This window comes from Amia ocellicauda, chromosome 20 (genome assembly GCF_036373705.1).
Source record: "Amia ocellicauda isolate fAmiCal2 chromosome 20, fAmiCal2.hap1, whole genome shotgun sequence".
NCBI lineage: Eukaryota > Metazoa > Chordata > Actinopteri > Amiiformes > Amiidae > Amia > Amia ocellicauda.
The window spans coordinates 5,384,325-5,450,562 of NC_089869.1; the positions used below are offsets into that span (position 1 = coordinate 5,384,325).

Consider the following 66,238-nt stretch of genomic DNA (forward strand, 5'->3'; position numbering starts at 1 on the left):
ATACATTAAAAAAGAAATAGAAGCACAGTTTTTAATTGATCTATGTACTTTATTCTCATGCAGTGTAGACAAGTAATGCCCAATTCTGGTTATTAAAATTGTTGATCCATGTATTTTTAAATATTCACTGCTTCCATGCCTATTTAAAAAACCATGCACGTCCTTGCAGAGTCTGAATAGTCTCCTGACATCAGTGAGGGATTCTTCAATGAAATAGGCACTGCCAGTTTAAGCAGTCCCTTAACAGCACACAATGAAGGTATATCACTTGAAATGCTGGAATTCAAAGGGGTGTGTGTAAACACAAGCAGCTGCCGCCACCTTTTGCAGTTGGATTGTTAGCAAAGGACATCTTGTCTGGGTGTGACTGAGCTGATTGTGTCAAAGACATGTGGGGAGATGTGAGGGTTTCTTCTAAATAGCTGCTGAAGAAGTGTGGATCAAATACGTATTCTGCTCAGTGTTCCATCTCCCAAAGAATAAAACAAACACGCAAACATTGCACTGAGGTCATTTATTTGCATTGGCAGTTTTGATACAAAGCACTTCATATTTAGTTGTTTTTTTTGGTGTGTGGTTTGTTTACTTGATTTTTTCCTTTCCACCGTGTACATCGTTCTCTCGCCTGTTGGAGCATTAAAACAGCACATTACCTATTCATTCTCAGACACACTGAGACAAAGATGCCCTGTGCTTTCTTCACGTGACAAGATGAACCTTTAAAGTCTGTCTGAGGTGCAAGCTTACAGGCCTTTCTTTGAATTACGTTCCTCTTACTTGTCTAAAAATAAATCACTTGGAGCCTGTTCTCTGAGTGATCGGCTAAAGGGATGTCACCCGGCCTCTCCCCTTTAAGAGCTCTTTATCCACTGGCACAGACAGAGGTGGGGCTGGAAGAGGAAGCACTCAGACAAGGCATTCCAGAAGTTGCAAGTTGCAATGCAATCCCTCAGGTAATATTTTTAGCAATATGTATATATAACTATAGGAATCAGTTACCCAAAGGAGCAAAGAATGATGTACTCTAAATTAATAAGGTACCACACAAAGTATGTGACATCAAAGAATAAAGAGTTTAAAATTGTGGACACATATGCATTGGACATTAGATATAATTTTCCAGGGACCCCTAGTATCATTGGCGAAAATTTTGAAATAAAGGCACTGTTTAAACTGTCACTGACTTCTCGATCCGTATTGAAAAAGTCTGAACTACTGTTTTGAAATACAGACCTGAAATGTCTGCTTTGTTCGGGGAAGTACATCTCTAACTACGAAGCAGAATTCTATCAAAGCAGGATGTTGAGGGATGTGACACACACACCAACACACACAGATGTGCACACACACACACACACACACACATATATATTATATTTTTTAAATAAACTGCAGCACTTTGTTCTGTGGAGTATAGGCATGCAAAATAAAAAACATCTGTCAGCCACTGCAGAAGCAATGTACGCAGGAAAACAAACCACAACACAATCGGAATAACAATGAACATCTCATTCTAATAGAACACATAGTACATAATAAAAAATATATGTGGAGATGGAAACTAAATCCTAGAGGAATTAAAAGAACAAATAATATCTTCCTACTCTGACTCATTGAATATGTACATTATTCTAATTCAGTGTTCATTACCAAAAACATTTATTTTCTAGAAATAAATGCATTCCTTTGGTATATTAGCCATTCATTGTTTTAAATTATGATGAGACTCATTGAATGACAAATTACAAATAAAATATTTGTCTGAAGATCTTTGTATCCCTTTGTGGAGTACAGGCCTGTGATGCTGAGTTTCACTTTTGTTTGAAATGACTGTGGACATACTTCAGTACTTTTGCATTTGACTGCAGCTCCAAATGTAAAAGGACATTCACTTGACGTTCTCAAACAGTCACCTATATGTTCCCTTAATGAGTTGGGGAACTTGGGGAATCTTGGTCCTCTTGAAGGCTACGTACTCATTAGATACATCACATAATTCAGCATTAACACCAAAGCAACTTTGCGTGAGTTTCTGGCTGGTCTCATTTCGCTTTGTACTCCGAGATCTGAGGCAATGAAAAAAGATGTAGAGTTTGCTTTTATTGGCAAGCTGTCAGAGATGTGCCATCAGCACAGAATGTAATTTTAGCACCAGAGAACATCACACAGCCACCTGTATAAAAATTTCATTTTTGTCAGTCCTTGTGAATAACTCTTGCTGATTAAATGACTTTCTAAGTTTTAAAGTCATGCAGGAAAATGTACTCCCCTGGTGACTGTATGTACATATTATTTTATTTATATATGGTTGTTTCTATAGTTTTCACAATGTCCCGAGCAAATGACTGTGATGTATTTACCTTCCCTGCACATTTCTATTGCATTATTTTATTTATGTGTCTATTATTTAAGAAAGTTCAATTTCAACAAGTGATTGCAAGCCATTTAAAGTGTGTAGCCTGTTGTGGCAGTGGTTGTTCCCCTCCACCACCATGAATTGATCAAATATCTTAGTCTTCATTATGCAATATGTCCACTGTTGTTACATGTCTGCCCTATGATAATTGTAAGAGTATGATTGGTATTGTAATCTTTGTTAAGGCTATTAGACCCAACAGTATATTATTATAATATTTATATTTATAGAGTGGATTGTGAAAGTATTCACCCCCCAAGGACTTTTTGACATTCTGTAGTGTTACAATCTGGAACTAAAATTGATATAATTGGGATTTTATTTCACTGATCTACACAAAGTATTACATGTCGGAAAGTTATTCTATTATCTTTTAAAAATTAACTGCAAATAAAAAAAAAGACTTGATAGCATAAGTATTCACCCCCTTTAATATGACACACTTAAATAAGATTTGTTGAATAGAGTCTATCTGTTTGAAATTAAAGTGTCACATGATCTCAGGTTAAATACACTAATCTCAAATTCTGGAAGGTCACAGAGTATGTCAGAGAGCATATATAAAAACAAAAAAACACACCATGAAGACCATCTGGAAAAGCACCAGTGGCCTGAAAGAGTATTTCGGGAAAGCTACACAGATCTTTAACACATCCTATACATTTTATTATGTAACATACTTATATTCGAGATGTAGAAGTAAGATATAACGTGTAACATTGACTAACTGTATAGGCTATTTCGATTTTTTTCCCCCTGCAATTGGTAAAACGTACTTATTTACTTATTTGGTTACTTAATTAACTAGCTAGACACTCAATTTCCTGGTGATGTCATCACGTAAAGCGGAGCCCTGCGTGGTTGCTAGGGCACGAAGAGGACGCAGACTGTCTACAACAGCACCAGCACATTTCAGATCCACTGTCTTTAAATACAAATTAGTCACCCGTTTTCAAAAGTTATATGCACAGTCTAAGGCGCTAATTTGTAATCTGTTTTTATTGTTTCCTACAAGCAAGAAAAGAAAATGACGGAAGAGGTAAGTTTGAATCCAGATATTAACTTGACTGTGCTTCAGGAAATCCGGGCTCTGACCACTTCTCAAAAAACAACAACGTACAAACAAAGTGCAATTAACGAACTGATAAACAGAATATCACTTTTTAAACACACTTTAAATACACCGATGTATCCTATCTGCTACGAAAATACGAGGTTTATCTTGATAGAAATTCAGATTGGAAATGCTCAATATTGTTGTGAATATATTTCACCCTCGACCACTCTATTTAAATATAATGATCGAGGGTGAAATATATTCACAACAATCCGTATATTATTATAATACTAATAATAACACAGCACATTAACCATGTAAAATAAATGTAAAATGTCAATAACCCAATATTTTATATTTGTAGTATTTGTAAAGCTTTTTAATGTTACTGTGTTTTAATCTAACTGTACCCAACTGCTTTGGCAATACTTGTGTGTAAACATCGCATGCCAATAAAGCTTGTTTTGAATTTGAATTGGAATAATATTAATAATAGCGTAACAACTTGTATAGTTAGGAATTTACTCACTTCATCCTCCACTGTAATGTAGCAACCACCTTGGTGATGCATGACAGAGAGACATTGTGTATTACTAGCTCACCACACTGGAGCTAAGGTGGAGAAGTAAGCAGTGCATTGTTTAATTAAGCTACAGGTAGGTAGGACAGAGAGAGCCTGATGTGGATTTGTGCAAGGAAACCACTCCTGGGGGGCAAGTGCTGTGCGATTTTAAATAACCACAGGGAATCAGGAGCTAACTTTAATGCCTCATCTGAAAGAACAGTATATAGTGTATTTTATCCCATGCTTTGAAAACGTGTTAACTCACCATACAGTCAGTCCCAGAAAAGATTACGACTTCATGGCAGTGACTGGCAAAAAGTATAATTTCCCCCCTAGTGCTAGGATTTCTTTTGTGTCTTGTCTTGCATTTTTTAGGAAATTAATACTTTCAAACTCGTCAATATTGAGCTGAAAAGAAACACACATTCAAGCCTTTCTTAAACTCAGAAAGCTGCATTCTTACTGTAGCCTCATCACCGTGCCCTCATTGCAGAATTATTTTCCGGGAACGTTGTCTCTATTGCTTTTTCATTTTCTTCCTCTTCTCTACCTATCATTGTGTATAATGCTTTTTGTTTTAAACATGGAAATGAAACCCATAGGCATTTAAAGATTTCAATTACGATAAGTCATTTAAAACCATGATTATATTTATTATATTGCACACTTCAGTGATGTTTTCCCCCCTCCATTAAACAAATTGTGTGTGTTCTCTATTAAACATAATAGGATAAAGGGTTTAACAGAATAAATGTTTAGATGGTTTAGAAATTCCTTCTGTTTCCTACCAGACTGCAGAGTACCAGAGTCTTCGCTTTTTCTATTTCCAGGAAAAGGCTCCAAAGCCAGAAGATGGAGAGAATGCTTTTGAGACGCTGGAAAAGGACATCCAGGAAGTTCTCAAGGAGCTTATGGGAGATAAGAGTCTGGAAAAATTAAGGGCTGAATTCGAAAAACTACACAATGCCCTCAAGAAATCCCATGAAAGTGAAAAAAGGCTCATGGCAAAATGCAGAGAATTAAATGCAGAAATTGTATCCAACTCTGTCAAGGTTGGAACAGCATTGAAGATGTCTCAAGAGGATCAATTGACAATTACGTCCCTGAAAAAGGTTTACTTGTTTATTTTCTAATGTCCTGTTGTACCACTCATAAACAGTGCTGGTTTGTTCTCATAGAACCTTCATTTTCGTTCAAGGAAATGTGTTTTGAATGAATGAATGATCACAAAATAAATGACTGAACTTATGTTGTATGTTATCATTTCTGTTTGGCAGGAGATCGAAAAGGCCTGGAAAATGGTTGATGGTGCTCATGATAAAGACCAAAGGTCAAAAGAGACGATTCAGATGCTGAAACAGGAGATTTCCAACCTAACCAAGCTTGTTGAGCAAGGAGCTGGCTTATCCATCGGCCAGGAGCACAGGCGAGTCAGACTGCTTCATTGCTCTTTGATCCAATAATTTGGATTCTGTGAACGAATCTGAAGATATGAATACAAACCCTTATGACTCACATAGAATTAAATATTTACTGTCTGTTTGTCTGTATCATAGATGAAAATGACATATTCCACATGCCTTTATTTCAATTCTCAAACATTAGGTTAGGTTTGTATTTTCTGCAATAAATGTCATGTTTTTTTTACTTGTTTGTTTGTTTTATCAGTGTGAACGATTTATTGACAATCAAGGAAGATATGACTAAGGAAAGAGATGGCCTTCTCACTGAAGTAGTGAATTTGCGTGAAAACTTTACGAAGGCCACAGCCAAGCTACAAGAGTCTGAAGCTTTGAATGAAACTTTAGCCGGAACTATCAGCCAAGTACTGAATTACTGAAATATTCTTCCATGTACAAAATACGGATACAATATATAGTCTGAAGTACACTGAGTCATCAGTCCCTTTTATTTGTTTTAAAGAATAACTGTAATCAATACGTTAGCTTTGTTATTTGAAAATATTGCCAAGCTTAACTTCAATAGACCCATATCTGATTTTATTAAAGCCCAAAATGATAGTCTGAAATGGTGTGATATCCTCTCTTTTAATAAATTTTACATTTTGAGTTGAATATTTAACAAGTTCTAATTCTGTCTAAAGTCAATGTTTATTAATGGTGAGTAAATGAGACTCCCTGCTTTCCCTGCGCACACAGCTCCAGCAGGACATCCAGGTCCGCCAGAACGAATGTTCTCGAGAGGCTCGGAGGAAGGATAAGCTGGACAAGGAGATGAAGCAGCTGCAAGCCGAGCTGGACGCTAAGCAGTCGGAAATCAAAGTGCACAATCTGCAGAGCCAGAGGAGCAAAGAGGAGCAGCAGAGACTCGAACAACAGCTGCGGGAACAGAAGGTATTGCCATCGATGGTGAACCCCAAAGACCTGCTCTGTTCATATGGGTTGGTATCAACCTGGAGTTACAAGATGATTCTGCCACCACTGTTGGCCTAATAAACAGTGCCAGGCATCCAATGGCTGAATATGCATGACATTATAACTATCACATAATTCCCTATGCCATATGCATCCCTCTCCTTAGTCCTTTTGGTGTAGGTCTCATGAAAAGTAGCCTTCTCAATACTAGCTAAAGTTTTCTACTTGCTAAAAACAAGTTCTTTTGTGCAGAAAAGTTATATAGTTGATACAATTGTTATATTTTATTGTATTGCCCCTGACCTTAGAAGCGTTGAGCAGTCGTTTTCAATAACGGCAACTTATATAATGATATATAATGTATACATGTACCAGCATACAGGTCAAATAGATACAGTTATGCATTACTTAATCCCTTCCCCTTGACCCCACAGATTCTCAGTGAGAGGTACGCAAAGGAGATCGAACAGCTGCAAGTCAGGAACACCAAACTGCAGCAAGATTATGAGCAGAACTCTGTGACTGTGGAGCAGTTCGCCCAGGAGAGTCAGCAGAGAGCTACAGATCTAAAGGTTTGAACACCCAGTAGAAATATTATGAGCAAAAGCAACAGTGCCAGATATAAAGACAAACTTCACAGATGCGAGACATTCCTTCTCAAAGTGGTACATAAATGTTGGTTGCTGTAGAAGAGTTTATGAAAACTCCTGTGGAAGAAGGTCTTGTATAACAAGGCTCATGGGAAAGGGGAATTTATATTTGGAGGGCCTTAAGCTGTTAAGACTTGTCACATTAATGATGCATGCTGTGAATATTTTGTGCAAGACGGCCACTGAATTTAGAATCTTTTGAGAAGGAGCGTGTAACATGCATTTTTGTTGTTGGGAGATTGGAGACTTTGAAGTGTCAGAGATTGTCAGTCTGTATAGTATTCTTTTAAACAGTGAAATGGGGTTAATAAAAAAAAAAATACCCCCTCCCGCCCGGATTTTGTATTTCTATACATAAAAACGAAGAGACAAAGAAAATCAAGGCATTTTGTCGGACCGTGCTAGTGTGTATCTTCTGTTTGAACTTTCCTGTCCGTCTTAAATCCTGCATTAAAATGATTCCCTGAGGAGTAGGAGAGACTTCTGATCTAGAACTATCTTTTACACAGTCTTTGAAGTATTTTCCCTAGGACCTTTCAAATTCAGATTGCATGCCTTTTGACTGTAATTTATAGAATACCGCAGGGTGAAAGAAGTGACACAATTCATCTCCCAGAAGAACATATTATTCTAGAAGTTTTGGGGATTGATATGTTTTATTTATTCAGGTTGTATATGGTACCCACACAATTTTGATAAAGGAAGTTATTTTGGTTGTTGCATATACAAGATACGATTATCTGCCTGTTGAAAGGGTTTGCATTTAACTAGAGAATCACAAGGGGGCAGTAAGTCACAGTAAACCTGACTGACATGTGAGTGTATTTTGGATGGAATACTTTAGTGTCTTTTATGATAAACAACAAAAATGATAGCTTCCAGACAGGTGTTTATTCAAATATCTATGTCCTTTTTCTTTCTAAGAACTAAACCGTTTACTTGTGTTGATTAGCTTTAATAATAAAAAAAAGAAGTTTGTAGCTTGATTGGTCCAGTATGTAACCATTATACTGTAAATGTCAGTGTCAATTTTGAAAGACCTTTAGTGGCTGTATGCTTTAAATAATTACAATTAAAAACTAAAATATTTTACTGGTATAAGCAAACATTTGTAATTTAACTGTATTTGACATTTCCTGAAAGACAATTCACATAGCACCCATAAAACGTCCCTATACACAGAAAGGGAATCGGACAGCAATAGGATGCTGTTTATTGATAGAGACACAATTAAGTACCTGTTAACCTCCACAGATGAAAGAGGATGAGATCAATCTGATGCGTCAAGAGAACTCAAAACTTACCAAGAGCAGAGAAGTCACCCAGAAGAAACTCCGGCAGACTGAAGATCAGAAAGTGGAAGTGGAGAAGGAGAGGGACATGCTGAAAAACCAGATTGCGGGGCTGGAGAGAGGCATGATCTTCAAATATTTAAGACTATTATAAAGACAGATTCATATTGACCTCTCATATATTTTTATTTAATGTATTATTTTACATAAAGATACACTCTCTCTACATGAGATCACTGTCATGAATCCACAATTTTTCATTTTAAAGCAAGTCACAAAAAGTCAAAGAAGTGATGCTTGCAAGCACTAAGGTCTCCAGCAGGAGGGAGAAAGAAATGTAAAACTGTTTAAACACACCGAGATGGACATGTGTGCTCATATTGCTCATGTGGATTGATGATTAAGTTTAAGGGACACAATGATTAAATGAGATGTATGATAATGAATCAGGCTAAAAGTCCATAAGCCCCACCAGGCAGCAACAATAAATGATAAGACAATCTGAAATGTAATTTCATATGATTGAATTAAAACCCCATTGTCTTGAATGTGAATTCCTCCATAGAGATTGATGTAACTGAGCTATGAAATGAATCTTCCTTGACACTCTCTGAGAAAAGGAACTGGGCTGGTGTGCATTGTCCACTGAGAGTACCATACTTATGGGCATACAGTTGACACCGTTTTACATGTTTTTGTTGAGTGGCATGGTGGCACAGCGGGTAACACTGCTGCCTCTTAGCTCCTGGCACCCGGTTTCAGTTCTGGCCTTGGGTGTCTGCCCGGGTGGAATTTACATCGTATCCCCACGTCTGTGTTGGTTTTCTCTGGTAGTCGTGTAAGTGTGGTGTGTGTGTGTGTGTGTGTTGCCCCACGATGGACTGGTGTCCCGTCCAGGGTGTACCCTGCCTTGTGCCCTGTGCCCGCTCATGGTGACTATTTACTGGATGAAGCAGTTACTGATAACGGATGAATGGCTGTTTTTGTTATGTTGAATTTTGTGTGTAGTGGAAGACATGAAAAAAAAAGGATTCCAAACCCTCTTGCTTTTTGGCCCAAGCGCTAATACAAACTGTTAAAAGAACAGTAATCTTAATCATCCATTACATCGCCTTCTTTCTTTAACCTTTTTTAAGAAATGGAATCCTCAAAAAAGCAGACCGAGATTGACAAGAAAGCCATTGATGAGCTGGTGCGAGAGAGAGACATTTTAAACAAGGTAGGTATATTCCACAACATTCACGCTTTTAATATCTGTGCTGTGTATGACCATGGCTTTCACCTTGGAAATGAATATCCTATTTAACAACAGTTACTTTTGATAACCTTGCACATAATTCTACACAGTTGTCTGGTTCATATAAATAACTTTGCTTTGCTTATTGTGTGTTTTTGTGAATGTTAACAAGCACAAGAAGAGGACACATTTCTTTGGTAATTCCATGTGTACTGTCCTGTGTCTTTGTAACTCTAAAAGAACTGAAGGAATATAAAAACCTGACTTACTTACCAAACATCATCTGCTGTAATATCATGCACACTGAAAATATTTAACCTGGAAGAGCAGTTAACATCTATTATATAACCACTTAGTGCCAGCTTGCAATTTTCAGCATTAATGAATTGCATTTATGACAGCCAATGTCATCTTTCTCTCAGCTTGGTGTTTCCTTATAGTGTCTTACAGTTGTGCTATAAATAATGTTATAAGAAGTCACACACAGACGCACACATGTATGTTCTTATTTATTTATTTCTCTCTCCCTCTGTACAGAACATGATAAAGGCTGCCAACGCCACTCAGAAGCAGCTGAGTTTAGTGAAGCTCCACGAACAGTCAAAGAAGAATCTTGACCAGGAGATCCACAACTACAAAGAGGAAGCCCAAAAACAAAGGAAGATCATATTCCAGCTGGAGAAAGAGAGAGACCGCTATATTAATGAAGCAAGTGATCTCACACACAAGGCAAGATGCAATACTCTCTGAAAACATTGAAATAATGATGAGAGATTTGGCTTCTCTTCATTCATGTGAGAGAATGTGTGAAAGGAGGCTGAAATTCCTTCTTTAGACATTGGCACAAGGATCTGAAAGTCTTCTGATTTCTACTTCTATTGATGTCTTAAGTCAGACTCAGGCCCAGGTTAAATCCAAACTCCGAACCACCAACTGATTGCAAAATTACAAATATAGTTGCCAGGCTCCTTGCTTCTGATCATGATAAATGCACGGTGTGAGAACTGGATTTCTAATTTGCAGTTGGCAGGCAGGTTGAAATTGTGATTTAATCCAGACCTTAACTGGACTGATTTTGCTTAGTTTGTTCTTCATCATAACTCAGTGACTATTTACAGCTCCCATAAACCTGATGGGCTGTGTCTCTTGTGAACCAGGGTTGCATATCCCTGTTATAGCCTGTTATAATGAAACTGTTGTGCTCAGCTTTTGAATTTATAATGAGTCCGAGATAACTAAACAAATGACACCCCATCAGCTATCATCTGTGAGACCTATAATATACAGATTGGCGTACTTTGATTCTCAGAAATGTTTTTTTTTTATTTTGTTGTGCCCTGTCATCATTTATTCAAACTAGGGATATCAAAATGAGATATTAGATGGAATAATTCTGGTCATCCTCTCGTGTAGAATGGGGACTGGAAGCCTTCTGTCTTCCCCTCATCAGAAAACCATCCTCTGTGTTCATGACTGAAAAATAATTCTGACAAGCCCAGCAGGAGCATTCCCATTAGTGATCATTGGGGTTTTCACTGACATTTAAGTTGAAAACTTGTCATTGGGTATGTGCTTAAAATTCAATCCATTTCCTTCAGTGAGAAGAGAATTTTTCACATTCTTTCTCCCCACTGTACTCCAACTATTAAATGTCAACCTGAGAATATAAAGCAATTAGAGATCACTACCGCTGCTTCAACTACCGCTAATAATTAAATAAAATACATTTGTTAGACACGAAGCATTCCTTAGTAATAAATACCATAATTCAAAACTGACACCCCACAATCTGAAGGATGAGCTGTATTTAAAAGTTACACACATTGATTTTTCATTACACTTATTAGTATTGACACTGTGGTTTCAAAACACCAGATTACATTCTGAGCACTTGTAATAGTATTGCCCAGTAAGCAGATTTATTGCAATTCTGAAATGGACGCGATGCATTGAATGCTGTATCTAAAACACAGTAACAGAATATGGTATAATAAGCACAAGTGATCGGAAAAGGCTTTTCCAGTGCTGCAAGGAGTGTAATCAATTAGATTCCCACCTCAGTGGCTGCAATACTGTTGTTCCTTTGGTTGCAATTAAGAGTATTAACCCATTCCTTTTAAAGTACTGAATGTTTTTTTTTTAATAATTTACAATTAATTTCTGCAAATTCAAATTATAATTTGTTCGGTTTTATATTTAAACGTGTGTATGTATATATATTTGCATTCAAATGATCTGTGCTGCCACTGAATATATAGAGCAAAGGAATTTATGCACCGCAGATGTGAATGTCTTCTGTAGCCAACTTTTGTAGTTGTTGTCATTGTTGTTTATGTCCCTCCCTGCAGGTGCTCCAGCACATGGAAGATATTAAAGTGAGGGAAATGCAGATCTTCGATTACAAAAAAAAGATTGCAGAAGCAGAGACAAAGCTGAAGCAGCAGCAGAACCTGTATGAGGCGGTGAGATCTGACAGGAACCTCTACAGCAAGAACCTCATTGAAGCTCAAGTACGTCTCAATTTGCTGCTTACTGACATGTAATTTGTTGCTTGTCGTTTTACTCAAACTAATAGATTAGCCTTTTGCCTTTTCAAGCATAGATCCTGTAATATTTTCGGGTTGAACTCCTTCAAGTGTTTATTGAATGGAGTATGATTTTATTTTTTTACTTTTTTAAATATATATTTTCTGATATCTTGTCTGTCTGGTTGAAATTCACAGTGTTTGGCTTATTATCTCGATCACTGTATTGTGCACAAGCATCCGTCACCTCTGTAGAAAAGCAGAAAGTGCCACTTCCTGTAAAGTAGACAGTTTCAGGGATGAAAGACTTGGCATGGCAAAGTCATATCATGGGAAGGTTTTGATCCAATGTATTTCAAAAGAACTGCCCTTCTTTTTTTTGACAAACTCCTTATCTTTGCTTTATTTAATCTCACTTGCTGTTTTATCCAGCCCCCCACCCCCTCATTTTTATGTCTTTTATGGTTTCTGTCTTGAAAATCCTTCATCTAATTTTGGTCCTTGTGACTCTGAATTTGATTACCAGCGATGATGCGATAAACTGTTGAGGTTTGACGTACTTTTTGAATGTAAAAAGCTTGTTACTGTTACTGCCTCTCCCGGTTATTATTATTTTGTATTTATTCCTTGACTGTGCTTAATAAAGGACGAGATAACTGAAATGAAGAGAAAACTCAAGATCATGAACCACCAGATTGACCAGCTGAAAGAGGAGATCAATGGGAAGGAGTCCGCTCTGGTGAAGGAGCACCTGGAATATCAGCGGATGGAGAAGGAGAAAGAGGCTCTCAAGGTAGGCCTCCCAAGAATGCCTCTTCTTTTACATCTCCTACATTATCTTATTTAAAGCCCTGAGCTGGTGTATCATTATGTTATTTACGGCAGAATCCACAATTCAGAAATCCTGAGAGAGATGCATTTTAAAAAAAACGACTGCGCCCCCCCATCAATTAAGATAAAGATTGCCATCTACATAGTCAATATCTTATAGGAATTTCATTGATATTGTAGCCTACAGCAACGTAAAGTGTACTGTATTCATTGTGACGACAGGATGAGACACAATTGCAGTTGTCAGCTTGCGCCTGCATATAAAGTGGATAAAGGCAGAAAGAAAGTGACATGGGAAGTAGAGACACAAACTGATTTACGTTCTAACACGGGGATTGCACAGTAGGGAAATTAACAGCTGAGTACATTAGTCCTTCATAGTCTTCAGTCAAGAGACAGAAGGAACATTTCAGTTCACACTGTTCAGCTACCAAGAAAGGATGGATTAAGAGTTAAAATTTTGTCTGTGCATCCTAAAGTATTTATTTTGGTGCCTTTTTGTAATGGTCTTATTAAGAGTAGATTCTGCTAGTATATTGGAGGCATTAAAGTGTACATAAATAGATAAAAACCTACCCTGATATTTGATTGCAACCTTAAACAATAACAATTTGTATGTATTTGTATTAAATCGGCTGACTAAATTATAAGCATAACTGTGTGTTGAATAAAGATTCTATACTGAAAGGGGATGTATGATCATGATACTGGCTATGGGTTATATAGAGAGATTTGAAGATCATGGATTTGAACCTGCATCTTTGTGTATATGATCACCAAACAAAAATATTGTGTCCAGGATGCACCTAAGTTGCACTAAACGTGATTGCAGTTACTTATAGAATTGAATATGTCAACCACTGATGCACACTTAATATAGAAAGAAATCGAAACGAAACTACATTACATTAATTGCATGATGGCTGTTGTCTGAACCATTGTAAATGGAAGAAATATCTCTCCAGAGTAAGGATGTTGTAGAGTATTTACAGCAAATCATGTTCATGAGATGTTTTACAAAGCGATGCCCCATATCTCATTATATCTCCAGAGAGCCAGTTTCATGATGGTTATCAATCACCCCAGTACTTAACGGAAATGTGTTTGTACAGTATTTGATAAGAATAGCTATCCGTAGGGGCAACCACAGCTGAGCTAATTTGTGAGAGAGACAGTCTGACAGTCTAATGGTCACCCAATCGTTCGTCTGATTAGTGTACGAGTTAAAGATCATAACAAAGTCATACTTTGAACAGTGCTTCCTCTGATCATTTTGGTTACCAAGTTGAAGAGATAAAAAATATAACTAAGGAAAAGTCCTGCAAATTCGTTTTTTTTTTAACTTAAGATTACTTAAATGCCTGATACTTTTTGGAATGCAGTACATTGTTTGTTGCACGCTGTCTTCATTTAGATGGTTTACTGAAGGTTTTTGTGTGGGGTTGGACATGACATCTAGGGCTCTAAAGGCATGTCTCAGGAAACGGTACACAGGGTTACGGTGTAAAAGACGTGCTTTTATTTATATACACAGTGCGCCATGCTTAAAATAAACAGACATACAAAACATAAACAAAACACTAGGTCCTCTCGAGCCTAAACTCAACTCAGCAAACAGGTCCCTGTCTACACAATAACTAATAAAGACACAAACACTTACAAACAGCAAACAATCCAAGTCCGCAATCAGTGTCTGTTGTCAAGTTCAATAGTCAAGTTGGTTTCCATAAACAAAATGCTTTTTTCTTTTTCGCTCACACGCTTCAGATTCTACTCCTCTTTCTTCACAACAGGAAGTCACTTTCTGTTTTATCCAGGGGGGATTTATCACCCGGGGTCTGTGGAGGTGAGGGCAGTTTGGGGCCACGCTGCCCAGTATGGCATCACAGTATTTAGATGTGTTATTTAGAGAAGCAAGTTAGAGTATTGCAGTGCTGATGGTGTTAAAGATCTACGTTTTTATAATAGCTTTGATACAGATTGAGATCTCTAAAGCTGGTCCCATTGCAAGGATAGATGTTTTGGTTGGCTACTCTAGACCTGTTTTGTCATCGTACTCTATTACCAGTGGCAACATCTACTTAAACATCTTTGGGCTGAATCTGAATGACACGTTAGAAATCAGACTCCCTTACCTACCGCTGTGTAGTCAGTGTGTGACACTAATGACTGAATGAAATAACATCCCTCAACACACCTTCCGGCTGCTTGTGGATTTTGTGACTTGATATTTTGCCAGAAACGAAAATTTCAATTAAAACTCACTATAAAAACTGGCTGTTTTTAAAGGGAGAAGTCAACATACTTTGGTTAAATATGTAAGTTTTAAGAAATATAATTTTCAGCAATTAGTAGTGCATATAATTACCTTTTCTTTCCCCATCATTTTATCTGGTTGCACTGAGAGGAAATATGTATCTTTTCCTGAGGGTTATTTGTGAAAGTAGACAGCAGTAAATCAGATGAGCAACTGACTAATTACTTGTACCGATAACAGTCTCAAGATATTTCTTGGGTGTCTTTGCCTGGAGTCAGAGCTCTAATATTTATTTTTTCCATTCAGTCATCTGCATCTCCAGAGACCTCCACTTTTCTGTTTAGAAATAATTAGCCATTTTTAGTCAAAAATAAATATGAATAGGAATACAGATTGCACATAATGGAGACCAGATTTATTGTTTGATATTGTTTAGCTTTATTAGTGCTTACAAAGCGAAGACTGGGTGGTTATCTTACAATGCACAAACTCAGTGTCATTTTACAAGCTTTATAAAAAATAAAAAATGGGGAGGTGCAATGATTCAAAATATAGTCATTAAGAAGCAGCTGGATCACATTAATTATATTTCCAACATCAGTCTGATTTCAAGCATAAGGTGTGATTCCATACTGAATGTGCATGTTTAATGCTGAAATGCCTCTGGATACGAGGACGCAATTTGCACATTGATGCCCCTCCCTCTCTAAATGTACAGGATGCTTATAAACATCCCTTTTTTATTATGTATTTATTTATTTATTCTTTAAAATTCACACACAGAAACGATGACCTATTGCTGTTTTAGTTGAGTAACCATTGTGAATGCCAGTTAGGCCAATCCAAATTATAGAACCTCTGTCTTTTGTTTCTGAGGCTGCTGTATCGTTCTGGATGTACGTTAAAAAGGAAGAAACAAAATCTGTTTTGATGTTCCAGGGTGCCAGAGGGATATGATATAGTATAGGAGAAAAAAGCAAATTAAATGGAATCTGAGTATTGGACTAGATAGCCTAGATTTCTGTTCTTTGTTTGATCTTATGCTGCTACTTCACCTTTTTGTTAATGTTGAAAATATCTCTATGTCAAAAGCTTCAATTTTCTTCTTTTACTCTTTTGTCACCTGACAAATCGAGTCCCAGTTTATCTGTCTTGTCACTACATCGCAGTAATTTTATTTTCATGTGTGTGTGCAGGAGCAAGTTGGTGAGGCCAGTTTTTCTTCAACATGCCACTCTTTCCAGTTCTCTTCATTTATTCTCTATCACTTGTACAATCTCCAGACAGCATGACAGGATACCCCTGTAAATGGGAAAAAATCTCTTAGTGCTTTTTATCTAGCAGAAGTATATTTCACTGGAGCTCAGCTACTGTGTGTCCTTATCACTGATTATATACTTCATTTTCTTGCAATCTGTGAATCACCGTGTCTTGATAGTCAGCCACGATACCGGTCCCAGCCTTTCTGAATACATCAAAAAGCACCAGCAGAGAAATTATTCACTGTCACCTTTTTTGTAATGTTATATTATTCAAAATTAGTTCCTTTTGCACATGTTTTATACAGTGCAAAATCTACACATCATTTTGCCAGCACATCAAGGATTTCAATGTCCTTCACACAACTTTTCCGAGTCTTGTTCCACAGCAGTTTTGTTTGATATCTGTCTGGAAGCTGCAGACATGTGACTCCAAGTTAATAACTAAAGTTTTCAGACTGAATCGCTCCCTTATCTTTAACTTTCCTCACTTCTGTCTTTCATCTAAGACTAATTGTATGTCATCAGAGTTGTTAGGGTATATGGCACTCTGCATGTCCTCTGCTTGATCATTAATGTGTTGAACTTCTTACTTTGTTTTAATTGAAGCAGTTTCTTTGATTTGCCAGTGATTTTATGTAATCACCTTCCGTCATACAATTAACACACATTTCTATTATTTTCTTTTTGTAGATTTCTGCGTTCATCTAATAAAATGTAACTGATTTAATAAATCATTTTGTGAATTTCCTTGATAGGTTAAGGACACGTATTATATATGTATAGGGTTCTTAGGAAAATAGAATAACATTTTTTGTCTTTTTACATTCCATCTAATTTGCTCCATCTCATCAGAAATACAACTGCAATCAATTTCGATTTAGCTTAGGTTTCAGATAAATACAAGTTAAGATATAGGCTAGCAGCATTTCTACCACTACCGTCTTTCCCAGACAATAAGGATTAGAAGTTTCAAATGAAGATGCTGTAGACAAGTACCATATCTTCTAGGGTGATGCCTTGAAAGGTCCTTTTACATTTTCTTTTAAAGTCCAATAGCAGGTTCTGCATTTAGATAAAAAAGGCAGAGAATGTAGTGCTTTTGAAAAACTATTTTTGTTTTGTTTTTCTCGTAAACTATACTAAGCTCACATCTGTTTTACAAACAGTGGGATAGTTTTGTTTTGCTTATTGTGCTAGACTATTTTACCGTGCCGAACCGATCATTCTGTAAAAACTTTAAAAGAGTCATAAATGAGAGGAAGCACACTTGTGTTCCATGACGTCTTTCAGAAATAGACAGGAAGCTTGACATGAGCAGCTGTGAGAAACAAACCCCAGTCCTCCAAAAATAAATGTGTTAGCATTTTATGAAAAATGTGTACCTGCCTTTCCCTTCTCACAACATTTAAATGTATCTCTACAACTGCCCTGCAGGGGTCACTTTTACCATGTCCTCCTTTCTGCCAGAGTGAACACAGCACGGACAGTTTGCTGGCTGTGCAGAGGTTGCAATGGAAACATTATTTTATTTATTTATTGCAAATGCGTATTAACTCAGAATGATCTGAACATTATAACTATTTTTCCAGCTTGTCTGCTTCATAAAGATAATTCAAACAGGGAGACAAACACAGCAGTCTGTATTCTCCATGTAATTCTGGAGTCCTAAGCTTTTCTTTGAGACACTTTAAATAATATTACAAATTACTCCATAATGTCTTGGAAATGTGTTTTGGATTTGACATATTTGACATATTATAAGAGATCTGTATCTGTGATAGACCTCTATTCATCTGTATTCAGTTTCTATTACTTGAAATGCTTGTCGGGGTTTAATGTGATTCAGAGATTAAATTGTTAAAGTATGTTGAGGAAGGCCGGACCATTTACTTTGGGGATTCCACTAGGCTGAAGATACATCGCCATTAATGATAGGCCTGTGTTATGGTTTGTAATAGGGCATAGTGTGGCTGCAGACTCATGACAAACTTGAGTCTTGTCTCCACTGAAGTCTAACCTTTGAGATTGTTCCAGTGTTTGACAAGTCTCCCCATCACTTCACATGTACTTGCTTCTCTTATTTCAAATGTAAATAACCAGTACTGTTTAGATAAAATTGGAATCCAAAAATTTACTTTAAAAGGTCATCCTTCTCTTGACTGAGCATTAAAAAAAAAAGACTTCCAGTTCCTTAACAGCCATTTCCATTAATTTTTCAGCCATGCTCTGTCAACGTACTCAGTATTTAGCCATTGTCAGCATATTAAGCCTATGACAGGATGTCAATAGCTCCTTGGGAAAATGGTGACAAATTTGGACTCGTCTACTAACCTGACACAAAGCTGTCATATCATCCTTTGACGGTCCTTTGGCTGTCTAATTTTCAGTGTACTACCTTCATTCTGTCAGAGTGCTTTAGCATCATCCACTATCATTCAGATGGCAGCTTTGAACGCTTCACTGCTATACCTACTAAATTATTCTGCAGTAAGGTTCCCCCACAGGTTGATGTGATATTAGTCACACGGATTTGTGGCCTGAAAATCATCTTTCCCATATGGGGAGAGCTGTTGCACTGATTGCTGAAAAGATTTCTCCTTTATTTTAAAATCAGTCAAACATTAATATTTTTTTCTTCTACATACTTGTCACATTTTTTCGGATCCATATTCTGAAATAATTTTATATACATCATATATGGTTGTTAGTTTCTCACAATGGATAGGGGGCGGCATAGTATAGGCGTTATCTTTCACTTAAGATACAAAGCACGTATTTTTTCTAAAATAACATAAGAAAAAGACTTAGTAGGCTTGAGAATGTACAGGATCGTATTACACTATGAAAAGCCTTTGCTTTCCCATTTCTGCAGTGTTTCACTCACTTACGCTTGGGTTAGCTTCCTGAACAATGTTTTTGTTTGTTTTTGCAGAAGCAAATTCATACTGCTAAAGAAGACTTTACGCTCCTGTAAATGAGACATATCATAAAATATTATGTATGTATCCCTGCATCCTGTTTGAAAACTGATTTATTGCACATTCTGTAAATGTAGTTAAAGGGCACATGGTATATAAAAAAAGTCCTTCTGGGTCTTCTAAATCGTAAATCCTTACAATTTCCTTTTTCCATGTCACGTCTGCAAAGTTCATTATTTTATCTTGCCATCTTTCATGTGGTCGCCTTCTAGGTCTTATTCATCTGTTGGGATCCATTCAGTAGCTTCCTGTGTCCATCTTTGACCTGTTCTTGCAATGTGTCCAGCCCATTGCCATTTTAACATTTTCACTATCTCGATGATCAGTTCATTTATTTATTTTTTTGTATCTCTTCTTGTTATTCCAAGCATACATCTGTCCATGATTGTTTCTGTTTAACTTTTTTTGCATTTAGTGACCAGGTTTCAGAGCCATAAATGAGCACTGGTAGTAGCTTATGAATTGTATCAAATGCTTTTCTCTTCTGGCAAATTGGTAGATTTCCTTTCTATTGCTGTGCTGTTCCTTCCAAATTCACTCCATCCAGTTTTGATTTCTTCCATTTGCACTGATTTGTTGTCCAAGGTAGACATAACTTTTGACTTTTTCAATATCCATTGATCTATTTCAATTTTCTTAGGTTTAATAAAGATGTTAAACATGACTTTCGGTTTTACTCAAATTCATTTTAAGTCCAGTTTTCTTGCTTGCACCTGAGAGTTCTTGAATTTGAAGCTGCAAATCCTCAGGTGCAAATATGACGATGTCATCTACACATTGTAAGTTGTTCAAATAATCTCTGTTTAATTTGATTCCCATTTGTTTCCAGTCAAATGTCTTGAACACTTCTTCAAGAGTTGTTGTGAAGAGGTTTGGAGAGATTGTGTCTCCTTGGCATACTCTTGATCTTGTAAATGTCTTTGTGGAGTTGAGTTGTTGGTGTGGCATTGTTGTAGATATATTAAGTTTATATATTATGTTTCCTCAATGTTTCGATGCCTTAGAGCCCTGATGACTGAGCTTGTATATATTGAATCAAAAACTTTCCCCTAGTCAATAAAACCCTGGCACATCGAAGCTCAAATTCTCTGCACCTTCCCAATACTTTCAGACAATTTATACTCACTTCTGAATCCTTCTTGCTCTCTTGGTTGAGTGAAGTCCAGTATGTCTTGAATGTGATGTGTTAATATCTGTGTAAATACTTTGCATAAGAAGGAAAGTAGACTAATGGGCCTATAATTCTTCAGATCTTCTTTGTCTCCTATTTTGTGAAGGTGAATGACAGTTGCATTGTTCCATTTATCACGGGTTTGTTTAATTCTGAGACACTGAACAGTTTTGCAAGAATCTTCTCTGTTTCTTCTCCAGCTTCTTTTAGGATCTCAGCTATGATTCCATCACCTCCAGGTGCTTTTCCATTTTTTATCTTCTTCCATTTAGACTACTTCTTCTGGAATCACAAATTATATCTATATAATATATCATTGGCAAGCCTTGCTGTTATGTAGGTTAACAAAAGATTAATGTGTCAGGGATGAATGCATCTGCAGTTGTATATATTTATATTATGAAAAATCAATTTAATACATTTTCTATGCTCAGTCAATCTCTCACTCTTTTTGTGTTCTTTTTATTGAGTTTTTACAGCAGTTGACACAATACCAAACAGAGACATAGTATGCATAAAGCCGTCTGCTAAGAAATAAATAAATAAATTAATAATATGCAAGTCCTAGATACAGCTTAAACTAGTTTAGTTCTGTCTGCTTTTGTTTTTCCCCTTAAAAAATACAGAAAATCCAAAAATGAAAAACATGTATATGCACTATTGTATATTGGCAACCTGCTCAAGGCAAAGAGGAGAGGGTAAAGTGCACACTGGCTGGTTCCACACTGAGGTTGAAATATTTGGACTTTGGTTCAGATAGAAGCAAGGGGGGAAATGTACAGAACATTAATCCAAGACATAAAGGTGGTACCAAATTCAAATCAATGTTAAAAAGACATTCCCATTCGTCCCAATCAAATGTTCTCAGCATCGATGACCTCAGGTAGTGGCGTTTGTAGAGGGAGTGTAAATAATATTGAAAAGCCGTCTGAGGTTAAAAGAGGAATGTTGGTTTTGAATAAATCCAGTTTGATCTGGGGAAATTATTGAGGGCAAGACAGACTTGAGATGCAGGGCTAAGATTTTATTGATTTTAAAAGAGATATGGGATTTTAGGACCACTTCTCAACCCGTTTGTAGTTAGTACTAAGAGAAGGCAAGGGCCCCCAGACCTCACCTGAATCCCTTTATGATGTTAGCCTGACATTGTAACACAATGAATATATTTTAGAACCAGAAACATTTTTTCCTAAATAAAACGGGATAAAATGCAATGCAAAGATGCACTCTCTTTAGCTCCGCAGCCTACGTCCTTTTTTTTCTTCTAGTTTAAAACAAAATGGCAAACGCTCGAGAGAGTGCATCATATCTGTGCTCAACCTCACTCTTGTTCCTTTGTCCATACTATGACACTCGCCTTGAACCTTCACCAGAACAATGACACATGCTGACAAGGAAGGAAGGGAAATAAAATATGATAACCTAAAAACTCTGCATTTAAATATCTTGAATCAGAACAGTACTTGGCTAGGATACCATTATCCTTTAATTAAAGACTGTCACCATCTGAGCAAGAAAGCAAATGTCTAAGTCATTGAATAAGATGTATCCTTCTCATTTGACAACAGTGACAAGGTTGTTTTCAAAGCAGATCAGAAACTGTATATTATTATGCCTTTATCTCCATTCAGAGGATATGATACAATAAAACAGGCAAATTGCCTTATCATGATGGGAGGATGTCAGAGAAAATGCAGCTTTATCAAAATGTCTTTAGCAGTAAACTACTAAAGTTTGTATCTTCCACATAGTTGAATAGGAACTCTGCTAATGGCATCTATTCTCCTTAGAAAATACATCAAATTAATCTGGCTTAGTATTTAGTATTCAGTGCATTACTATGAATAAGATCAGCTCAGTTGTTCTGAAAAACATATATTATACCATATCATTTACTTTGTACGCTGACACAGTATCATGCACAGTAGAAGCCAAACTTAAATCAAGGTTTTTGATAGTTTCAAATATATATATACATATACACTTATGTATACAAAAGTAGCATGCTTTAATCCACCAACTGCTCACATCACCCCCTGTCCCCTGTCCCCTTTCCCCACCCCTTCCTCTCTTTGAAAACAATGATGTAGTTTCTCATGAATTGATTAGCATTTTAATGAATGGTATACAAGCTCAGATCATACAAAACATGGTCATGGATAATACGAACTATAGCTGTTGGTTCCTGTGGGTTCTCACAAAAGAGGTTTGGCTGATTATTAGGCAGTAACAAGCCCGCATTGATTCTGAAGAAATCTTATTACATGCTTGGTCGCCTGTCTCAAAAGGTTTCTTGTGGAATTAATAAAAACTTGCTTTAAACAAGTTCAACACTATTAAAAACAATCCCTGACATTAAGGGACCAAAGTTACAGCAGAGCTTTTGCAGAGGGCTGCCTTTTGACTGTTGGTTGATGTCATTCTTGTTTAGATGGGAAAGTGTAGAGTTTCATATACATCCTGTTTCAAGCTTTAGTACCAACCCTGAATAGTAAGCTGAATGGAGAATTGTGCGTTTCTAGCATGCTATTAACATGACAAAGCATATAGTAGAGCCAAATTGGTGTTTTATTAGTATATAGACAAAACAGTAGTTCTAAATAGTATTGTGTAGCAATGAAGCCCTTTGGGAAACAGTCGCATATTTACATTATTTTCCCCACCACACATACCCATTACCAGTAAATCAAGGTCTGCACTTTGTGCATGGGACTACTATATTCATGAGTTCATTTTGCTAAAACGTCAACAAACTTACAATGGTGGAGCATTCTGAGGCATTCTGGGAGAGAAGCCAGCTTGGCTGTACCTGACCTGTGTATAGATGAAGAACTTTAGCCTCTGCTTCTTATCAATTTGACACTTTTTCAAAAGGCTTTTAAGCGGTTCTCTCCCAATAAGAGGGGGTCAAGAGAAAGAACAAGTTATACAAAATGATCTCCTTTGTTGCATTATGTGCTCAAACTGAGAAGTGGCCCATATGTAATGATAACTTGAAGATAAAGAAATATAAATGGAGCTGCTCTTTTTTTTTGTACTGTCATAGACATTAAACCCAAACATATTTCCTGTCCATAGGCAGAGCTGCAGAAGATGAAACAGCAGGCTCAGGAAACAAAGGAGTTCATTAACAACCAGGAAGCAGAGGAGAGAAAGTTACTCCAGATCCTAGCTGATGCTGATGCTGAAAGGACCCGACAGAAGAAAGAATTGGATCAGGTAGGGAAAGGGTTCTTGTTTCAATGAGCTCTGTGTTCACAGCCGGATAAAAGGGCACAGCTTGGTTTGTATCCAAGTTCATTAAACCCATAAAGCAAGCTGGTCTGTAGCTGAAACAGTGGCCATTGGCTTCTTATGAAGCAAAACTTCAAGTGCTTTTTCTTTTCTTTGTATGTATCACACAGCTTGCGATTATTAGATGGTATGTGTATTAAAATATAGACGTAAAGCACTTTTCTCATAACATGCTGCTTGCAGTAATAGAAAGAAGGAGCTTCTATTGCTGTTTTGCGGTCCCTTCAAGTTTCATATTTCAACTGCTTCAATTTCTTCAAAATATGAAAACCTAATGTTTCCTTATTAAAGACATGCAAAACTTTGTGTGTTTTGCCTGAGAAGCAATTATTTTCCATCAACTTCCTCAGCATAGACTTGCTGCTACAGTTCCCACCAGTTGACTACTTTAATGATCCCTTATTGATTCTCCCTTCAGGTAGCTCTAATTTGTATGTTAAAGTGATATCAAATCTTACACAACCTATTTCTTCTAAATTGTCTGCCTTGATGACTGTCTTTGGATTTTCTCACAGCGGTGAAGTTATGATTAGTCTTAGGATGTTTATTTTTTTTTAAGTTGAAGCGGATAATAAAGTTGTTTGCTTCATAGTTTGAGCAAAAATAGCTCAAACTATGTTTATAAAACCATTTTATTTAATTTTGGAATATGTGGATGTTGTAGTAATTCCTGTTATTGAGTATAGGAGCAGATTAGGTTTTTATGCAAATGTCAAACATTTTAAAGGCAATGGCATCTTTGTGGAGTGTGCAAATGTGTGTTGCTTTGTTTAGGTCATCAGCGAACGTGACATACTGGGCACACAACTAGTGCGCCGTAATGACGAGTTGGCGCTCCTTTATGAGAAAATTAAGATCCAGCAATCGATGCTGAACAAAGGAGAGATCCAGTATAACCAGAGAGTGGAGGACATCAGGCTGCTGAAGATGGAGATTAAGAAGCTGAGGCGAGAGAAGGGCATCTTAGGCAAAACTGTAGCCAACGTGGAAGACTTTAGGTAACAACCCTCACTGCCCTTCCTTATCGTTCCCTCACAGATTCAGTGCTTTACCTCTCCCCCGACAACATGTTTTATGAAATATAATAAGGGGTTGCAGGGGGATCAACTTGCTTATTCTATCAACTGGGTATGCCATTTTGTTTTCCTTTCTTCTCATTATATAAAGAAATCATATTTCTGAGTTGAGTAATGCGACAGCTGGCTTAGCTGTGCTGCAGGGTAAAAGTGGAACAAACTTTCCAGTTGGTCATTGTATATAAAAATGGATCACATTCATGTATTTATGGTGCAGTTTGAGCATGCATTTCTAGTTTAAAATATTCAAGAAAGATTCTCCTCTATAAAAGGACTTATCAGATAAACCACACCCCATCCCCCAAACATTTCGAGTTCACATTTTACTATTAATGTGTTTATGAATGTTTTTACACTATGGTAAGTCAGGGGTCTGACCTAGGAAAGCAAAGCTATAAACATCTAAAGTGCATTTTTCCTGTGGTACAGATAATTTGAGATAATTACTTTTTGAAATATGTTCTCCTTATCAGCTGAAACAGCACAAAACATTTGGCTATTCGATACCAGGCGGTACGGAATTGCTTTGCTCCTGGAACCATTTAGGCTATTTTGATTTAATTTGGAATCTCAAAAGCAGATACGGTCAAGGCTTTTCTTTAACAGGTATCTGCCCAGCAAGTTGAGGCAATTACTAAAGGTCACCAAACCCAGTCCTCCGATATAATGTATTTTTAGCAAGCAGCTCAACTGTGCTTTAACTAATCGCTGTTGTACGGTATTGTCCTGGAATGACTCACTTTAGCGAGTAGGGCACTCTCATGGGAGATTTAGTGTTGCGGCTTGGGCACTGATTTTTTATTTTTATTTTATTTTTTCAGATCAGTGCCCACACAGTATCCAAAGGCTGCATGTGTGTGTCTTTAGTGATATAAATGTATAGAAGAGTTTCCCAAGGTGACACTGCTGCAGTTGTGTTAACCTTTCAAGTTAATTTGAGTTTTTTGTTCAGCTAACTTTCACATTTTCAATAAAGCCTTTCAGTGTGAGCACCACATACTGAATCTGAGGCACCCTTAGCTTGTACCGTGTAGCCAATATTCAGTTTACCATAGAGCCATTGAAATTTCCCCCACTTCAAAGGCAGGTTAATGTACCTGTTTGTGACCTGTACTGCTTCTAACATTGGACATTCATCCTTTTTTTTAGGATTTTACAGCACAGTTTCTTTTCAAAATGCACTGCCATTGTTTAGTGAAAAGAGCAAAGCAATCTGTTGGAATGTGTTGATTGTCACAATGCGAGGGAAATCAAGTGTATCGCAGGCAAGAGGACCAAGAGAAAGAGTCTGCTTGTGCGTACTTCAGTCACACTGCCTTTTTAAAAGCTCTTTTATACGTAAACAATTACTCAGTTCTGATAAGAATTAGCATATTCTTTCTGCTGAGGGTCTTAAATCTAAGTCACAATGACCTACTTTTGCATTAGTTTTAGCCCATGATAGATTAGGTATGCCATTAGAAAGCTGAATTAGATTTGGTTAATGTGTTCGTGGATATTTGTTACAAGAAGTTGTGTCAAAGCAAAAGCGCATTCTTTGATACTCAAACTACAGCAATGATTTCCCCCTTCTTTCTTAAGAAGAGCATCCACATGAACTGTATTTCAGATTGAATCGGCTGGCCTTTCTGTGACAGATAATTTTCAAATGATTTAAAAAGAAACATACTCCTCTAGGTAAATAGGCATCAAACAGAGGTATAAATCCATATCAATTTTACATTTATGGTTAATAAAGTCTGTATATTAGGCTACATGATATCAAAATGCAGCCTCTGATGTTCTTTTGATATCCTATAGATGTTATGATTGAGTTCCAATGTTATGGACACCTGAAATTTAATCCTGTCGAAATGACGTCTGACATGTTCACATTTTGGTGTAACCTTGCAAATGAAAGGGACTGAAAGTGGGAAGTAGGAAATTGGAAATGCAGAAAGATGAGAAAGATGAGGAATTTAAAATGTCTTGAGGGAGGGATTTCAAGCACAAGTTTGGTCACATTCTCTACCAAATCAAACCAAACCACATCAAGCTTCATTGCCACCTTTTTTTTGTGTGAATGGGCAGTGATATCATTAAGGAAGAAGTAGAGAACTAAAGTGGCAATAAAGTGAATGTGCTTATAGTGAAGGAAAACGAGCCCTGGAGACTAGAACAGTATGCAAAGTTACTTGGCAGGGTCTGGTGATTTACACCAATGCCGACTATATGTAATGTGACATGACTTTTCTTCAGAAAATTCATGATTGTATCAAGGAACATTGGTGTGGTTCTTCAATATGTATTAATTTGATCTAGTTTGGTTGGTTCTGAAGGCTAAACAAAGTTGTCTGACAAGCTTGAAAGTGGCACTTTTTAGTATCTTACCTCCTTGCAATATTTATCTAGATTTCCTTCTTTGGAGTTATTTAATGTGTTTTAATTTCATCTTAGTGAAAACCTATACACAGATCTTCCAACTCTTCAAAATAAGTAGTCTCAACCAATTCATGCTATTGTACAAATAACAGCATCTTCTGATTTGCCAATGTACAGTTCAGAGTTAAGAAGTGTTTGAGAGTGTGACGTTCTGATAACCTTTTCAAAGGTAATTCTGGAAATTGAAGTTTGTAAGTCCTATTTATGAATAATGCCTTAAATTAAATCTTTATGTTGACCTCAAGCATAGCTTTTGATGTAAAGGATCTGGATAATGGTGCCACGTGGACAAAAACTAAAAATGAAATTATTCAAACATGCATTAATACATATACAGCCTTACCTCCGAAAAAGGGACTTTGTAAACACAACAAAATTAGCAAAAAGTTAAATACGTGATTTTGCAATCTCTGCACGTTGGTCTTACATTGTAAGAAAAGGCAGTTTTTACACAATCTTTGCATTTTCAAAGAAACACTATTAAAATATCTAAGAAAGTAGTGATTGTACGAAATGACAAACATCATCTTCAGATAACCAGCAGCATTCAGATAAATTCCTAAGTGAATTAAAGGATGAGCTGTTGACACTTGTTCTGCACACACATGTATCTTCTACAATGGCAAGCCAACACAAACCAACTACATCCGATTAATTAAACAGTCTTGTGATTAAAAAAACAACAACACCTCCATAATCCAATCCTGGCACATTTGTTGTATAATTAGTCTTTCCTATTTGTAGAGTAAAGCATGTATTTGACTCGTATACTTTTACATGGTTTAAGGGGGCTGATAATCTGAGACAAGTACATTTAATATTATTGAATTACTGAGTCACTTCATCATTGGTTGAGTAGAGTGGCTTTAATCAATGAAGATTATTCATTAGTTTCCCAAGATACAATTACAATTGCCTATATTTTATATAGTCCTTTACCAGTGACAGTTAAACTAGGTGAACCATACAGAAAACACCATATGTTATTTCGAATTGCTGTCTCATTAGGGGCAAAGTTACTTACGTCTTGCCTGAGTGGAAACATTGCAATGTTGCATGGCAGACAGCCACATGGATCCCTGGCACTTGCCTCCAGTATGTAAGAGTGTGGTCAGAACATCTTTCATAATTAACATATTACTGTGCTGCTCACTCCGATCTGCATGATTTCATCCTAGGACTATGTTGTTTGTGAAGCTTCCTCCCACACAGCCTTTTTATTAGAAGCATGATTTGGACTGCTCCAATTGTTTCAAAGACTAGGATGAATGGGATTGTCTCCAGCTAGATTTGGGTACCATTTCTGTTCATCAAAGCTATACTTGCAAAACAGCAACAGTTTAATTTGTATTTAGTTTTTTGTTTTTTTTAATTGACAAAGTCTTTAAATGATAAATGTAGTTGTTTTATCGTAAAACTCAATCATTAATATATATCTTAATAATGTTACGATATTGAAAGTCCTCATGTTCTAATTAATGTTCTTGATCTCTTTGAGATGAGGAACAATATATAAACTGGCAGTTGTCATTATTATTTTCATTATTACAAATATATAGTTCACAAAGGTTTGGAAGAATTTTGAAAATGGCAGCATCTTAGCTGCACACACACATGATGACAAAACCAGAGCAGAAGCATGGAAATTGAAAAGGCTGAATGAGCCGATCTTGTCTGGGCTGGCTGAAGGTGTTGATTAAACTTTAAGGCAGGGATATCAACCCTGCCATCTTGAATGAATCAATCCTTGCTTGCATCAGTTTCCTCGGTGCCACTGAATTTCAATGCATAAACTTTACGGAGGAAAAAAACACAAAACAAAAACAAAACTAATAATAGAATTGGTGTGTCTGGAAACTTTTGATTTTATAAACTTTCTTCACAGTTTACCAGGATGAAGGTATGGGAGATGTCTAATGTTTTGGGGGGATTTCACTTGATTTATTTGGCAGGAAAGATGTAGTTGCAAAGACTTTATCCAGTAGTAAATCCTTAATGCTCCTTTCATTAGAACATTTGGAAAACACTTGATGAATTATATATATTGCATTGAGTTTAACTGTAAGGCATCGGCTTGTTAAAAATGGTCTTAGACACATTCCAGCCCGATTTTATATTCAGGCTTTTCTGTACATCTACAGATGTTTTATGCATAACAAGTACACAATTAATTACCAAAGTCACGGCATAACAGTTTTATAAATGTTTAACCATTGTCAAATAATTTAAAAACACAAACAAGAATCATGCAATTGATAATATAAACTTATTTATTTATTTATCTGTTTGTTTTCAGCAATGTGTAGAATCATGATGTTCTGGAACTAATTAATCATGCACACGCTTCCTACCACAAGAGTAATCTAAGAACATTTTAGTTGCTAAAATTACATGTATGCATTCTGACATGGTTGTTGATCTCATTGCCTCGGAGCAATCATGGCTGATATGCCCATATACAGTGTAACCTATGTTAAAGTAAAACAAACAAAAAAGTTAAAAAGTCACATGTAAGATTGCTTCAGGGAATATCCTATACATAAAATCATCTTATTGATCAATACATTAAATTAGCCACAAGAGGAGCAAAAATCATTCTGTATTTGTGTGTTGAAATGTGCCTTTTACATTACTTCGATTTGGCGTTTATGTCAGATAACAAGTGAAAAATGTGCCTGTATATGTATCAATGTCCTGATAATATAAAATATATATATGTATTTCCAGAAGATATTTATTTCATATAAATATAAAATTGCATTGTTAGGTTTGAATAGTTTGTATGCAGTTATTTCTTTAACAGTTGTATGGATCATTAACCAATTACTTTCCCACATACCAGCATAAATGCTCAGTTTGAAGTAAAATATTTCCTTTTTGGAAGTAAATGGTTTTGCACGCTTCAGGCTAGTTTTTGAAAAACATTCTGTCTAGTGTTTTTCCAAGCATTGCCAAGTTGTGATGTTAATAAGACAGCAGATGGAGCTTTAAAGTGTGTTTATCTTAAAAAACAGTTGCAAAGTAGCAGGTCAATTGAAACCTATCACTCAAAGACAAATTGTATTAATTGGCTTCTCGTAAAGCCTCACCAAGTGTCAGACAGTATCTACTAAAATACAATATGATTTAACTTGAGAAAACATACTTTTACAAGAGACTGTGTTTTACTTGAACTGTTGTGAAATATGTATTGTGTTCCTTTATGGTTGTTTCTTGGTTTTAATCAAGATGAAATCTGAACCAAGGTTCCAGTGCTCTCTTCGGGTCTCGTGAACTGGTTCAGACCTGTTACATCAAAGTAATGGAGCAGAGAGTGGTGGATTCAGATGTTGTTGTTGTTGTTTTTTTCTTCTGTGTAATCCAGTTTAGAGGGCTGTACATTTTTATTTTTCCAATAGGATAATTTAAAAAATGGGCGGTTTCTCACCCGTGTTGTTGTGTGTTTGTTGCAGACGTGAAGTATATCACATGCAAAGGGAGCTACTTAAAGAACGGACCAGGTCCAGAGCTTTGGAGGAAGAACTAGAAAACCCCATGAATGTCCATCGATGGAGAAAGCTGGAGGTAAATGTTATGGGGAAAAGCAAAGTAGTCTAGGATATAATGTGTTTTCACAGGGCAGTAGATTATGTATTTGATTAAACACTTTTAAATAACTAAACTGAGTTATCTTTATTTCCTTTTACCTATCTAGTGTCATGCTTTTTTTGTAAAACCATGTAATTCAACCTATACAAAAGAGTGAGGAACACTTGCTCAATATATATGATGTATGTATGAAAGAGAACAAAGCTAGAAGAGGCATTGAAAACAGCTCAATTTGTATAAAAGCGAGTTTCAAGGGTATAGTGACTTAAAAAATCAGTGGCTTGGAAACATACCTACGTGTCTATAAATATATATATTAATTCGTGCATATGTAGATATTTTTCTGTTTATGTGACACTTCTCTTTGTCTTTAAGACCTTCTGTCAGAGGAATCGGTAGTTGCTCCACTTGAGGAAGAAAAAAATATTGCAAATCACTGTCTGGGCTTTAAGGGTCAGGCGCTTGATTTTCTCTCCCTCGTATGTATTAACACTTTTAAATGACTTTCCTCAGGCCAGCGACCCAAGCACCTATGAGCTGATCCAGAAGATTCACATGTTACAAAAGAGAATGATTAGAAAGACTGAGGAGGTGGTGGAAAAGGAGCTGTTATTACAGGTAAACACTTTGCTGAGAGATTCACCGCCCTCGTCCTGTAGGCTGCTTAACACCAGTTTCTTACTGGAGCAATTGTAAACAATTTTGGGTCGGGTCACTGCAGGGATCAGTAGCAACTCTTCCAGACCCAAACCGTTTATTTTCAATGTTGTCTAGCACACATTATAACCTGTGATCTCTTTCCACCTTGTGCACCTTGCAGATTTTTTAAAGATGATTTCGAAGTATAGCAGAAACCCTCAGCTATACATAACATATACCTGTATTGCTGTGACATAGCTTTCAAAATAAATTGTCTGTGTTTCTAGTATTTGTTTCTAAGGATATTTCAAAATCGATTTGGTGTTGATAGCCTTTTAGTGACATTATCATGGCATATGGATTTTTAGTTTCTAGCACCCTATTTCCTTGTATCAGATTTTCAATTACCAAATGCACAAACCTCGTTTGAAAAACTCACTTCAGAATACTAAGCTTCTCTTTTTTTTGTTCATTCCATGAAGCAATTATATATGCTCATATTTCACTAGTTAACTGTATGTTTGTTTATTATATATTTTCTGACTTGTTGACTGTTTTAGTCACTTGAGGAGTTGTAATTTGAAATTTTAGGTGTTAGTTCATAATGTTTAAATATGTAATGTTTACTTACAGAATGTTCTTTAGAAAATGTGAAAGACTATGCATAATTATGTTTTCATAAAGTCCATAAAGAATTGCCCATGGCCTGTAAAGAAGGCTTGGGAGAAGCACAGAGCTACTTTGCGTGTGAATTTTCCTCCTGTCCATAATAGGAGAGATTTCTTATTGCACTATCTTCCCTAAGCTGTTGCATTTTCTGAGCTGGCTGTGTCATAGACTGAATTGCCTATCAAAGCCCACAATCCGTGACTTGCTATTGAGTGTAAACAACCATGTCTTACCTAGTTTCTGTAATTTGAGACACTTCAGCACATCCACTGCTTGTTGCAAAGGCACCAAATGTGTCTGCAACCTGCAAGCATGTTTCCCTACAAACTGAGTACAAGCAATGTGGGACAAACAATGTAATAATGAGTTGATAACGACAAGGTAATAATGAGGTCAACTAATTTGCCAGATTACTAAAATGTTTGACTGGTGCTTTGAATACAGCTTTTTTTGGTTTTCACATGCACTACTGATCTATTTGATACTAATGTGACACCGTGCTCGTAAATAATGCATTACTGCTGCATTTGTTAAAATAATTGATAAAGGACACACAGCAGAAAACAGTACAGGAGAAATGTGTCAGCCTACCTGTGAAACTCTCTGTACTTCCTATTATGACAGTGTATTAAAGAGCCAGCGTGGGATTTTAAGTTGAACAAAATAGGTTATAAATAACTATAGTACCAGCAATCTCATGAGCCAAAATAACATTTTAAACATTGAATTAATCAGAATCCAGCAAACATTTATGCTTAAGTCTATTTTCAGGAATACACCCACATACGGTGCACAATCCTTTTGGATGTATGTGTGCAATACTCTGAATATGATGTTTGATAAACCAACTTTAAAAAAATTAATACATATTCACTTCAGACTGAAGTTGTTTTATATCCCTAATCGTATGAATATTTAACAACGTAGAAAGAAACATGACCTTATTTTGATTTAGAAATATTATGTGTATGTAGCCTACTGTATATTTTAAAAACAACAAAAAACTGTATATATTTTTCTGTAGATTTCAGTACAGTTTACTGCAAAACATACTTTCACACATGCAAAAGTCATGAACTCATCGATAAATGTATATGATTTACCTTAATCAGAACTGAACAAGCATCCTTCTAGAGGGACAGTCTGTGTGCAAGAAAGCTATGCAAATGAGATGTTCATGTTAAGAACTTTCAACACATTGTTCTGAAGCCCACAGTTTTTTTTCTGAATTATTTTCTTTTGTATTATTATTCTTTCTTATATATTAGTATTTGTCTAATAGTGACCACCAAACCAGATCTAACTGTCAGTTGCTGTCTTTAGTTGATTTTCTGTGTTTAAGGTACATTTTTCAGAAAATCACCTTTGCCATAGATTCCCTAAACTCAAGTTAGGTGTTGACCAGGTTTCACATTAACTTCTGTAGATGGCGCCAGAATGCCAGTACAGGCTAAAACAGCTATATGTAATACTGTATAGGCTATGCTATGTATCCTTTTAGCAACCCATATGCCAATCAAAGCTTGCAATTCAAAACAACAAACAGCGCCATTTGGTTATTGGCAAATGTTTTTCAGATGGTGCTATCATGAGTCAGTGTTTAGTGTTGAAATCGTAGGGTTAGGTTTAGGTATCTGAAGGCAGTGTGACATATAGGAAGGCTTAAAGTTAATTGTAATCTATGCTAAACCATCATCTATACATGAATTCTTATAAAAACAATGAAAAGTAGCCTAGATTCTGGGGAATAAATGCGGCATAGTCCAATCTGCTGCTAATATATCAATTAGTTCTTTGTATATACAATTATTGATTATACTTTCCTCCAGGCCACAGGTTGTACATGTAAAAATCACAGAACACATGCAGTTACAGATGTTACCCTGGTTTTGAAAAAGAGAAAAGTTTCCACCGGAGTGTGAACAATTTTTTCAGCAAACAACAAGTTAATTTTATATGGAACTTTTAAAATCATGAACTACTTCATTGGTACATTGGTTAAATTCAATGCCGTAACCTATATATAAAAAAAGAAATAACTACACATATATTCCCATTTTTCTATATGGTTCCTACAGATATATTTTGAACAATGTTTTACGTTTGCTCAATCTTTTTTATAGTTTTTGAAACAATAGTTTTGGGTGCATGATTATCTAAAAACAAAATGCCTTTTCAAGTGCTGAACTGCATGTGTTCCCTACAACAAGAAAAAATAATCCCTTTTTGAAACATGATACAAAAGAGAAAAAAAATCTTCTACATATTAAATCTGTTGCTTTTGGAGATTTTGGCATAAGTTTCTCGTTTAATGCATAATGAGTCACCCAAAGCAGTCACAGGCTTCCTGCTTTTATATGCAATCATCTCTGATTTGTTTCAGCAGCTCTGGCCTATCAAAAAAATCTCATATTTGCTACCGCTCTATATAGTTCTAGCTGAAGCTTATACATATGTTGTTGTTTTATACAAATGTTCTTGCTGGCTTGCAACACTTCATAGTCCTTGTCTTTGCCACCTTAATTAATAGTCCACATCCCCCACACTACATGAATTCAAGCAGAATTGTAAATGAATGAGATCTAAATGTAATCAAATACTCATATTATTTACAAACTTTTTAAATGTGCAAATGGTCTGTATTTGTAGGGTACAAGCAATGAGAGAATATTGTTCAGAGTATTTGTATCATTATTTTTATTGTATTTGTTTATTTATTCATTCAAAGCTGACAGTGCTTTAAAGTCTTTTATAGCCTAGTCTTTCTTCATCTTTATAGTCTTTTAACTGATGAGTCAGTTTTTGAGGTTATTGTTTGCACAGTACCTGCCTTTTGAGTGCTGTACAGAACGTATTTGGACTTGAACATGTTTTTTCTTCTTCTTTTCTTTATCCAAGGAGACACCATAGCTTAATGAGTCATTATGTGGGCATTTTGCAAAGGATAACTTACTAACATTTCTTTGCCAGATAACCTTGTCAGGTTCACTAGGGTGGTGGGTTTCTCAAGTCAGCATTTCCTTCTCTATCATTACTTTGCATACACCAAGCTGCATGAAAGATTCAGTTTACATTTACAAGAAAGCATTATGCTTAACCCAAGTTGTACAAAAGCATTTTTTTTAATGTAACTGTTCTTTTGAGTATGAATTTTGTTAACCATTCATCAGATCAGGGTTTTTAGTTTGTTTTCGTTTCTTGCCATTTGATTGGTGGGTCTGGTTTAAGAATGACACTTTTCCCAGAGATCTGAAATGAAACAATGGTCAAAGGTGATTGATTGACAATGATTTAAGGACGTATGCCTCATGTAACTGAATAAGAGTTGAGCTGTTTTGCATGGAGGTGTTCTTAATCCGAGGAATGTCCACATACCGTACATGCAGCAGCAAGAAGTTAATGGCAAGTGGATTACAGAACAGGTTTTAAGCACAAGACTATCCCTCATGGAACAGTTTACCTCTCATTGAACTAGCAGGCAATTGCATTATAGCCAAGACAAAGACTGCTCCCTGTGATAAATCATGTGAGATGCAGCTGAATAGAAAAATGATTTCAGAATTTAGGAGACAATTGAAGGGAAGGCTTCTGCTGTCCTTGTCATTAATGTTACATGAATGAGCTGCTTTGTGTTATTAGCACTTGGGGTGAGAACTCCCCCACACCACCACACCACACCACCTCCCCCATCTCTTGTATTTTTCCTTTCCCAGTGTGTGTAGTGTCCAAGTTGTCATTAAATATGGTTAGGGTGCTTTGAGATGCTCATGGTATTCCATTCAGTGTAGGATTTAAAATGTAATTTAATCTTGCAGAAATTGTTTGTAGCAGTCAGCTGCTGGTTTTTATCCTATCCCAGTTTTCTGTGTAAAATATTTTATTTATAATAACTGAACAAATCTAATGCTTTCCATCAAGCCTCAAATAAATAAACTGCTGTACCTGGAATGTGAAGTGCATGCTTTAAATATCCCCCACAATTAAAGAAACCAACAAAGAAGCAATAAAAAAAAAAATATATGTGTATGTCACGGGGAGTGCAAGACACGAAGGGGTCAGTTTTAGCCAGCAGGCGTTTTTATTCAGCATGCTCGCACAAACAAGAAATGAACGATATCCTCCTCACGGAGAACCCTTCAGACTCCGGGGAGGAGTTCTAAAAAAAAAATTATAAAAATAAACTAACAAAACAAACTAAGAAAAGAAAGGGAAATGAATAAAACAGGCACTGGGGATATTTCTCAAATGCTCCAAGGCAGGAAAACTGGCCGAGGTGATCTGGGGTCTTCTTGAAAGAAACGACAGGGAGGTTTAAATAGGGTGAAGCACAGCTGTGGCGAGTGCACTGATGGTCTGTCATCTGCATCAGTGCCACAGGTTGGTCTAAATACCTGGTTCAAAGCGCCTAACTGAGACACAGCTGATGAGAGACAACCAAGCCCCCACCAACAGCTGCGCCATGACAGGGAAGACCTGTCACAATGTATAATTAGCTTGCTTCGTCATGTTGTCTTATGGTTCCAACTAAATTAACAGCTTTTGAGAAAGTGATACCCAAACCTGTCTAATTAGTGGACATTACAGTCTAATTTGTGTCTAATACAGTTACTTGAAGATATTTTTTGTGAATACATTTTAGTTGGCAGTGTTTTTTTTTTCGAAATAAGACATTTTTTGAAGATATATTCTGTAGAAAATACACAATTATATGCAAATTCAAAGAACTATTCTTTCTGTTCTATATTATTAGACATTGTTTAAATGTTTCTTTATTTCTGCTACATGCAATAGAGCTGATTGTTTGGTACTCTATCTGAGACTCATGTGGCATCATGTTCAAGTGGTTTCCTTCCATTTACATAGTGTATGCCTAAGGCATTGCCCTGGGCTTTCAAGGGTTACATGATTCGTACCTTTTCACAATCTTGGGCAGAGTATTGCCCTGCAGACATGTTTATTTTATTTTCTGAAAATAAATGTGGAATTATATCTTAAAAGTGGGATTTTCCAATCTTTTAAATGTGATTCTGATCTGGATTATGTGTTACTAAACTAATCTTACATTTATGCATGTTTAAATTTTGCAATCTGGATTTTATTTTTCTGAATTTACAGAGATCAAGATGACTCTCAACCAAAATATCAGGATCACTCCTGATCATACACAGAAGGTGAAATTAGCAAAATAAAAAGATCATATATCATAGAACGTTTTGGCGAACATGTACATATTATATCCTGAAAATAATATTATACATTACTCAATTTTAATCAATATATTTGTTTTGTTACATATTTATAAATAATTCGACTTTTTCCACAGATCGACCCTGCAGTGGTGCTCATGGGATAGGCTTATAGTGTCATGCTTGAGACTCTACAGATTCAGTGACATTGCCAGAGTTTTTTTGTTTACTTAATTAAATTATTCTGTTAATGGAGTTGTAAACTGAAGTTCGGGAGGAGGAAAATCCCAATCCTTCCCCTGACTTCCAATTTCCCAAGCATAAGTATCCAGCAATGGAATAACTTTCCCAGCATTCATTGCTTTGCATCCCTCCTCCATCCCAAAAAACACCTTTGCAGCAACTCCTCGTCTCATTCCATTAGAGTATGTGTTTATGGGGGTATAAATTCTATTTACCTTCTACTACATACGTCTATTTGTAATGGGGCTGTCTGAACAAAAGTCAGTTTAATCTTACTATGTAAATACAGTACTGTGCAAAAGTTTTAGGCAGGTGTGAAAAAATGCTGTAAAGTCAGAATGCTTTCAAAAATAGACATGTTAATAGACTATATTTATCAATTAACTAAATGCAAAGTGAGTGAACAGAAGCCAAATCTACATCAAATCCATATTTGGTGTGACCACCCTTTGCCTTCAAAACAGCATCACTTGCACAATGTCAGGGATTTTGTAGGCATATAGTCAAGTGTGTGCTTAAACAATTATACCAAACAGGTGCTAATGATCATCAATTCAATATGTAGGTTGAAACACAATCATTAACCGCAACAGAAACAGCTGTGTAGGAGGAATAAAACTGGGTGAGGAACAGCTCAGTTAACTCGGCTAACTCAGCTAACAAGGTGAGGTTGCTGAAGACAGTTTACTGTCAAAAGTCATACACCATGGCAAGACTGAGCACAGCAATAAGACACAAGGTAGTTATACTGCATCAGCAAGGTCTCTCCCAGGCAGAAATGTCAAGGCAGACAGGGGTTTCCAGATGTGCTGTCCACAATTTGAAGAAGCAAAAAGAAACGGGCAACGTTGAGGACCATAGATGCAATGGTCGGCCAAGGAAACTTACTGCAGCAGATGAAAGACACATCATGCTTACTTCCTTTTGCAATCAGAAGATGTCCAGCAGTGCCATCAGCTCAGAATTGGCAGAAAACAGTGGGACCCTGGTACACCCATCTACTGTCCGGAGAAGTCTGGTCAGAAGTGGCCTTCATGGAAGACTTGCGGCCAAAACGCCATACCTCTGACGTGGAAACAAGGCCAAGTGACTCAACTATGCATGAAAACACAGGAACTGGGGTGCAGAAAAATGGCAACAGGTGCTCTGGACTGATGAGTCAAAATTTGAAATATTTGGCTGTAGCAGAAGGCAGTTTGTTCGCCGAAGGGCTGGAGAGTGGTACACGAATGAGGTACTGCAGGCAACAGTGAAGCATGCTGGAGGTTCCTTGCAAGTTTAGGGCTGCATTTCTGCAAATGGAGTTGGGGATTTGGTCAGATTGAATGGTCTCCTCAATGCTGAGAAGTACCGGCAGATACTTATCTATCATGCAGTACCATCAGGGAGGCATCTGATTGGCCCCAAATTTATTCTGCAGCATGACAGCGACCCCAAACATACAGCAAAATCATTAAGAACTATTTTCAGCGTAAAGAAGAACAAGGAGTCCTGGAAGTAATGGTATGGCCTGATCATCATCATCATCATCATCATCCAGTGTATCTGGAATTACATGAAGAGAGAGAAGCAACTGTGGCTGCCCAAATCCACAGAAGAACTGTGGTTATTTCTACTAGATGTTTGGGCCAACCTACCTGCCGAGTTCCTTCAAAAACTGTGTACCAGTGTACCTAGGCAAAGGATGGTCACACCAAATATGGATTTGATGTAGATTTTTCTTCTGTTCACTCACTTTGCATTTAGTTCATTGGTAAATATAATCTATTAACATGTCTATTTTTGAAAGCATTCTTACTTTACAGCATTTTTTTCAAACCTGCCTAAAACTTTTGCACAGTACTGTATGTGTAGTGTTTTTACATTCCTTTTTCCCCATTCACTATATATAGTGTTTTCAGAAGATAACCTTGAACACAAGGATTTCCTAATCTTGATTATTTGTGATCTGGATAAATAGAAAACAACAGAAACAAAAAAATATAAATGCAGTAGTAAAGAATTACGGAAAAAAACAGACGCTGAAGATTAACGTGCAGTGATGGTGATCTAAACTAATCTCCAACACTATGTGATTTAGGTCCCATAAACCGGTATGTGTGGCACTGTCATTTATAACACTGAAAAATCATAACTAATAATGTCCTATTTTGTTTGAAAGACAAAAGTGTTAATGCAACAGTCTCACAACTCTCTCTCTATAAATCACAGGTATTCAGCAACCATTCTTTCTGCTGCAAGCATGTGCCTAATGCTCTCAGTCATATATCACAGTATTCACCTCTTATAATATGGAATGTCATGTAAAAGGAATATAGTGATTCATTTATATACACTAATGTTGTTGCACTACCTCTATTCACTTGCTGCTCAGCTCATGCAAAAAATAAATGATGCTGCTTCAAGATATTGGTTCCTCGTGAAGTACTTTATATTTAGGTGTTATAATACACCAGAGCAATGCAGTGTAACTACATTTCATCCAAAGCCTTAGCATTTGAGCTACATCACGTGTATTATTCATTTTATTGTTAGTGGTCTAACAGAATCTGACAGTTACCATATACAAACAGTGCTATTCCCCTGCGTATGTGACTTTTATCCGCTTGTAAGCTTTGCAGTCTTTAAAGATTTTTTTGATGTATGACATAAGCATATCTGGTATATATATATATATATATATATATAAAAAAACCATAAATTACATGACCCAGGAATAATAAGGTACTATCAAAGTATTTTTTTTAAAAGAATCTTAGTTAGTAGTAGTTTGGCTTCCATTTGAGTGAGACAGTTTTCTATATACATCCATTATTTGTGTTCATGGACGATATATTCTTGTTAAACTGTCAACATCAATGTATTTTGGAGATGGCAATGCAGAATCTGAAGAAGCCAAACTGTTTAAACTTTGTTAAATTTGTTTTCATTTCCACACCTTTCTAGCCTTTCTAGTTCTTCATTTTTAAAGTTCTATAATTTCAGAAAACAGACCACTGAGTGTACATTTTCCTCTTGAATAGTTTCGTGGAGAACCTATAGCAGTTTGTTTTTGTTTGTTAGCTATTTGTATTACTTGTTTAGTTATTTTATTTTATTCACTATATGCATGCACAGGAGAAAGAGAAGCTGTACGTGGAACTGAAGCACATTCTGGCGAGACAGCCTGGACCTGAAGCAGCAGAGCAGTTGCAAATCTACAAGCAGATTCTGAGAGAGAAAACAAAACAGCTGAAGGTATTTTTTGATCTCCGCCTCCTTTCCTATTCTTCATGTAAGATCCATTTTCACAGTTTGGCGAGAGAAATTGCACTCATAATTGCAGTACCAACCAAGTACAGGGCAGGCAAATGGTAGCTGACATTCTGGGATGGAAGCAGACTTTTATTTTTGAAATCCAAGTGTGTTCTGGCCTTCAAAACGAATTTGTATGGATTGAGTCATTAAAAAAATGTCCAGGTGGAAAAATAAAATGAAGTTCTTGGCACAGTTAGATTAGCCCCAAGTAAGTCTGATATGGTCAGAACATCGGATTCTCCTTCAGACGTTCTGAAGACTTTTTTAAGACTCAATTTAATTGTCTTAGTCCTGAAACACCTTAGGTATGCAGAACAGTTATTCTTTTGAATAACTACGCAACACATTCTATCCATGCATGCGGCACATAAAGATTACTAATGCCCAGAAGTAAAGTCATTTCAAGCTTAATTTAGCCTTAATTTATTACTGAGCTTAATTAGTTATACCCCAGGCACCACTGGCTCAGGTTTAACTAAACAACCTCGCAGTGAAACAGGAATTACTGTTTAATGGTAGCAATTACTGGAACCTTTGCTGAATACTTTTTGGGTTACAGGAAGATTTACATTTTTGTCACAAATTGAAATATTGGGATTTGTTTGCTGATCTCAACATAGTTTTCCCCACCATTGTAATTAAATGATCATCTTTTTGTAGTTTAGATTGTAGCCTCAGACAGGGTAGTGTTTTTGAATGAGGCACACCATATCCTGTCTGTTGATAGACTGAGAATATAGAAACAACAAATGTAATTGTGACATATCTGCTGTATATTCTGGACAGAGAGAGAGGGAGAGAGGTCCATACAAGATTAGGACCACCTTGGCTGATTTACTCAGTTACAGCTCATGGAAATCAAGTTAATTTTGATTTCTGTCAAAGAGTAATATTGATCTTGATTTAAATGTTAAAGATAGACAGCTCCGTCTTGTGTGCCTCATGGGTGCACAAGCGTAAGCCATGTTTAATGGAGAGGAATAAATTAGCTCAAATAACAATTTTTCAGTTTATAAAGTGTTTCGCCTTTCTAGTTCTTCAGCACCACAGCTCCAGTGAACAGTTCCCCTCTGCTGAACAGTGTATTGGATACACTTCCTTCCCTGCCCCCCCCCTCTGCCTGGATAAATGATTCCTTCACACCAGCTTCAGATTTGTATTGTAGTCCTACTAAGCAAGGGGATCATTTTCCGTGATGGTTAGGGATATGTTAATCAATCCAAATGCCTTTTAGGCTATCTGAGATCCCCCTACCTTATTTGGCAGCCTTAGATTAGTACTCTACTTATTTCAATTAGAAAGTAATGCATAAAATAGTCTGAATCCTGGGCTGTCAAAACAGTACTAATGCTAATACTACTACTAATAATAATAATGGACCACTGTCATTTTTGTTAGTTAGCCTAGATTTGGAAAAGAACATTGAAAAAGATAGCCAGTGCTATAAAACATGAAGGATGTAGTACCTTCAGTTTAAGATAAAACCACTTGAAGTAAATCAACCTTTCATCCTTATTCCCTCTTCTTTAGGCGTTATCATCAGAGCTGAACATGTATGAATCGCAAAGTCAAGAGTACAAATATGAGATCCAGAGACTGGCTCATGAGCTACAAAATGCCAAAAAGAAATACCTTTCTCAGAAACGCAAGGAGCAGCAGTCCAGGTAAGAAGGCTGTAATGCATAGTCAATGATGATCTCTCAAGGAGTGTTAGCCCACCTGACTGAAGTATATCGGGGCTTCAAGGAAAGCAGTGTGCTTATGATACTTTTTTAACTTGACCTATGTTGTCTGCAATTAGTAGCCTAATTGTATCCATGAGTGCTTTTGACATAATAATAATGAAAGCCTCAATACTATAAAAATGTGCAGGAAACAAAAAGGCAACTTTTTCAACCAAATCAAAGACTCGGTGCACTTGGGACTTTTCCTTTTATTATTTCAGAGCTGTTGGAATTCAAAAATGTGGTGGTGGTGTTGTTTTTTTTTTTTGTATTCTCATATGTGCAGTGTTCATTCATGGTATTATTTTATTGTGCATTGTATTGTATTATGTAGTGCATGTACAAATTCAGCCAGCTGCAGTCCCAGCTCTGCCCCACTACAAGGTGTTGGAAGTGAATAACTGGTGAGGGCAGCCAGAAAAGCAATGACTTTGAATCCTGTCCAAGTAAAATATCACCCATTGAGAATTCTGGACCATAGTTCCTTTCCATATGGGTACACTTGACAAGTAATCTTCTGGAAATATGGCAAATTACAGTAAAATAAATAATGCAGACCCATTTAATATATCCTACTTAGGACTTTATAATACACTGTCATTGATGGGGTTGTGTGGAATAATATTTTACAGTTCCATTACTTACCAACTGTACTCGGTAAAGTAGGATAATTTAGCATGGGGTAGTCAAACGTATCTGGGCTTTTATGTCTTCTTGTACTTTAATTATGACTGTATCCCCTTAGTCTTAATAGAATCCATTACTGTTTTGTCTTTTGTTTTATGTTTTCCACAGCATACATGGTGTCTAAACTGCTTCTTCTGTAGGTGTGTAATTGAAAAGCTCTAAAACCCTGTCTCTTCCATTAAACCAAAATGCTCCAAGACCTTTTTTTATTCTTTCTTTGCAACTTCAGAAGAAAGGCAAATACCCTGGCGAGAGCTGGGTGCTGTGATTTTACAAACAAACCTTTTTTTTTTCTTTTTACTGTACATTGGGACATAAAAAGAAACAACACTAAAGCACAATTTCACATGCCAGACTAATGGATCAATATATGATGATAAATTATGATTCCCACATTAGTGTTTTTTTTTTTTTACATCTTCCCAGAGGCCACATTTTGGAGTTTATTCATAGTTTTGATACATAGCTCTTAATTATGCAGTGATACATACATCGAGAGTTCATTTATATGATTCATTATATTTATTTAATTATTATTTTGTAAGAGTAGGATCTGCATAGCAAGTTCCCAATCTCATTTAGACTGTTACATAACATTTTCCAAGATGTATCACCTTGCTTTGCATGTTTGCAGCAATATTAAAACTAATATGAAATAAATAAAGCTCAGAACATAATATACATATTTAGTGGCAAGCAAGTCCTATATGAACTTCTAAGAGCACCAACAAGATAAGCACCATCTGCTGGGATCGTTTTCAGGGGTCTTCCAGTTTGCACTGAACTGTATTACCCAACGTATTGCATGGTCAGCAAGAAACATGCAGGAAGTCAAAGTTCAGGGTGTTGGTCCACCTTTGGCAATGATCACAGCTTGCATATATTACTGACACAGTTCTAGCCATCTGGTCAAATTATATGTAATTTCTCTTTCCTGTTGCCTGCATGGACTTCCAGTGGTCTGATTGGAAATGTTTCAAGAGCCCAGGCTGGAAACCTGGAGGTGTTCAACTACCATGAGCCACTAACACACAGATATGGAATTTTAACAAAGCCTATTATTCCCTTTTTAAATGCAGAGGGTCCACTGCAGTGATCCTATCCAAACAGTTATAGCAACACTGTGCATGGATGAGTTTGTGGGTGTCTTTGTATATATATATATATATGTGTGTTTTTGGATTTACCTGGGATGTGGAATGAGTTTTGTTGGATTATGCGTGATTTGGAGTCTGTGTTTGGAACTGCTTGCATTGCAGTTTGGAACAACGGCTGTGGTATAATAGATGATTTTGTCTTCTATATTTGTTGCATTACTAATTTCCTCTTCTTTTTTGGACTCGTTGGTCATTTAAATCATGCTCTATTTGTGTACCTTATTGTCCTCACATATTATCACATTAGTTAAACTACAAATTGATCTGTTCCATTGTCTTTCATTGATTCGTTTTCAACCCCACAAATATGTCAGGGTTCCCTAGCCCGCCACTGTTCTCCTGCCTTTTCTTTCTCCCTTCACTGCTTTCATCTGTCACTCTTCCAATTAACATTCCGCCACACCCTTGTGCACTCTTGTTCTGTTCCTCTGCTCCCATTGGCCCTGCACCTGCCTTCCCAGTTTCTGCTTCCCTTCTTAAACCCCTCACTGCCCTCACTCGGGGCAAAGTGTTGTAAGCCCAGCCTGCAACTTCAAGCCTTGTATTCCTCGCTCCTTGGTTTCCCAGCTCTTTGCTCCTTGTGCTCCTAGCTCTTTGGTTTTCCAGCTCCTGGTCTCGTGTCCTCTCCCTCTCTCTGTCTCTCTCTCTCGCTCCCAGTCCTGTCTCTCGCTCAGCCTTCTTGTTCCTGACCATCGCCCGTGACCTTGACTACGTCCTTGTCTAGCCCTTTTGTCCTGTCAGCCACCTCTACGATCGCTGCACCTGGGTCCTTAACTCCCGTGCCCTGCGGTCATCCCTGAGAGATCGTGACAAAATAAGTGTCATGGAAAATATTGTTTTGTTCCATGACCGCCACTTGAGAAAGGTTGATAGTGTGGTGCACTATCATAAAAATAAAAATACTATTACAGTTTCACCATTCTCCTTAGAAATAATGAGCGCATCACAGTTTCACACAGCCCGTGTTCCTTGCCTTCAGATGGTTTTCTTTTTAGTGGATGGATTTCACATTACGAGTCAGCAGCATCATATGATCAACTAGGCTACATCATTTTCATGTTATAATAACACTGAGTTTCGATAATGCAATAGCAAGGAGCCTAGACAAACCCAGGGTCATGTGCTGGTTTCAGGCGTCTGATTATCATAAGTTAGTAGGCCCATCCATACTACATTCTTAATCACTGGGTTGAAAATCTTGGAAGGCTTTAAAGCACCAATTATAGTAAAATCAATAGCTAATGACAGGTTGTAGATTAGACTAAATGAGTTTAATGAATTTAAAAGGAAGGTATAAATAATGCAGGATTTGGTTGGATAATTATCAAAGACGATCCAGTGTTCTACCGAATGTATCTTAGAGATCACATTGCCTGTTTGAATGAAGTGCTCCTTAGTGCCCAGGCGTTTACTGTAATAGCTACTATGAATTCATTAGTGTCAAAAAAATATATTTTCCTCTGTGTTTTTATCATTGTGCAACATTTTCTCCTCTTTGCTTCAAGGGCACTGTACACATTGAAGACTACAACCATAAATATTTCATCAGTGCAGATTTTTTTTAACAGTTATCCTGAAAACAAAAGTTTCAAGAAAAAAAAATGTTTTAAAAAAGAGAGACGTGATGATAATGGCGACGCTGTTTTGAGAAGGAACTGACTAATTGGAAACCGCATGTTTTCATTAAACTGTCTGCTCCTTGTCTGTAGTGCTGACCCAGTTACCTCATCCATGAAGGCGTGGTGTGAAAAAGACACATGTATATAGAGTGGTTCAAGTGAGAGATGTCTGTGTTTGTCCGTGTTTTCTAAGAGCACCAGGCAATGCTCAGCTGCCCCCTTTCAGGGTGGCATAGTGAGCAGATTCATTTTTATGGATTCCTGCACATGTGAATTCCAGGATGTGTTAATGCTTGATCCGAGCTCGCTGCTATCATATGCACAGGAAGAGAGAGACAGGGATATAACGGGGAGAGCTGACAACTGCTCAATAAATTGTATGTAAATTAGGCCATGGATTACTGCATTTGGCGTCTATGCTAGCTTTGGCCATCTTTACGGGCTGCGATGCAAACACAAAAAAGTAGTAAGAGGTGATCAAGCATAACTTATATCACCACTCTTAGCAGAAGGATAATCTCTGCCTCATGCATCTGTCATTTTCAGATACGGTTCTTTAAACAGCACTGTCAGATGGGAGGGTGTGATAAACTAAACCCACACCTATCCATGTTGAACATCATGCTTTAGTAAAAGTAACAAATTATCACATGGCTGATCTCAGTCAACTCCTCCAATCGTACGTGTTTTGGCAGATTTCCATAAAAGAGAAAATAAACTTTCTCTCTTTACTAACTAGCCTATCTACTGGGATTCTTTTAGCACCTGGAAAATTCTGGAACTATAAAAGAAGTGACAGATATTAAAATATAGGGAAAAGTCTTTATCTATCCAAGTTTTAATTTTCTTTGAAATGAATGGAATTCGTCATCCCTCAGCATGTTTTAAAGTCTTTCTGGAAAGCACTCTGTTTATATAGAGTTATTCTGCATCTGCCAATTCCCTCTCTCTTAATGTAATTAGGGCTTAAAGGTTTAATACCACCTTCCATTACAGATAGCTGGCAGGTGAGCTGATGATCCTGTATAGGGCTGAATGTGCGTGGATAAGTAACTGTAAAGCAGGGATCGTTTCACAGCAGGGATTAGCAGCTATGAAGTCGGTTTAAATGTGTAAATTAAAAGTTACAGGATCCCCACCCATGTATAAGTCCTGTTATTTAGTGATTGATTGCCTGCCTTTATTCATCCAAGGCTCTCGTAGAGCACCCGGGACAGTTTATGAGATTGTTGCCTTTTATTTTTATTGTAATCAGATCTGTTTATTTCAGTGGAGGAAGGAAAAAAGTCCTGGAGTGTTTCGTGTGTAATGATTTTCTTTCCACCCCCCTCTCCCCTCCCCCAGTCCTGTCTGATCGCAAATGTTCATGAACTACACAGTTGCATGAAAACAGCAACCCAATCACAATTATGTAACGCATTTGTCATGTAAACATTTTGTATTACAGAGTGAAACATGGTTCCTCGTGAAAGTGGCAAAAAGTTAGTGCTGTGTCAGCAAGAGGCCAGCACTGAAAACAAACAAGAGTGTGCAAAGAAGACAGTGAAAAAGCAATACGAGAAAAGTTAAATGATGCTTCAGTGACTATCTTCCTATGCTAAAAGATGTTCTAGCCGCTTTTAATTTTGGGGGAGTTTTGGTTTCCACAAGAAACCAATCAAAAATGAAAAATGAAAGTTACAAGAATGTTAACATCTCCATAAAGACCTACATTTGTAATTAGCATTAGAAATCGGTTAGGGCTCCTTCAGGACTCCTTCATTAGTTAGTCTAGACTGCACGTATTAAGACCTTTATCTGCCAAAAAGAGGTGTAGATATCAAGTGGTCTTCTTGCAAAAGCTATTATTAATCATGCTGCTTTCCTTGTGTAAAAACATCATTCTCTAGGGGCAGGGGCCTGTTATTTCTAATATATCTCTCTCTATATACAGTGAGGGAAAAAACTATTTGATCCCCTGATGATTTTGTACGTTTGCCCACTGACAAAGAAATGATCAGTCTATAATTTTAATGGTAGGTGTATTTTAACAGTGAGAGACAGAATAACAACAAAAAAATCCAGAAAAACGCATTTAATAAAAGTTATAAATTGATTTGCATGTTAATGAGGGAAATAAGTATTTGACCCCCTATCAATCAGCAAGATTTCTGGCTCCCAGGTGTCTTTTATACAGGTAACGAGCTGAGATTAGGAGCACTCTCTTAAAGGGAGAGCTCCTAATCTCAGCTCGTTACCTGTATAAAAGACACCTGTCCACAGAAGCAATCAATCAATCAGATTCCAAACTCTCCACCATGGCCAAGACCAAAGAGCTGTCCAAGGCTGTCAGGGACAAGATTGTAGACCTACACAAGGCTGGAATGGGCTACAAGACCATCGCCAAGCAGCTTGGTGAGAAGGTGACAACAGTTGGTGCGATTATTCGCAAATGGAAGAAACACAAAATAACTGTCAGTCTCCCTCGGTCTGGGACTCCATGCAAGATCTCACCTCGTGGAGTTTCAATGATCATGAGAACGGTGAGGAATCAGCCCAGAACTACATGGGAGGATCTTGATAATGATCTCAAGGCAGCTGGGACCATAGTCACCAAGAAAACAATTGGTAACACACTATGCCGTGAAGGACTGAAATCCTGCAGCGCCCGCAAGGTCCCCCTGCTCAAGAAAGCACATGTACAGCCGCTTCTGAAGTTTGCCAATGAACATCTGAATGATTCAGAGGAGAACTGGGTGAAAGTGTTGTGGTCAGATGAGACCAAAATCGAGCTCTTTGGCATCAACTCAACTCGCCGTGTTTGGAGGAGGAGGAATGACCCCAAGAACACCATCCCCACCGTCAAACATGGAGGTGGAAACATTATGCTTTGGGGGTGTTTTTCTGCTAAGGGGACAGGACAACTGCACCACATCAAAGGGACGATGGACGGGGCCATGTACCGTCAAATCTTGGGTGAGAACCTCCTTCCCTCAGCCAGGGCATTGAAAATGGGTCGTGGATGGGTATTCCAGCATGACAATGACCCAAAACACACAGCCAAGGCAACAAAGGAGTGGCTCAAGAAGAAGCACATTAAGGTCCTGGAGTGGCCTAGCCAGTCTCCAGACCTTAATCCCATAGAAAATCTGTGGAGGGAGCTGAAGGTTCGAGTTGCCAAACGTTGCCAAACGTCAGCCTCGAAACTTTAATGACTTGGAGAGGATCTGCAAAGAGGAGTGGGACAAAATCCCCCCTGAGATGTGTGCAAACCTGGTGGCCAACTACAAGAAACGTCTGACCTCTGTGATTGCCAACAAGGGTTTTGCCACCAAGTACTAAGTCGAAGGGGTCAAATACTTATGTCCCTCATTAACATGGAAATCAATTTATAAAGTTTTTCTGGATTTTTTTGTTGTTATTCTGTCTCTCACTGTTAAAATACACCTACCATTAAAATTATAGACTGATCATTTCTTTGTCAGTGGGCAAACGTACAAAATCAGCAGGGGATCAAATACTTTTTTCCCTCACTGTAACCTTATAATGAAATTATCATGCAAGAAACTATTTAGAATTAAAAATACAAAAATATGTGGTTTTTAATCTTCTACAAGATGTGCTGCTGAAGGCAGAAGAAAAATGGTACTTAGTTTAAATACAGGCTGGACACTTGCACGAACAATCTTTATGAATATATTAAGCAAAATTAGGTTTCAGAAACAGCCACTTGATTCTCGTTACAGTCACTGTTTTACACTGGCATCTTAGTAGTTGGAAGGACTTTTGATCATCTCATTAGTACCTATTTGTAGTCTGAGGATGGTAACACTGCATTAATTAAGCATTTGCAATATCAGCCTAGCTACTGGTATTTCTAGAGAAATGTGTCATGGGTTTGCTTTGCAGCCTGTTGGAATTCAGGAGATAAACTCCGGTTCCGCCACCGTGGATAGAGTTTCAGTAAACAAAATCATAGTTCACCGCTTCATTATGCCATGTAGTTATAAAAGTATGGAGTTATAAAAGCACATCTATCCCTATGGCTTGCATAGCCCTGAAAATTTAATTACTGTCTGATTCCTAGAATGTCAAAAGGCATTAGCCTGGGTTGACGGTGATGTCAAAAGTCACTTAAATGGAGGGAGATCAAAGTGTATTTCACAGATGTCTGGACTGAGATCCTAGAGTCAGCATATTTAATCCTTATGCACAATGTTCTTTTTTGTTTTTGTTTGTTTGTTTGTTTGTTTGTTTGAGGAACAAAGCAATTGTGTTTGGCACTTGCATTTACCATATATATCTACATCTATACAGATATTTGCATAAGTCTGATGTATGGAGAAACCCCTTTCATTGAATAACAGCTGCCTAAAAGGGAGGGTTCAGGCACACCAAATTCTTGTGCAATTGACTGGATTCAATAAATCCTAGTTGCATTTTCGTTTTGTTGTGTTTCTGCAGGGAGAAAGAGCAGAGCTTGGCTCAGGTGGGACAGCCGTTAATTCAGCCTCAACGGACAGACGGCCCGCGCTTCACTGGGGGAGGTTTCAGCCTCAAGCAGACGGGGAAAACAACGGCGTAGAATGACTAGACCCCAAACCCCTCCACCTCCCCAGAACTCTGTTCCTCTGATCCAGCTGTTTCTGTCAAATTAAATCTATCCCTGCCCAGAGAATTAATTGACATGAATGGCTATTTTTCCTATTTTCTTGTTGTTTTAGTCTATTGTATTTTATTTGCAACGGAAATGTTTAAATCCCTTCACAGCTGACATGCCACTGATGTGTTTGGTGCCTTATTTGGAGAAAAAAAAATGTACACTGAAGGAACAGTGCAAACAGGATTACAGCAGCATTTCAGGTCTGATCAGCACAGCAGGCTGCCCCCCAGAGAATTTTAAATTATCTGCTTCGGAGATCCAGATTCAACACTGGTAGTCCTCAAACTGTGGTTGTTCTCTCTTCTCCAGCTGTTGGCTCCACAAAGGTTTCCAACAGGAATGATTATTTCTTGAAGAAAATGCAACTGTTTTTTTCCCCCCTTTTCTCAGTTTCTTTTATTTGCTGAAAAACAGAAAATAAATGTTTAAAGAAACAAAAATGAAATAGAACTTGGAACGGAATTTCTCTTCCACTGCCAAACCAGCAGAATTCAAGATGGGCAATCAGGGGACCAGTGTCCTCCAGCTTTTCTCTATTCAGCTTGATTGCTGTGGCCTAGGAGCTACCAAATACATTCTGTTCACACAAGCCACCGTGGAGCCCTTGTTTCACCCCTATAAGCAGATTCAATCTCAGGTTCAGTCGCCAAACCAAACCATATACAGGAATGTTCATTTCGTTGGGCTTAACACAACAGTCCTTGGAAATCACTTTCAGGACAATTGGGTTCACTGCATTAAATCAAAGAATAAAAATCAAACAAAAAGCTACACAGCAGTGGTGCCCAAACACGGTCCTGGAGAACCCTAGCCAGTAGGTTGTCAGTCACCCTGAATTGCTCAATTCAACAGACTGACCACATGGAAGTTATTGATCAATTAAGCAATTCATTTATTAATTAGGGCTGAAAAGGGTAGTTCATTTTCTTTATCTCTACATAACTTCATTTCACTAATCACCTGCTTAATTGATCACACAGAAATGGTTTCAGTTGTTAAGAAATTGATAATTAAAGGTTACCTATAAAACCTGTTGGATTCCTCTAGGATTGGGTTTGGGCAGCACTGCTGTACAGAAAGCTTATGGATAAAATGGCTGACATTTTCAGATAATTTATCCTTAACGCTGATACACTAAAATTGATGAAGTTAAAGTTTGAATTCTGCAGGATTTGTTATCAGTATCTAATCTATTAAACAAGTGTTATAAAGCCTTGCACTGTTTGCACAATGTGGAACCGTAGAGCAGGGGTTTTCAAACCGGTCCTGGAGTACCCCCTGCTGGTTTTTGTTCCAACTGAGGTCTTAATTGCTTAATTGAATCCTTAATTGACCTAACAAAGCAATCTACCATTCAATTAAGTAATTAAGACCTAGGTTGGAACAAAAACCAGCAGGGCAGGGGGTACTCCAGGACCGGTTTGAAAACCCCTGCCGTAGAGCATGTGCAGATGTCTGATCTGGAACACGTTCTCCAAATTACAATGTGAAACAGAGTCTTTAGTGATTGTGGGAACACTCCTCCAGCACATCTCACGATGCTATTTGTTGATCTGTCAACTTCAAGCCGAAGTAGCCAAGGACTGGTGACAAGCTTTTCAGCTTTAGTTTTTATCAGTTTCATAATAACACTGATGAACGCAGATGTCACAATATTTGTCAGCGGAGTCTCAGTTTCTCTCCGGATTCTCAATGAATCTTTGAAATAATGCATGTAAAATACAAACACAGCACTGGAAAGAAAGCGCTTAATCATGTGTTACTTTGTGCTGTTTTATCTTCTGCCTTTCTAGCTAAGGATAATCAATCTTTTAAATCTTTTAACATTATCAGTCACTAAGAATGTTTGTCTTTTCCTTTGTTATCATACAACATGCAATGCAGTCGCTTAGTCCTTGCCAAAACATGGCAGATAATGAATCAGGCATTGTCTGATGATGCTATAAAGCTATTTGTTTTGAAAACACCGCCTATGCAGCTCCAGGGGAAAAAGCATTAACCATGCATTCGGAAGTAGTAATTTGTTTATTTAAATTTAGTAGTTGTATTTCTGTTGAAACTGCATTGAAGAATATTACATGTAGTGATCAATTAAACCATGAAAAGAGAGAGAGAGAGTATCATGATGAGAATCCAGACCAAAGGGTCACAAGTTGTTAAGGTAATTTAATTTACTTGGGGGGGGAAATGTACATTATAAAAGTCCTCTCAGTTGCATGAAGAAAGCTTTCATTTTGCTGGATGTCTGCAGTATGAACCTGATCCAAGCTTAACATAGGCTTTCATGTACATTACTATGAACAGATAAATATTAGACATCTTGTCAAAATGTAACTAGTGGCGAGTCCAATCTTAACATGCAATGACAAAAAGCTTGGCCTTGTCTTGCGCTCTTGTCCATTCAGATCAGTCTGTATTCCCAGCGTTTGGTTCATTTATTTCTTGCTGGCTGTTCCAAAAACCGCCAATATAGTAGTTTTCGCCATGTGAAATAATTAAGGGTACATTTTTTTTTAAGAATACTACAATTAAATAAATCTGTATTCAAATTTGGAGATAATATGCATTTTGTGAGTTTTTATGATGACTTGTAAATCTATTTGAGGCAACAGATTGACAGATTGTGTTGCCATGCAGATATATATATAGATTGCCTTGAGTATAAACTGCTAAAGCTACTCTCAATTAGAAGCTAGGACACACTAAACTACTTTTTATATTTTTTTATTTTGTGGCAATACAAATATGAACAATTGTTTCAACGGTATTGCCCAAATGAGTTCCATTGCTTTCTATGTAATTCCCTATTGAGCTGAATACTATTAATTGAATCATTGCTTTGTATTTCTGTATCTCAGGTTTCATTTTATTTGATTTTGTTTTATTCTTTTTTTTAGGTAATAAGTGTTTCCTTAGTAAAGAGTTTAATGCATGTGTTATCTTTCCCTTTCTTAGCATTAATAATGGTGAACTTGATTAATCAGTTTCTGAACTCAAATTTGATGTTTCATTAACCTGCTTGCATTTTCTGTGTAAAGCAGCCATATTAAAACACTTTCAAAATACAACAAAAACAAACAAACTTTTTGCATTCTAGTCCTAATTCTGAAATTAGATTGTTTAGTATATCTTCAGTGTTGGTTGCTAAACAGAATATTAAAGGCATATTTGTATCTATTCTGTTAGTATTCATGATTAATTCCTTGGTATCATATTGTGTTTAAAGAGCCTTTATTGACAACAAATAACAAAATCTGGTGGAATTATTTATAGGTGCCTGGTTTTCTAACACAGCTGTGGAATTCAGTAAGCTACTTATGGTGCCTTGATGGAGTCGTAACTATAATGGCAGGCATGTTGAATTTCAAAGCATTAACGCTTCTTAATGACTAACAGAATGGGCGGGATGTCTAGATACCAGGTTTTTGATGAAAACAACTCCCTCAGCGTTGCCCCAACTGACATCTTTCCTTGCCCTTTTGTGCGTCTTTGGCAGGGGCAGTCCATTAAAAAGTGAGATCCTTTCCTACCAGCTGTGTGAGACGACTGTCAGCACTAAGGAATTGCCTGCCTTCCTTTCATCCAGAGAGCGAGTGAGTGAAGAGAAGAGATTGCTTTCAACATTACCTGAGAAGACAGGCCCAGGCCCGGGCCCAGTGCCAGAACACCGCTTTAAAATTGGATGTGCTACAATGCAGGCAAACGTACAAAATTATAGATTTTTGAGGGGAGGGAGGGGCGGGCTTGTTTGTTAAGGAGTGGACAAGTAACAGAAAGAGTATTCCGCGTGGCATTGGAAAGCAAAAGGATCACACCTCATGTTAAGAGTAGATCACAGAGCAAAGTGTTGGCCTGGACCTAGGGGATAGCCTTAACAGTACTTGAGACTTATTCTTAATTTATTATACCACTTCAGGATGTCAGGGCCCTGCTCTGCATGTATGTTTTCCTCTTACTTTTCTGCTCAAACTGACAGTTGTCACATTTACTTCGAAAGGGTGGTGCACTTTGCATGGCCTTTGGTGGTTTTTGTTTTGTTTAGTTTTGTCTTCATTCAAATGTACTGAGAGGCTTTCAGCAAATGCAAGAGGACAAAGGATTTTAATGGAATATGAAAGTACTGCTGTTAATGTTATTTGCATTCACCACATAATCTGAGCTGTGTAATGTCCCACTGTGCTCCTTTTATTACATCCTTTACTGCACTTGGTGGTGTTTTTCCTCTTGTGCATTGTTTCAGGACCCCCCCCATGCGATGCAAAATTGTTCTCGGCCTGCTGTAAGTCACAGCTCTCCTCATAACTCCATAGGTATTTGAACTTGCATTGTGCTGCCAACATTTGCTTTAACACAGCAGACTGTATTTATTTAAGATATTTTTCATGTTAAATTAGAACATACTTTGGTTTTCATGCATAACAGCAACAAATGAACATTCCAGTAAATAATAAATGTCTCACACTGATGGTATACATATATACATATGTAATGGTGTAAGTAGACCATACATTTGTATTATGTTTAGATTCTTGCAAAATTATGTTGGTTTTTCTACCATGGTAGATGTAGTCTAATGTATGCAAATCTTTTTTTAATGATTATTAATAATATATGAGAAATGTAGTTATAGTGTGGTGTACAGGTACGGTGGCCCCGAAGTGCAAAACTCAGAGGTGTTATCAAGCTTTTCCCCACCATAACAAAACCCTGTCCAGTTTCTGTGCTGTCTGTGCTTTGATGGTATCACTTCTGGTGGGCAATAATTTATTTTTATTTTGGCCTTGTTTTGTTTAAAGCTAACTGTCCATTCAGTGATGCATTAGTGTCCCAAAGCAAAAGAGCAGTAGGCATGACAGAGCAATGACTACTGTTGCTCGGGGCCTAGCACTACTGTGTATGTACAACAGTGTACATACATCGCTGTATATACATTGTCCCACTTTCATATCTTTTCTTTTTTAAGTGCATATGACAAATAATATACTAGTCATCGCCTCCTGAGAGCCTTGTGTTATATTTATGTACCTTTCAACAGCTTTCCCCCTACGTTTCATTCTTTCCTCAGGCGCATGGCTGCCTTGGGGCACCTTTCCCAAAAAATAAAAAAATAAAACACTCTTGTTTTCTGGTGCTTACCATTGGGAATCCTTCAACAAACTTGTTAGCTTTTTCATTTTCCCATTGACGTTGGTTACCTGTATCCTGCTTTCCTTATGGCCACGTCTTAACAGCTTATTTTATTTTTTTACCCTGTCAACAGCACCATTGAAAAAAGTGTTAGGAAAAGTGAATGTTTTTTTAATCTTTTCCCATGCCAAGTTTTCTTTTTGGACCTTTCCCATCTCTTGACTGGTATATCATATGGAGTCAGAGGTTAGGATAACGGATATGGTGTCCGTTTTGGTTTAAGATAAACGTCTGTTATTTTCTGTCTGCTGTTACTATCTTTCAATAAGGATCACACAGATCACCACAGCCTTTATCTCTGCGTTTGAAGTCTATGCTTAAAAATAAATAGCCTGTCTGTCCAGGAAATATTATATTGACTTGCTAATGGGCCCATTAGTCAAAAAACAAAAAGTGGGGGGGAATCCAATGTCAGATTTCTTTGATGTGTAGAGGGAATGAAGGCTTTGCATTAGAATCCAGTTGTAATCTGGAGTAATAGAGACTTGCTTTTGATAACAGATGGTATTTTTAGGTTTTTCTTTTTTTTTTTTTTTGTCTTGGTAGCAGTAACAAATACTGCCAATATATATATTCTCTTGTCACTCTTACTTTTTTTCTGTAGATGTTTTAGTTAACTGTAACAGTCAGGTAAAATAAATCACGGTCACATCAGAACTATGAACTTATTTTCCACTGAAAATGAAAAGAAAATCTCTTTATATTCCACAAGACACTGTCTTTAGCTGTATACAAGGTGGGTGGTAATATTATATCTGGACTATTTTATCTAGCTAGAGATGTGCAATTCAGTTTAATAATGTATTTTTTAATGGCTTTTATCTGGTGCTTTGCCACACATCCAGTAAATAGTTGGTTGATGTTTCTAATTAATATCATTCATCTACTTTCTTTCTTTTTATCAGACAACACTCGAATAAAGGTTCTCAAAATGGACAATATTTTGTGAATCTTCCATTAGCTGAATAGCAATGTTACTATGTAGTTTGAGGTGGATTTGTGCAAGTTTTTTTCAGGAAACAGACAGGTTTGATCCGGTTGATATCTGGTTAGTGTCTAGAATATGGAGGACTCTCTGTGCGGAATGGATCGCATAGGATGAGGTAGAACACGATTTTCTCTGTAAACACTGTCTGGCTCCGAACACTTAAAATGTTCATAGAGAAGAAGAAAACCACCTTAAAGATTGCTGACACAGCCCACAGAACTCACTGTCTTTGCAGGTGTGGGCCTCCCTGTCAGAAGTTATCTTTGCTTCACTGACTTTGAAGTGCACAATGGAGGAGCCATCAAATGAGGTCTGACCCATATCAAGGTATGACCCTATTGGATGTTGGCTCTCAATCCCTAACCAGTTCATGTACAGAAAAAGGTAAAAAGACACCTGCCTGTGATTCAGTCTGCAGATTGTGGATCTCCTCTGGGATGTCATCCTAGGTTCAAAAGCTGCTAATTTTGTTTGATTCCAATGTGGTTTGAGCCAAGAATTAAAATGTGAAAACAATAGCAGCTGACATTTAGAACTTAAACACTTCTATAGAAATGAAATATGTTATTGTTCAAAATCAAAATCTGTATGTTTTCAGCAAGTGGGTTAAATCATTGTAGTCAAAGTGGTAGTACCTATTTTTGATAGTTTTGCATAGCCTTCTCAGAGCTGTTGTTAGTGTTTAACTTCCTCACCTTGTAAAGTGCCTCCTGTCTCCATCCGCTGCTACAGCCGCTCAGCGGACAAGTCAGACTTTTTTAATGACATCAAAACTGCCCCAGCCTCTGGTTTCTGGTGAGAGCAGTCTGTTTGATGACCATTATAAAGTGCCTGGCACTGCCAAGTGGATTTGCCGTCTGAGGTTCACTGAAGTGTAGCAGCTAACAAGCTCTACTTTCAGACAGCTGACGGGACAAATGGGATTGTGCGCTATAGCCCGGGAACTGTTTCGCACCTGAGAAGGGGTGGGTTCGGTTCAGTGAGAGAAGTCCAGACTTAGTGACCCGGTTTCAAGCGAAGCCATTAAGAACACCATGGGCCTAATTATACCTTCTGCCATGATCGGTTGAGAGTTTCCTTCCTCAGACTGTAATGTACAGATTTGTCGAAAAAGTGACACGAGTTACGCCAAATATAAACATTCTTAAACTAGAAAGAAAACCACGTTAATTCAGTATAGTCACAAGTTTTTTAATAAATGGTATCCTCTGCTCTGAAAATGAATAGGGTTTTATTATATTGCTTAATGGATGTTAAGAATTAAAGATGTCTCTATGATTGAGTGCATTTGCCAGCTCTGCTATACCCTCCTCCCTCCTGTCCACTTTATTGAAGGTGATCATAGTTTTTACTAAATTGGGAAACGGTCTGATCGTTCCAATTATGCGAAAAATGTTGACGCACCGCTATAACGGCGAGAACCTGCAGAGTCAGAGGAGCAGATTAGACTGAAGCACTTGCAATAGCAGCAGCACAAGCTGCCCCCCCCCCCATGCGTCCCCCGAGCGGGAGTCACAACCAACCAAACGAGACGGATCAACATCTCCGAAAAACAACAAGCGAAATTAAAAACGGTTATCTCTCGCTCTCACTAATGTTCCTCATGGCTGCACTGTCCGCAGAGCTGTAAACACTTCACTGCTTCACACCACGTCAGCTTACTCCTCTCAGTGTGAAGAAGGGAGTTTTGTATAACATTATTAGTAAACCTTTATTTATTTTTTTGTACACTGTATGCCAGAAATGTTCTTGTTTTGTTTTATTTTAGCGTCTATATAAAAAAAAATCTCTAAATTGAAGCTGGTGTTTTTTCTTTTTCTTTTCTAATTGACATATAGCTTTGAATGACTTGCATCCCAGAAATCTCTTGGTGTAACCTGTAGCTAAAAACTTACCTTTGCCTTCTAAATTAAAATGCCTATCAAATGCAGCAACATTACAGTAAGATGGAAATTCGCTGTGTTTGATATACAGCACATTTAAACCATATTGAGTGTGGTTTAACACAAGGGAACGGCAAAACGTTTTTAATGTGTTTTAAATGTGCTGAGCAGTGAATTGTGTAACTGGAAACAGAATAGCTAAAGTAGCCAGTACTGTGTGACAGCAGTGTATTAGCCATTAAAATATAAATAAGCAGTGCCTGCAAGCTAGGCAGGGGGAAAACCCAGTAGAATCAATTGTACGTCTTCACCTAACCACCGCACTCCGCTGTAACCTTGAGGAAAAATGCTTCTGAAAGGAGTTTTGGTTGACTAAATTGGGAGGGGAGGGTTCCTCATAGACAAAATAAACTACATTCTAGCCCACGTTGTGTTTTATAGTCCTGCCTAAATGCTCCAACCAAGCCATTAGAAGGAGATTTCAGCTCTAGATAATTTACAACTGTGTGGCATACACATATGTATAAAAGTGCAAGGTGATACACATTAGTCAATGAGAAGACAAGAAGTCATTGCAAATCTCTATAAATGAACGGTCTCAATAATAAAATATGACCTCGTTACTAGATTTGTTTTAATGTTCATGTTCACTACTAGATTAAGGCCTCCTTTTTCAAGTCATACCAGCAAATCTTATTTCATAATCTTTTAGGTGGTCTCCTAGGTCTTTTTCCATCTCTTGGGCTCCATTCTACAATTGGTCCATATTTGGTGTGTTATTCGTGCAATCTTACCAAATTACAATAGACAAATTACAATAAACAGTGTGACTTCAGATAAGCTCATTTAAAACCCACGTCTTGCTCAATGCATTGAAATTAGCTTGTTTTGGTCTTTTCAAAGGTTACAATTTCAGGTCAGCACTTTGGTAATTCGCTTCTTATCTGCGGCCTGCAATGTTTATCTGTTTCTCTGTCTCCTTTTCTATTATGCCTGTTATAATAATCCTCACAGATGTGCATATTCATGTGCATATTCATGTCACGAAAAAGTCGTTTTCTACACTGTAAGCATATGGATTATTTTCAGGTCTTATGAGCATGTGTTTGAGAGCGTGTGTGTTTTTATGTCCCGTTTACAAAGCTCCCAGTGTTTGCAATCATTAGTCTTTGTGTTGATTAACTGAAACGCTACAAAATGTATTGTCCTTCTACTAGATTGGCAGCTCAGAAAGAAGACAATTGCTGTTTTAATCTCTCCCACGTTAAAAGTTTAATGAGGGAATTCAAAAGGGCATCGTCTATATGAAAGGTCTAAGTATCAGTATTGATCATTCAGGTTATTAATTCAGAATCCCCTGCTGTACAATGGACACATACAGGATAAAACATCAGAATTTAGATACTTATCAAGTGAATGGAAGGACTTTGTATTATTATTTTAATCTTTGGTAAGTGTTGCTTAAAGATGTGTACGCACATTGGCCATAGAGGTAGAATGCATCACCTGTGCTGCATTGCAGTTCTTGAGAAGACCCTTGGGGCAGTGTATGACAGATCCACTCCCAAGTTTCCATTGACAAGCCTGAGACAGCAGGATGTAAAGACAGTCACTTGTTACATAAAGCTATATTACAGCAGTGGTTTGTGTATTCATGTTTTCAGGATCAAGCTCTACGCTCAGAGTATGTATAAGCTAATTGATCTGAAAGACTAATAGAACTTTAAAAGCTGATTTGACAAAAAGGTCACCTAAATACTGAGGTGGTTGTTTTGTAACAATGCTGAGTTGGGAATTAGTCCATTGCAAATCACTAAATCAATTGATCAGCATTTTAAATGAAATAAACTGTCTTTTGTTTGTGCGTTTGTTTTAGTGTGTTGGTTAGTTTTTTTTTAAAGTGTCTTGAAATGATGAGCATGTATCTTGAGCTAAGGTGAAAAAATCACCCCTTCCACGACATAGCTTTTCTTCCCTCCACAGAGCTAATTTTGATCTAATATTGTGATTGCATGAGATGTTTGGTGAGCATCACTCCAAAATGGAATATATATTTTAGTAGGTTTTATTTTTCATGAAATAAAATGTGTTAATGATCAAAATACGCAAACTTAATCAATGTCCAGCAGTGAAATATTCTAAAACTATAAAGCAGTGTCTTCTCTGATGTGTAGTATCATGTCTCCTGTGGGTTTCAATGCCGTCTTATGGCTCAGTGGAGCTCTGGAAGAATTGGCATAATTGGAAAGAGACACATTGCTTACACATTCCATTTATGGCCTAGAGGAGCATTCACAATGGTACCCAGTTGTACAGAAAGAGGTCTTTTTCTCTTGGTGTAAGAGAAGAATGCCTAACAAATACAGAAAATGCACAATCCTTCCCAGAGTCCCACACTGACTCACAAAATCCCTTGTATTAACTGAATCAGGACATTTCCTATAATCTTGCTAGTGTGAACTGGACCTAATTATATGGGAAGATGAAAGTATTACAATTAAGTGAGCACAAATGTAATTGGTTGCCATGTTCGACACATGCCGAATCAGTCCTCAGAGTTAAATCCTTATTGACTCGCCCTTAGTTATTTATTGGCCTTATCTGGCCTTTCTGCCATTATGTCATTATCAATGTTGCACCAAATATTTTATAGCACTGAGGTGTTTTCTTTTGCGTTTGGTTTGTCTGTTGTCTGTTTCTTATTCTTATTTTGCCACTTCAGATGTTGAAAGGAATTGTAGAGAACTTACTTGTACTTGAACTTGTATTATGTGTTCCAAAACCTTGTCAAAACTATAATCCAAAGTGGATTAAAATAGATTAAAATTGCAATCCACTATTGTTTATTCGTGCACCTTTGTTGGCCTACCACAAAACACATAATGGATTATAGATCATTTAAGAATGTGCATATAGACATTTTGATTCCCTTTTAATTGTTTCTTAATTCAGCTCTTATTTTTCCCCGTGGAGAATTAATTGGCCTGCCATGGACCCCCAATACATTTTAATGCGTGAACATCTGCACAGTTCTACAGTACTTAAATCAAACAGTGGTTCTATATACTTCCATGTTGTTAAATGCAACTAGTTTAACTTCCCTCATAAATTACAGTGGCAGGTTAGAAACATGATAAAATGTGCCAGCATAACTTATTCTGCAGCTCACTGTGTGTTTGTAGCTGTGACACTGAAGCAGCAAATGAGTTACACCCCTCAAATCAATAATGTGCCACAGAGACTGCATAACATAATATTATTTTAACTATTAAACTAACAGTGCTGCTCCACTTATGAAGGTTCACTGTAGAACAGTGTGGTAAAACATCAGTAACAAGCCACAATACAAACATTTTCATCTATATGCCTTGTTCCAAAGCCATGAAAAAGATAATGTATTTGACATGATATCTGACCAACAATATGCGTGTTCTTGGATAACTGGAATGTTGCCAGAAGTATTTTTAATGTACATTTTCTATTTACAGTGAGTGCCTTTCCAAAAATATGACTACTTCCAAGCCATGTTAAAAATCCCTTTTCAATCTTAACTGCAAATCCCTAACCACTAAATAGCCCTACGTGTGAGGTACTGTACATGACTGACAACCTGTCAAATTTTAAGCAAAACATGATTTGAAAGTGGCCCAGAAATTAATCCCTGAGGCACCATCATTTGTAAAATTATTGCAGTTTGCATGTGACCTTTCAGACAACCTTCACACCACTTATGCTCCACACATATGAGAAGATATTCATTTAGCTTTCTGTTTCTGTCTTCCAGTCACTTTTGTTTCACGTAATTGGAATCAGACGCAATCACAATGTGACCTCCTATAAATACTATTGTGCCTTGAAGACCTTTCCCACCTGCATTGTTAATGAACTTGGAATGAATGAATGAGTGAGAAATAAGGCCTGAAATAAAGTAATATATATTTAGAGAGAGAGAAAGTGAACATGTTATAATTTCAATGAGCCAATGAACAGATCAAATATGGACAAAATACCTATAGAATTGAGCCCAATAGTTGAAAAAAAGACTGAAACAAGTGGAAACATCATAGAGAGGCCTTCGTCTAGCAGAGGATCGATATGGACTGATGGTGATGGTAAACCAAGAGGAAGTAATAGCATTTTGGTAAAGTTCTATATAGGATGCTTATAGTACATTAATCTTTGCTTCAGTTAGTTTTTGTGGGGAAAAAACACGTATACTTACTTTTATCTGAACACCATATCTGCGATAAAGCAGTACTGTACAGTCTATGAATTTGCTTAATGCACGTCTTTGATATGCAGCACAAGGCTAATTGGTTGATTATTATATAATGTGAAGTCATTCCTTGGATCGGTTGGCATGTATTTTTGGGAGGTGCTGTAATAGAAGTCTGAATAACTTTTTAAAAACATAAATTAATAATGATACTTAATGTCAACTTTAACTTTGAAACCCTATTAGGTGAGTTCAACACAAAATAAAAAAACTGAAGGATGAGAGAAAAGCAAGAAACCTGAAATAAAAGCAGGGAGAAGTGCAATTACTTTGGATTTCATTCTACCTGAGCTCTTAATTAGATACCGTACTCAAACTAATAATTCAGTTTTCAGTCAAGCAGGTATTGATGGAAAGATCTGTATGTGCATACAGTGAGATCCTTGGTGCTTTGAGTCCAATGAATTAATTAATGTATTTATTTTTCATTTTTCTCATCTTCAAGGCTTGCTTAGAGAGATTTTTCTTCCGGAAGGTTTTGGATGGTAACCCTCATCCTGTCAGCTGGAGGACTGTGCCTCTGAATTAATTATGAAACTCTGTTCAACAGAGCAACTACTCAAAGATAAATTGAGAACAATTAAACACTCTTGGATGGATATCCAAAATGGTTACTTAAGCAAGCACTAAAGAATGTGTTCAATCCCAAAATGAAATCACTGTATGAAATACAAGCTAAAGCAAGTGCTACAGTCAGGGTCACAGGACCATGCAATAGAGTTATATGTCAGTACAACACCAGGACTGTCTCCAAGAAAGCTGGAAGACAAAGGGATACCCTCGGCAAAGCTGGGAAACTGTATACATGATTAAAAAAGAAATGCACAGAGAGATAAAACACAGTAGCAGTCTACACATCAGAACCCAGAAGTGCAGGACAGTTTTAAAAAAGAGAAAGCACTCCTCTTTGAAAGCATATTTTAACAAGTGGACACATTATTAATAATGGGAAATGTCTAAAGCTCCTATGGGCAAATTAAAAAGGTAAAAAAAAAAATCCAAAGAAAATAAGAGACTTTGAATGACAAAGTCCTATGAGCTTTTTTCACACACTCCTTCCTAAGAATAACATGTGGGACTAGGAAGCAAAATGTTTTACAATGAAGGAAAATCCAGTGTGCTTTCCCATAAAAAAAAACATCAATACATAAATGGTGCCGATTCAGTGGCCATTATTATCAAAAAGCTACCCAGACATTTACAACAATCCCACTCTCAAATGCAAGAGCACATCGATTTGCAAGAACAACTTCAAGATGCCTGTGTGAATATTTAAAGCGGAACTTAAAAATGCAGCTATTGCATATGCACAGGCCTCTAGCTGAAGACGGTCTGGGACATCCATCTGAAACACTCTGGAAGGGAAACGCATATATATAAGAGTCATAATCAAAATCGAATCTGTCGGAAAGCATACTTGTAAAAAAGAAAAAAGAAACAGCTGTGCAGCTCCTTGAGTTCTAGCCAAGTTTACTTCTGTTGCACTATAGCACAGCACCTTTCCTTAATTCAATATATTGTGGCCATATACAGAACTGTTGATATTATTGGAGGTACAGACTTTCTGAAGAAATTATTATTATTATTATTATTATTATTATTATTATTATTATTATTATTATTATTATTACTACTACATTTTCGGCAATTTATAGGAATGCATCCACAATACCGCTTTCATTGAGTGATGCCTACAAAAACTGCAGGATTGTGGCACTCCAGTATCAGGACTCCCCTCCCCTGGCAGAAAGGCAAAATTGTTGCAATTTGTTGAAGACTGTTGACTGTTTGGTTAAAAGAAAAGAAAATTGGCCAACATAAATAGTGCTCATTATCTCCTGTCTGGTATGTTTTTATGTATCTTTTCCTTTTCTCCCCACACCCTTCTTCCCCCCATTCATCTGTGTCTGCCGCTCTCCCCCAATAGATATGATGTGTTTAATGCTTGCCCACCGTGGCAGTCTGACAAATGGAAGCAATAGCTTGTTTGCAGAAACCTTGTGCACCACTTATTGAAGTTGATTTCTCAGAATTTGCATATAGATAAGGCGTTCTTAGCTCAACTAAATGTTTAGCATATAAAGTAGATTTTATTTTTTAAAAGGTAAAAAAGCCCTGACCGTATTAAAAAGAAGAAGAAGAAAAAAAAATCAGTGTTGTAATTGTTTATAAAGTTTTAGGCACGGGTAAGATGTCCTGCTCCTCTGCCTAAGGGAATCGTGCAGCCGTAGCAGCGCTTCAGTCTTAGGGATAATTGTAATAGACAAATATGCATGAACTGTCTCATAAACTAAGTGCATTTATGCCGAAGAGAAATGTTAGCATTCAATTTGTTTAAGAAGGAGATGAATCTCAAATTTAATCAACTAACAGTCAGGGCTTTAACAATGACGTTTTATGTTTGTTTCCTTTAATTCTTACCAATATGGCTTTGCTTTTGTCACTCAAAAAGTTACTTAGCTGCTTCCCTGTTTACAATGACCATAGGCCCTGCATTTTAATATACATAATGCAATCTTAATTTGCAGAATTTCAATTGCATTTGATCTGATGCACACACATCTAGGGTTAATTTGAATATTCAAGATGCTGTTTATTATAATCATATGCTTTTCTCTTTTTAAAAAAATGAAATGCAAATTAAATTGTCAATGGAGTGCTGTTAGGCTCAGTGCCAACCCCCAGAACAGGTTATAAAATCTTGCCAGCCTAAAGTCCCCCTGCAGAAAATGAACATTGTTTCCATGTGCTGTAAAATTTGCTTAATTGGGTTAATGTTCATCATTTCAGTAGAACTCCCTGGTTACATAAAGGTTAAATAATAAAACAAAATAATGATTATAAACTGCCTGGATATTTTGGATTACTCTGTTGGCTAACGAACAATAAAGATAGCTAATGTAACCACCGTGATCCAAACTGAGGTGTTCCAGTCATGCCAATCTACAATAATGATACTGTCAACTGCTAAATGACCGAAACCATTACGTCTCTATTTTGCTATAGGTCGACTCTCATTTTCTTTTCTTTTTTTAAAGAGGGGAGC

The 66,238-nt window shown here is 37.1% G+C and overlaps 1 protein-coding gene across 1 annotated transcript; it reads left to right on the plus strand.

Moving 5' to 3' along the window:
- The first annotated feature begins 3,294 nt into the window (after window positions 1-3,294).
- cfap58 (cilia and flagella associated protein 58) lies at window positions 3,295-50,969 on the plus strand. The gene is made up of 18 exons (XM_066693489.1): window positions 3,295-3,455; window positions 4,869-5,150; window positions 5,316-5,464; window positions 5,707-5,863; window positions 6,198-6,392; window positions 6,848-6,985; window positions 8,318-8,477; window positions 9,492-9,574; window positions 10,130-10,321; window positions 11,941-12,102; window positions 12,764-12,910; window positions 23,695-23,835; window positions 24,685-24,908; window positions 30,860-30,971; window positions 31,509-31,613; window positions 40,850-40,969; window positions 42,560-42,693; window positions 50,660-50,969. The coding sequence occupies exons 1-18, from the start codon at window positions 3,444-3,446 to the stop codon at window positions 50,778-50,780; spliced, it is 2,634 nt and encodes an 877-aa protein (XP_066549586.1). The 5' UTR covers window positions 3,295-3,443; the 3' UTR covers window positions 50,781-50,969.
- The last annotated feature ends 15,269 nt before the right edge of the window (window positions 50,970-66,238 follow it).

What these genes read in the sequence shown, in the direction of transcription:
- cfap58 (XM_066693489.1), top strand. An exon ending in AGGAGAAAGAGGCTCTCAAG is followed by an intron (nt 12,911 to 23,694) that starts GTAGGCCTCCCA and finishes TCCTGTCCATAG; the next exon opens with GCAGAGCTGCAGAAGATGAA. An exon ending in ATCGATGGAGAAAGCTGGAG is followed by an intron (nt 30,972 to 31,508) that starts GTAAATGTTATG and finishes GACTTTCCTCAG; the next exon opens with GCCAGCGACCCAAGCACCTA.